This window comes from Strongylocentrotus purpuratus, unplaced genomic scaffold (assembly GCF_000002235.5).
Source record: "Strongylocentrotus purpuratus isolate Spur 01 unplaced genomic scaffold, Spur_5.0 spur5_scaffold_15, whole genome shotgun sequence".
In the NCBI taxonomy this organism is placed as follows: Eukaryota; Metazoa; Echinodermata; class Echinoidea; order Camarodonta; family Strongylocentrotidae; genus Strongylocentrotus; species Strongylocentrotus purpuratus.
In genome coordinates this window covers 2985146-3051421 of record NW_022145600.1, presented here as the reverse complement: position 1 = coordinate 3051421, position 66276 = coordinate 2985146, and the positions used below count along the sequence as shown (strand labels likewise).

The window sequence follows — 66276 nt, the reverse complement described above, 5'->3', positions numbered from 1 at the left end:
AATATTTAGTAGAATATTCATATAATATTGACTGGCCTTGAGGGAGATAATGTACCACATGTTGCCCAAACTAGACTCATATTGCCCCAAGTAAAAAACGAGGGCAATATGGGTCTTGTGAGGGCAATATATATGTGGTATCTACCAATAGTTAAGCCAATCAATATTTTTATTGTTATCCAAATCAGACATCTAGAGCAAATACATAAATCAACCATGACAATCTCAAAGAACTGAACAAACTTTGTCAACCAGCAGCGCTTGACAAAATTTTCGATACAATGCAAACAGTGTGCCTTTGGTGTGATTATTACGTCAAAACAGAGTGCACGCAAAGTGCGCAGGTTTAATAGATGCGCAATGAGATTGACAAAATACGGCGCTGTCAATATGAGACTATATTTTCACTCATCTCTACATGCAAAGTCTATACGGGCAGAGAGAAAAAGGAAAATACAAAAAATATACCCTTCCATTCCCTCTGCTAATAAAAACTAGGGCAATACGGTTTTGTAAATGACCAGCTCAGATGTCTGATATGGGTAATAATGGCAAAGAATGCCTAATCTATGAATTTGTTGAATTCATAGGAATGGTGACGTATGCCTGTGGAGATTTTATCCTATTTAGTGATCTCTCCCCTACCTGCTGCCAGCCGAACATGGCGTGGTCAAACAAATTCCATAATTTGTTTTTGCCGAGCGTATGAATTTGGGATGACCGCAGGTGGAAGATCGAAGTATAAGGGAATTGCTCTTGAAATAAAAGTCGACCAGATTCTGGACTGGTGGCGAAGAGAAACATGAAAGATTCTACCATTTCATCTACAAATATTGTATCAACTGTTGAGAACCATGTGAGCTAATGAACTTCTTGCCCTGAATAGACAGTATATGGCTTGATTATATAGAGAGCTCTCTATCCTCTCTCACTCTTTCATCTCTCTATCTCATCCTCCCTCCCCACTCCTTCTCCCTTGAATAGACAGTATAGGGCTTGATTACACAGAGCTCTTTTCATTGTTGTACCCATATTCTATCCTCTTTCTCTCTCTTCTTTAAATTCTCTTTTCTCTCCTCAAACCTCCCTCTCTCATTACACAATCATTCCTCTCTAACCATGTCTACCTCCATTTTTCTTCTATTTTACCCCCCAAAACATCTTCTACAACATCTTCGTATCTATTATAATTGAAGGTCATTAATTAATTAATCTTGAGCATCTGTCTATCACTTCTGAAACATGCAACCACCAAAGAGTAAAACAATGAAATAGAAACACAACAAATCAATTAGTTATTTTTCTTTGATCATTATTAGTTTATTGCAACATAATACTGTACAAAGATTGAAGCAGAAGACATGCAAAAGACATGGATAGCAAGCCAAAAATAGCAGTTTGTTATCCTCGATTTGTCAAAGGAACTTCCAAATACAGAGTGAAAATACCAAGTGATCAGCCTAGCATGTTATAAGACACTCAAAATCATAAATGAAAAGAAGAGTTATCATATTAAAAGCAGAATAATCTTTGAGATATTTTGTACATTCAAAAGAAACGCACATTTCCCAATTAATCCAATTTATCAATTATGACAGTGAGGAATAAGTTTATATCGGTTTAAAACTGCCCAGTTTAATCCAATTAAGAATCAACATGGTAGTTTTGCACATGATCATAACAGATAAAAGTATATTGAAAAATTACAGAATTTGTTCTTTGTTGCATAATCTGTTGCCAGCAACATGACCACAACCTTCATCAATAAATCAATTGAATATTTTAATAAACATTACGGCGACAAATGAAGTATATTCTCAAAAAAATATGGCCAAGACGTCAGGAAGACAAAGCAATACAAAATTTATACACTTAATTAATTTCCTTATTTATTAACATTAAAACAAATTATAAATTCTACAGAAACGAACCCACAAAAACCTTTTTCATTTACATGGCAGTAAAAGTACGAACCAAAGAAGTGTCAGAAAGCAAGAATTTAAAATGTAGAAAAACTTGCAATTTTGTCCATGTCCCTTTTCCTTTTGATTTTCAAACAAGAATTGCAAAATTGATTGAATACATTTAACTTGAGAAAAAAAAGGGTTCTCCAACTATCCTGAATATCATTCCTCTGGCAAACTTTTCCCTCTCTTCAAAATTTGATATTCTTCCTCACAAATCCTTACAGGCACACAAGAAAAAAAATAAACCGATAACTTCAGCCGAATGGGGTAGCAATCGGGTAAATATCTCAAACAAACAAACAATCAAACAAACAAACAAACAAGGAGATCAAACAAAACATCTGAATACATACAAGGTGTGGTGTAGATACAAAAAAACATTAATTCAGCTAGCTATTTGGACTACATTGTGATGAACTATTTCTTAGTCTAGCACTATGCAACTAGGTATAAACAAAAAAATGCATTTCAAATAACTCAACAATGTAACTCTTCAGCAAATTGTGGGCAAAAGAAGTTCACATGAATAAATTAAAACTAACAAGCTGGAAATTAATTATGGTATCAGAAAGCACATACATCTATAAGTAAAAAAAACAAGTAGCACTAAACCAAGGGAAATATGAGGAGAAAAAAAAGCATTTTCAGCTATGTAGTGTGTAGCACACATAATGACGGAAATAAGTGTTTCTGCTATATGCATTAAAAGCAAGGTATATTGTACACGTATGAAAGGGAGCACATAAAATACAATGCAAGACAATATATACATTCACATAAAGTAGTTAGAGCCAGAAAATGAGATTTAAACAAAAATTCAAAACAATAATATAATTATGCAATTGTGGCAATTCAAGAGCTCTCTGTTATTAAATTTGAATTGGTAGAATTGGTAGAGTTGGAAAACAACACCTTTTTTCAACCAGCCCTCACAGATAATACGGAAACTGATTATTTTCTTCCACATTTGTTGCCAAATAAATTGTTGCTCAAAGCAAAAGAAATATTCTCGTGTATCTAATTTCACTCTTGAATTTTTTCAACTTCATAATTATTGTTTTACAGACGGTGTTAAGCATGACTATTAAAAAAAACGTAAGATATGAAAATTATGAAAATCAATGTTATTTTACTATGCCCACTTTTATTTTCAAAGAAAGTTTCTACCTTTTCTTCTACAATGACAGTTTAGTTGAATAACTCTCTTACTACTTGCACGCTGGATCAATATCAAAATGATATTCATGAAAAAGCAGATTCCACAAGGCAGTAGCATAGGTATACAATGCACAAACTACAATGTTACATTAAATACTACCTTTAGGCCAAGAGAGAAACACACAAATGTTTGGATCTAATGTCTTTGGTCCCATAGTCATACAGTAGTGAAGGCTCTTTCTCTAAACAATCTTATTTGACCATTCAAGCTACAACCTACTAAAGCGAAACAAAATGTTGACGTGTTTCTGTCCCTTTAATGCTCTTTTTGACATATTTGGCTCAGAGCTTTGAAGCGGTCAATCGACCACATCAAAAACACTTATGGGAGTACAAATGGGGAAAATATCTTACAGATGAGACAGAAGTTGCAGAATGTAGGCTCAGAATGTTAATTACATGATAAAAATATGCACTTTTATATGACCACTGCTATATGAGTGAAAGGCTGCCACCACCTCCTCCCCCCCCCCCCCTCCCCCTTCTAGAAAATATGACAGGACATACTGCACATTACAATCACAAGAACCTAAGTTTCAATAAAAGTCAGCCTCAAATGCCTTTTTTTCTTTCTTAGTTTGGTATTTTCACCATACATAGATAAATTGTCAAATATATATATATATATATATATATATTTTGTACAAATAAGTAAAATACATTGCACTTCAATATATGGATGATGTACACATGGTTTATGAGTTTGTCTAATTGGTAGCATTGGATCAATTAGCAGCAGAGAGACATATATCAAGTTTGGCATGATATTGCAAGCGTCTTTCAGGGATTCCTCTCTCAATCAAATCTCTGCTAGGAATGATTCAAACCACTGGGGACCATCATGGAGCGTAGAAACTTTCTTTCCAGTTATCAAAATCAAAATCAATTTTCAATAACTTCAAATCAAGATACACCAAGAGAGTCCTGCAGTGGTCAGAATGTGCCTGTCACATCAGCATACAAGACTGGAGGAGTAACTGAAGAAGACGGTTCCAGTCAATCGCGAAGACGACGTGTGCTGATATCCTTAGTGTCTTCTGAGAGGACCACTGGCTTCAGCATGTTGGTGAGACCGTTACTTTCTTCCAGTTTTTGAAGTCACAAGCTTAGCGCATCTTGCACTTGTTCTACACCAGATAGTTGTAATGAGCATTCTGCAACGTTGTGCTGTCAAGAGCATGTCTATAGGAATGGTTTCCAAATATTGTCTGGCAGCAGTTGGTCGTGAGTGACAAAGAGGTCGATTACAACTCTGACTAGCTATTATTGACTATGGTCAGTGAAGACATGGAATCATACATAGCAACAGTTGCAGTTTCTTGACTAACTTCAATCAACTTGTCGAAATAGAGTCGCATTCAGCATCAGCTACGATGACTAACCTCAGCTGACTATGGTCAGTGTTGACATAGAGTCACAAGTAGCAATGCTTACAAACTCTGATTTCAGTCAGCAATGGTCAGTGTTGGAATGTAGCCATATCATGCATCGGACATCCTCTAACTTTAGTGGACTATGGTCAGTGTTGATATGGAATCGCGGTAGCATGAGCTGAACTCTGACTAGCTTGAGCCAACTACAGGCAGTGTTGAAATGGATGCCCATGTAGCACGTCATTCGCTGACTATGGTCAGTGTTGAAATGGAGTCACATGGTACATGTAGCATCTATTACACACTCTGACTGGCTTTGTCTGTCCGTAGCGGGGTAGGGGTACAGAGTTGGCCGAACATCTAGCACAGAATATCTGAAGCAGACAGAAACAAAAGAACAAAATAAAATAATTAAACATCTCCCATAGAGTGAGAGCATTGTGATGTCTTGCTCTAAAAAAGAAGGAAAAAAACAAGGCTCTCTAGAGAGAAAATATTCAGGAAATATTTATCCATCATCGATTATTTAAGGATGAAATTTTTTTTTTAAATTAAAAACATGATATAATTTTCATTGTAAAAGTAACTACAAAGCATATTTGACCTACAGAGCTGGAAATTTCTCATGTGCTTTACACTATATAATATAAAAAATGTATAATACTTCAAAGAAATGCGGTGACAGAGCTTGTGATGATAGTGATTGGAGGTGGTGTTAGTAATAGTAGAGGGCTAGAGGAAGTGATGAAGGTGGTGGTTTCACTGGCTGTGATTATGATGTCGGTGAAGGCCACTGTTGTGATAGTAGTATAGGAGGTAGTGGTGGAGGCTATGATGATCTTGGCGGTGGTGGCGGTGGTGGTGGTGGTGGTGGTGGTGGTGGTAGTGGTAATGGTGGTAATGGTAGTAGTAATAGTATAAATGCTACTGTTGTGATAGTAGTATAGGAGGTAGTGGTGGAGGCTATGATGCTCTTGGTGGTGGTGGTGGTAGTAGTGGTACAAGTGATAGTTGCATTGGTGATGGTGATAATGTTATTAGCAGTTGTGGAGACTGAGGCGATTAATAAGGTGGTAGGGGTTTGAGATCAAGCATGCAAACACAATCCTTACCTGGCCACAATTCCTGCAGTGATGTTTCCTACGAAGCACGGTGAAGGAGGATCTGCAGGCCAGGCATTCATCACTGGTCTCATCAGGCATCCATAGAGGTGGGTCTGACCAGGAAAGTAAAGAACCCTTAGTAAGATACATCTAGACCAGACCCAGGACTGGTCAACTGACATCTTTAGAAGTGTAGGCATCGAATAATCCTAAGGCCTCATTGCATTTTGTTGTGACCGTAGCTGTGATACCCATCTCAAAATGACAAAGCTGATCCCCAATTACATTTAATATGACAAAATGATCTGGCACATGCATAATTACAAATGATATGAATTACTTGGCGATATTCATAGTATATATACTTATGATCATTATAAAATTGAAATGTTTACATGAATGAATGATTTTGCAGATGGTTAACGAAATGTAAAATTGATAAAAAACATGCAATTTAAGTCCTCAGGGAAACATTATCTCTCAACTCACCATCATAATTAGACCTCCTACTCCTGTGTGAAGAGTTACTCCTATGCCTGTGCCTCTCGCGTCCCTCTGATCCTGCGCCCTGTCTGCTGCCCTCTGCTGCCCTGCCTGATCGATGGCTTCCGCTGCTACTCCCACCTCTGTCCGGCCTCACAGATGCCACCGAGTTGCTTGCCGTGGAAGGGGGAGCAGCGCACTGTTCAGGGTCAGGGTTTGACGTCGAGGTTGACGGGGTCGGAGAGGTGAAGACAGAGTCGTCCGCAGCCATGGGGTTGCAGGAGGTCACCTCAAAGACGGTCTTGAGGATGCTGCGAAGATCACTGGCAAAGTTGGTCTGCAGCTGATCAGCAACACCTGCGGGTCAAAGAGGACACTTGACTTTAGGAATCTAATCTTCTGTAGGGTGAACCAGGAAACCTGTGCTTCATTTATAAATCCTACCCCAAAACATGCCTAAATTAGTTAAATTCAAGAAAAAATCTGATAAATTGCTGCCTGGCTCTTAGATATATTTTACAAGATTTGTACAGTACACTATAAAGTGAATAGCGATATTCTGAAACATTCTATTTCTCACTCAGATGTACTGCAGTGAATAACATTCAAGCATGATGCACAAGAAATAGAAAATGGCCGATACAATAAGGCCTGTTGTGCTTACTCTGTGCATTCTATATTCATTTCGAAAACATAACTTATTAACTTTGGAGCTACTGCTTGTAGGTTAAATCCTAACTCTTTGGTTTCACGCTTTGAACATTTCTTACCTGCAATGCAGACAAAGAGTCTATGGACAAGGTCACTTGAACTCCTGAACTGTGACCTGACCTTTTGCCTGGCAGCCAGCTCTGCGGCCTGAATGGCCATTTTGATCTCCTGCTCGTCATTGTTCTCAGATATCAGCGAGTTTGTGTCACTACTGTTAATGAAAGGAACAAATAAGGGACAAGTTATACAGACAGCTAGATATGAATTCATGTTACAAGTACAACAGTTCATTTCAGCTCCACCCTTTATACTTGACCCTTTCGCGACAATCATTCACATCATTCCGCAAGCAAAACCTTGAGGATACTACATGTGTACTTCATTCATTATTTTTGGTGGGTGGTGTAAGACACAAATCAATGAAAACAGTTATTGATAGCAGATAACTTGGGGAAAAAATGAATTAAATATTTGTCTACAGCATCAACGAGGGAAAAAATTCTGTTTAGGAGCACTACCCAAATTTCTTGGGGACCTAACTCCTTACAGTAAGGAATAGAGTGAATCCTTTCAGATAGCTGGATATGATCTCTTAGGGCAACAGGCAGTAAATGCAAATCGTGATAACCATGGAAATAAAAGATGTTGGAATTTACAATGTGTGCTAATAGTACTGGAGGTGTTTCACAAAGATCCAAAGCTGAACTTATCTCTAAGTTGATAACAATTATTGAAAGCCATTAGAATCTATGAAAATATGTTGTAAAAGTTATTTTAAAAGGCATAGAACGTTGATTCAAATCATTCATATTTTCTATTATCAAGGAGATTTTATGTTCTTGATGTGGAATTTATAAAAAGTCTAAAATACTTGAATTTTCATTTTTGAATATATTTTATTTAAAGGCTACAAATGGCTCTTCATAATTTTTAAGTTCAACTTAGGATCTTTGTGAAACACCCCCCTGTCCTGGTGAAGGATGATCCTGTTTTCTCACCTGTCATCTGATTCCCATTTGTAATCCGTATCCCTGTCTCCGTCATCAAACCCATGTCCAGAGGAACAACACGATGAACAGCATGAGGAGGAGGAGGAAGGTGAAGAGGACAGATCACTGGACTCCTCTCCATCAGATCCAGACATCACCTGAGGGCGGACTATCCCCCTGCTGCCCGTCACGCGGTTCAGTGCGCTTGGTAGGGTATCTCCTGAATGAGAGTGGGGCGTCTGGGGATGCGACCCTCCGAAGAGTGGCAGTCTGAAGGACGGCTCACTACGAGAAGGTCTGACCGTGACGTGCGTCTGGATGCTAGGGTCAGCGGTGGTCTGTGCTGAGGGGTCCACAGATATGCTCGAGTCGCTGTGACGACTCATGACTGCAGGCATCTGGGGTGTCGGTACCATTGGCTCACCAGGTATTCTTTGGGTGGAGTTGCCAACGGTGCCTGTGGTGTTGAGTTCAGTGCTGGGTTTACCCTTTCCAAACATGGGGAAGCTGGTGTTGAAGTCCATGGCTATCCTGGAAGAATTGCTTTGATGGGCACTTTTAAGGGGGTTGTTCTCTTTGGAGGTGAGAACGATGAGTTCGCTGTGCTGCATCTCGACGATGACCATGTTATTCTCATTGCTCTCACTGAGTTCTTCTTTGGAATTGGCAATTGATCCATGACTGGGACTAGCTGAAGGTGAAGCAATGTCACTCAAAGGGTATGATGTCTGAAGCTCTTGAAGGTACAACTCCATTAAATCTCCGTTGGGTGCTGAGCCCAGTCCACTGTCATTTCGCTTCAACACTCTCGGGTTGTTCTCAGAAAATCCTTCTCTCCTACTAGGAGAGAAAGAGGAATTGTCTGATGCAGCTCTTTCGCGGGGGGAAATTCCACAATTTCTTGAAGTTCTTTTCGTCAGTCTTGGAGACGAGTCGACGCTACGAGATGAAAGGCAGCCATCATGAAACTGCCCACTGTCCTCTAACCCAGCATCACTTGGCTGACTTGAATTCCTTCTCCGCTTGATGCACTTGCAAGTCTCGCCACCAGCAAAACCATCCAAAGAATCGGGGCTCATCTTGGGTGACATCACTCCCAGTGAATTTCGCGAACACTTTCTGATGCGGACAGCCCGGAACTCTCCCGAGCTCTCCGTATTCACTGCACCTGGAATGTCTATGGCGTCATCCACCGAACAACGATGGCTGGAATCGCTGGCTTTCCTTCGCACGCTCATCATCCTACTGTCCTCTGGTGTAAGAGAAAGCATGCTACTACACATAGTATCACAGTCCGTCACACAGCTACTACAAGGTGATAGTCTACAAGCCGCCTCGTCATGGTAATGACCATCTCTACTCTGCGAGTGTCGGTCACGGAATGAAAGCTGGTCCAGTTCTCGCTCGATGTCTTCCCATGATTCCTTGGAGCTACACAGCGCCCTCTCCAGGAGGTGGAGCTCCTCCTCTGAGAGCGTCTGCAGCAGCTCACTGTATGCCACAATCAAAAAGAAAAGTAGCTCTTTAATCTTTCTTTGGTCATTAAAATCAGACAAACAATATGATACTAGGTTAAACATCACATCAAAGGTTATTTCTCCCCTTCTATCCAAGCATTCTATTCTATCATTCATATGTCTATTGGGTATAATCTTAATGTTCAAATAACTTGCATTTTCCACTAATCATTTTGAGCTTAGTGTCCAAATCTCTCAGAGCAACCCAGAAAAGGGCTTCACCTAGGATGTTTTATTAGCAGTGAGACTGGGGACATATTTTTTGTTCCTTTAGTTATTTTACGCCACGCTCTTGGAAGCATAACATGTTCCTTCAACAGAAAGCCTCCTGGTTCAGCCCTGTGTTCATACTCACATGACAGCGTCCTTCTTACAGGCTACGCCACTAACAGTGCTCTCACTGTGCAAGTGTGAATAAAGTCAAACAATGATGAACGTGAACATACCTGATTTTGATGAGGAGATTCTGGAAGGGTCTAAAAAGTTCAGAGATCTGTGAGGCAGGCTTGGCCATGTTGAGGGGACCATCGGAAAATGTCACCAACCCACTGTGTTACAAAAAACAAAAAAACATTACATTACAATCTTTAATCAAATAAGTTTCCCAAATTTCACAACACTTTCGAAAGAGTACTTTAAAAAAAATAAACGACTCACTGAACTAGGGAATTCATCCAATTCTTAGAGGTAATATTTTTAATTTTAATTAACGGATTAATTCAATGTGTATTGTATTCAACCCATCGGAAGAATGGATGAGATCTGCCTCCTACTCTATTAAAATCAATTTTGGAAATCCGTTTTTGTTAGGCTACAATGTTTTCAAATTGGGCTCTATCATCTTTTTAATTTACCATATTGATACCATTCTATAAATTAAAAAAACAACAATATCATTAAACAAAAAGGGAGTGTATTTCCACTTATATCTCATATAACTTATTTAAATATTTTTAATTTAATAAAACTGTAAACATTTTGTGAATACAAAACACTGGATCTTTGGTGATATTCCATCAGATTAGTTTATTAGGGGCATCCTTGTTTGTGAATGAAAGTGTTTTTAAGGTAAGATGTTTACCTGACGATGGCGAGCCTTGGTATCGTGAACATCAATCCAGGATCGTAATCATCAATCTGATCTTGGGTAAATAAATTCCTATTCATAGCTCTGGAGAGACAGACGGAAAGAGAGAGAGAGAGAGAGAGAGGAAAGGAACATACAGAGAGAAAGTCAGGGTCGAGGAAAGAGAGAGAGAGAGAGAGGGAGACAGACAGACAGACAGATAGAGATACAGAAAGTGAGTAAAAGACAAGAAGGTAAACAGAGAGAGAGAGAGAGAGAGAGAATTTGATTAAAATCACAAAGCAATAACAGTACACAAACATATTGTGAAAATGACATATCTTGAAATACCAGATGCTTTCAACAGGCTACTATAAAGCTTGTCTACCTTCAATTCAATTTTACATGTACATGTACCAGAAGGTTAGCTGAAAACAGAAAGGTTAATGAATTCTAACGACATTATCCATCCTTAGTGCTTTTATTACTGAACATGAATAAACTTATTGACTGTAATAACATACACGGCTGAGATTATAAGTAGTGCTTTTATTGCGCTACAGATTGATCTACAGACGGAACAGGGACCGCATCAGTGATTTAGGGCATTACGAGGGAACAGATGAATGCATGCATGGATGAAGGCACTGCTGGCTCGTACACTTGCTCGGTCTGTCACGCTCAAATTACCTCCATCGCACAAAGAATCAGTCGGCTAATGTCTGGCTATGGCACATGAAACTACATAATTTCCACAAACTTCATGTAATTACTTCATGCATTTTATGAAGCATATCTTTCTAGGATGTACAGTGCTTTGTGCATTGCAGCAGCAGGACACATTTGTGTACCATATTCAAATTCTTTTTTTAAACAGTTTTTAAGGCAAAATTCTCTCATAGTTTTTTACATTTGCAAATAAAAATCAGGAACAGTAATGTTTTGTATTAAAAATTAAGTTTGGGCGGGAGTCAAAGAAAAGACCCCCCCCCTCCCCCCCCCCCCCCACCAAAAAAAAAATGCTGAATTTCCGATGGATTGACTAGAAGATTGCAATTCAGACCAATTCATGAATACTGCCATCCCCTTCCCTTAATCCCTACAATAACACTTTCACCTTTGACATAACATATTTCTTTTCCAATGATGTAAATATCAAAGTAGCAATAATGACTTAATTCTAATGTGAAGTCAAATGGTATAATGTTCACATGGGGCATGACGGATCAGTCCGTGAAAAATCTACAAATACATTGACAAAGATTGCTTTGAAATGTTAAAATAATTCAAACAGAATTCTAAATTCTCTGTAACAAGCGAGGTATTACTGTATACACTAGTCTCATACACGTATATCTGCATTCAGGATGGCTTACATGCGCTGCTTAACAACGAATACCCAGTACAGTTTTAGTGAGAAACTGAGAACTAGCAATATTTTGTAGAGCACTAGTAAAAGCACATGTCTGTGACCATCAAACAGAAAAGTAACGAGCACACATATGGTGAATTTTGAAGAGTAGTTCATTGTACAATCTGCTCTAATCATAGTAAGCGCTTCCTTTCAATAACAAAGTCGGGACAAAGTTAGCTCCATCAAGTGATGTCATATTTATCAGAAAAATATATATTCGATTGTCTGACTGAAGGCTCTAGATCGAGTTACTGCACCCATTGGCCTGTTTTCATTAGCTCAAGTTTGTCCAAAAAAAGGCTTGCAGATTTGGATCAGGGGAACTAATATTCCAATAGCAACTATATGTACAGCTGTAGCTCAAGTTCCTTCGCCGTGAAGACTCAAATCGCACAATATTGAACAACTGCACTTGGGATATGTGATTGAACATGTAGCTCAAGCTAAAGTTGTTTAATAGCCCACACAAACTCATGCTACTTCATAAATCTATTTGACCAGGTAGTATAAGGCAGCCAAATCTCAAGTATATATGCATTTAGACTGCACTCATACATGTAGTAGGCCTGTCCTCATCAGCTCCAGTTTGCCAAGCAACCCGCTATTTTCAGACTCTGGATATTATCCCAAAGCTCGGACAGGCCAAATTAGCCTACTATTTCCCAAATAGCGGGAAATTTTGGAAACAAGACCAATATTTCTCTGGATATTTTCTCGACCAAATATCCTGCTAATTGCAACTGCGGGCTGATGAAGATGCAAATTAGCTGGATAATTTGCAATCTGGATAGATAAAATAGCGGGTTATTTGGCAAACTCGAGCTGATGAAGACAGGCCTACTGTAGCTCAAGCCGATTAATTCCTCATGCAAGAGAGCAATTCTCCACTTGGACTATAAATGGAAATTTAAACTCTTCATTTTGTCAAGAATCTACGTCACGCTTGTTCAGGCTAATGGAGATTCACACCTGATGTGTTATTTTTCACTGGATTCTCTCCTAAGTACTTTATCAGATCTAACGGCATTGATACATGCATATATGGTTGGTTTGTGGTTTTTAGGTCTTTGTGAATTTGTCGTAAACACTTTTGATCAGGTAAACTATTGCATGTTGCTTCGACCGCGGATTCAACTAGAGGCAGAGCACTTTTGGCCTCATTTTATTATCGTTCCACTGCAATGGTGTAAAAATATCTGTTACAGTACACGTACACCGTCACCAACCAAAGGAAAACTACACATTAATGACAGCAAGACACAAACGTACATGTACAATTAGTCCAAATTATCGTGCAAGTGTATATATATATATATATATTTCAGAAAATAAGAAACATAACTTTGGTAAGATTAATGTAACTTGCAGAAATATATGCTCTTCCAATTTCCTCCTTTTGTTTGGTTTATAATGTATGTCTGCTTTTATTTCCCATTTTCCTGTAAAACTTTTTTTTTTTATTATGAAAACATTGCAGCTCTCTTTCGGACAGATAAATGGTTTGACCCAGTAATCCAAAGCAATATACATCCAAAGAATACAACAGTGAGTAAATAAATATCAGCACTTGTGAATGATGAAACATAACCAAATACAGATTTGAAGGGAGAAAACATCCCACTCACATTTTAAAGCAAATCCTCCCAATAAAAAAACGAACAAACAAATAAACTTTGAACACTCCTTGTTTTGGTCTTGTGTGAACCCTTGATATTATTAGTGAACAGTTGATTATTACTTCTAGGTTTTGCACTCTTAAAATTTTAAACTATGAAGGTGCCGTGTAAACACAGCTAGTGACAAGCCTTGACGACCATATTGTCAGGTGACAGTGGAAGGATGTCCAACAACTTTCAAAGCTGAGATGAGGATGATAAGGTCATTCATTAGTAGATTATCAGCCAGCCAGCCAGACAGACAAGCATGCTTAACCAATGCACTTGACTTGCTCTGAGTATGAGTCATATGGCAGGGCCACTGGCTATATATGCATCATTTCAATTTCCACATCACATCAACATTATGAATTATGCGGATTGTCTGGGGAAAAACTAACGTATCATAATCAATGGATGCCTAATACAGCCTAAAGACACAAACACAATTATGTATGTGTGGGACCAGATATTAAAACCTACAGCTTTTTTTTCCTTCTTTTCCTAGTGTATTTAAGAGTCTAATTTGCTTTTCCCACTTTCAACAAAAGTCTTAAAGGTATGGGAACCAAGTGTACACAGGTATTCTTTTATATCACTATGTGTATGTGCTGATATCAAAATAGCCTGTATAGCTCTACTCTATCAAATAAAATTCATACTGTCTACCGTATACAGTATTACACAGGGAATAATTTTCCTCAAATTTTTTTATTAGCAATTTCAGCCGATGGATGAATATTTAAAATGAAATTCTGTACATTTCTATGGAAGAAAACTGCTACACAAAAGATATTTTGTATAGCAGTCATGCAAAAATGCATAGCAAATTGCGATGCGATACCAGGAAAATTATTCCCTGTTACAGTATCAAACTTGCTGAATAAGCTGTCTTTTAATGTTTATCATTATGACTTAGATTTACTACAGTACAGTACCCTAGATGTACGAGGCACAACTTGTTGACTTCTTGTTCTAGTGACCTCCAACCTAAAAGGTCAATACTTGAGAACCCTTCATGATATAAAGCAACAGGTGCAATCTTGATGTGTTGGAATTCAAACTGTCTGCCTAGAGGTATGTGCAAAAAATAACCATGGAGATTCACAATTTGCTCCAGTTTGCTTCACCTTTATTTCATCAAAACTACGGGGGGGGGGGGGGGGGGGGGGGGGGGGGGTTATTGATAAGGGTACAAATTGCAAGTGGCTTGCAGGTTTAGGTTTAGAGTTAGGGTCATGTTCAGGGTTATACGAACAGTGTTTGGTCTCGGTTGAAGTAAGGATCTGGCTAGTCTAGGAAATTACCATGGATCTGGAACCAATAACTCATGTTACTGGTTCCAGATCTCATTAGCAAGACAGTAATCTATATTTGCCACTCCGTACCCGGGAGAAAAGGGATTACGGATTGTGGAAAGCTAGTTGATATTTGCCTATACACATTGCACATTGCTTGTAAGTGAACGGTGCACACCTGGTACATGATGGTGCACAAAATGTGTGCCGATATGCACCGTCTGTGAATCAATACTTTTATAATTACTGTCCATAAGGTCTTGTAAGAATTGTTGGAAAGATAGGCTAATTTGAATTTCTCTCCATGTATAGTAACAAATGTTGGGAAACTGATCCTCTTTTCTTCTTCAATAATGTTCTGATAATTATGATAAGTAGGCCTATCAAGTTGGATTTGGTCCAAACATATCTATTTTCAGTAACATTGAACGTTTATCTAGTAATATTTTGGCAGAATGCCTAGCGACAGATCCATCGCCCAGCTATCATAACTTCCATCTCCAGGGTGTCTTATGTGAGCACCTTTCTAGCCATTTAGGGGTCATTGACCTGCCGTCTATTTTGGGCTGAGAGGAACCGAGAGCAAGGTTATCCATACTAGGTAGGCCCAGGAGCATCAAATCAGTCCTAAAGCTTAATGGTATTAAATCTCTGTGTTATGGTATTAAACAGAGCTGAACTTTACAATTATATTCTGGATATTAAACATGTACATGTACATGGATCCCCCAGTCATTGGATTCATAACCTGCCCATACACACAGTGTGCACATTCTCCACTCCCTGTGGAGCTTTACATGTGTGCTCAACATGGCTAATCAGGCCAACAAAATGTAAACAAAGATGCAACAACTTTTAATAAAGCATATACAGTGTATATGCACTGAAAACCACCAACACAAATATGATAATATGGGACTAAAATCATTCTTCTAACTGCACATCACTTTTTGCATCACTTACTTTTGTACTTTATTCTTCATTTATACATGACAGTCACAGTAGTTTGTGTATATTTCAAGTGTCAGATTGTGGGATTCTGTAAGGTTTTTAATATTTCATCACTAAAAAGACTCTTTTACCTCTAATGACTCTAATGAGGACACTAGGAAATGACTACTCTGGCTATCTTCCTAACCGTGGGTTAGCTGACCCTGCTGTGGCTCCAGGGTGGTTGAAAACACAAATTAATTGGGTTCCCTCATGGTCTGTGGCCCTCATTATCACATGGCTAGAGGTACATGTAGGTCATGTGATCTGTCACATGGCTGTCTCTTATCACAGTCAGATATTTCCCTTTTTTTTTAAATATACTTACAGAATAATCTACAATAGAATGGCAAAAAGTTGAAGAGACAGAACTGTGTAAAACATTTACAATAGTTGAAATTTCCTCTATTTCTTAATAATATTCATAAAATTCAGCTTTGCTTTGATTTTCTGAACAAGATGCTGTTTTCCGTCATACATGTACATGTGGTTCTATCATGTGTATGGTAACCACAAATTGTATTTTCTTTTCATGGAACTATCATCTATGGGTGTGCCATACAATCTCCACTTTCAACTGAAACATTTATCTTACATTTAACCCACTGACTGCTTTAATAGCCCAAGATAACTCAAGTCAATGAAAAATGTGTGCCATACCAACATGGCATTAGTTGACCTCAGGTAGAAGTTTCTTTAAATACCTCCTCAACAACTTGAATTCGTAACATGTTTCATATTTTTCCAATCCTAAGTTCATCAAAGGAAGTTTGGCATTGCTCATTTCCTTCTTACAAAGTGTATGACAAATAAACCGCATCGAAAACCAACCATCGATTCCTAGAAAAACCAATATTGTTAGCTTGCTCAACGATTGACCGAGAGTTAAATGAACTACAGGCCTCTGGTTATTTTTCATTCTGTGTGCAACCGATTCTATGAAAGCCTTGATTTTTGTTGTTTACAGATGAAAATGAAGAGGTGAAAACACTTCCAACAGTTCACTTTTAAAACGTGATGCTTTCCACATGGTGTACAGCTATAAAATCTTTTAATGAAAGATAGAACTCATCATCCAGATCGATTTGTTGCGTCATTTTATTGACAAGTTCTTGAACTTTGGAAAGGGATTAGGAAACATCTTGTGGTATTCCAGAATCCTGATCACCTCATCCCACTACAACAGTCATTAGTGACTAGATCCGATTTAAATCACTTTGCTACGTGTCATTTGACACAGCTTTCTATGTGCCAGATGTCACAATCATATACAATACAGTATTCGATGGGTTGTGTCATTACATTATTGAGCTTAGTCAGTATTACAGATAAAGCTTCAAACTTTTCAAATAGTCCTCAGCAAATATTCCTCTTTTTCAGAGCTTATGAATGATACATTAAGGTGGAAAAGCAAAGTGGTTATCCTTCAGGATTGATCAAATATTCATTGTCAACATGTAAATGTAAATGTCAAGGAGATAGCTACAATGTTGAAGTACACTCTTTTTTGCAAAATGTTGAAATGACAGTCAAGGGTATAATTTTCTGGTAAATGTTAAAGATGGGTTATATTTACCACATTTAAGCAAACCTGAGAAAAGGTATTCCTCTCATATATTACAAAAAGTTTCGGATGTAACATACCTTCCCATATTTCATCCTCTATCATTAACATTAATTATTTAATCAGATTGTTACACATATAGATTTTTTTTTAAATCTCCCCATTCCTTCTATCATCCACAGGACCAATCACAAAATTCATTATAATTTATATGCACCCACTTTAAAAAAACCTTTTTCCATTTTTCAATATAACTCAATTTGCATTTATTCATCAAAGCCATCATGTCAACTGTTTGTTTCAATTAAATACAATGCCAAGCAATCTGAGACAGTGTTTTTACACATTTGGCTGTGTTTCAGCAACTACCACAATATCTTGTCACTATCAATCTTACTGATAATTGATTAAATATAAAGGATGGGCGGAAACAGTCTCTGTAACTGATGCATCTATCATATCTTTATCAATATCTGATTAAAAACACAGCAGGTGACATCCTTCCTCAAATATATTTCATGGTAGACATTTTTTGGCTGAAAAGTTTGACGATACAAACAGGTATCATATCATAATATGCTTTAAAACGTCAAATTTGTTTAAATTTTCTTTTTCATCTTGTTGTCCATAACATTTTAGACTAATAGAAATGTCATGGCCCCCAAAATGTCAAATAATACCCATACTACCAAAAAAAACCAGTAAAAAGAACAAATATTGAATATGTATCTCTGCCAATTCCTTATCAGTGAGAGAGAGAAAAAAAATCTTGGCAGAAAAAGAAAGAAACACAACTCATGACCAGATTCTCACATTCTGTCTGGCTCTCACGGCGGCAAGCACGCAGACGAAGCATGAAGGCTGTTTACTCTCTCATTACGACATCACAGTTACTGATTAAGGTTCATATGTTTATGGGTTTGCAGGGAGAAGTATTGTGGGAAAGGAAAGGGTGTGTTGGTTTGGTATTAAGAAACGTGGCAGATTTTTGGATTTTGCAAGGTAGTTTCTAATTCAGTTAAATCCCTCTACTCCTCTATGGTAAATCAAGATATGGAAAATTGCAGACACGCAATGCAGCCTCACCATGCCTCTAACTTAAAATATGAATTATGAATCTCAATAACTATAAACTACATTACGAAAAGGAAGACAAACCTAACAATAAAGACAGTGAAAACAGGCAATATTGAAATTTGGCCATATTAAACAGGTTCAGCAACACACTTTTTCTCTTGGGGAGAATCATGAAAATGTCTAAGAAAGGCAGCCATTATAAATAGATTTTCACTATCCAAGGGGGGTGTTTCACAAAGATTCTAAGTTGAACTTCTCTCTAAGTTGGACTTAACAATTATGGAAAGCTGTTAGCATCATTGCAAATATTTTATAAACGTTATTTTAAAAGCCATAAAATATTAATTCAAATCATTCATATCGTCTATCATCAAGGAGATTTCACGTTCTTGATGTGGAATTTATGAAAAGTCTAAAAATACGTGAATTTTTGCTTTCTAATATATTTTATTTTAAGGCTACAAATGGCTCTCCATAATATTTAAGTCCAACTTAGAGTAAGTTCAACTTGGAATCTTTGTGAAACACCCCCCAGGTCTGATTGTAAACCTGTCTATATCAGCCACCTGTGTAAAGCAGTCAGAGGAGCTATCGATGGCAGGTGGTCTTACTACACAGGTTCAGCAACACAACATTTCCTCTAAGGGACAGTCATGAACAGTCTACAGATATGGCCACTATAAAGAGGTTACTGTACCATTACCCCTGGGCCCCTTTGCACAAAACTAACCATTGGTGGTAACTTTGCCATCAATGGTTACTACCATGGAAACCTTGATTTTGATTGGCTGTTGAGCCCTGTTACCATGGTAGTTGCCATTGATGGCAAAGTTACCATCAATGGTAAGTTTTATGCAGCAGGGCTCTGGTTTGACTGTACAGTGTATCCTTATCCCATCACCAAACTCTGCTTCTGTACAATGTTTGAAACAGTATTTTCATAATCTTTACATATAATAAATCTTGATGTTTACCTGTTGATGGTCTCGCAGAACAGAACGATGACGTCTTGCATGGTGTCGTATTCCTGCGAAGACTTCACAGGCACCATGGCACTCACGTAGCTCAGCTCAAACTCAGCAAAGACATGGTCAAACTTCTTCAAAGCCTCTTTCACCTGAACGACAAAGAGAAACCAATGAAATGACATGGTATCAGTACACCTATTAATGGTATTTCCACCAAGTCAGGTGTCAGCGAACTATGACCTACTGCACACAGAAAATGACTACCATCTTCCTTTAAAAGGATTTGGGCAGCATATTCCTGTCCGTTATTAAAGTTCATTTGCAACGTTTGCCCAGCTCTCATGGCTTATATTCCTCAAGGCAATCTGCCATGATGTAATTACACTAGACCTTTCTCTCATCAATGTGTTTGAAGATGGGATTGCTACAGACATCACATTGTGAGTAATAATCACTTCTATCATCATCATCTTCGATACTTATTATCGTTTTCATCAAAACCTCATCTACTTTGACTTCTTCATGTACATCAACATACCTTAAAGTTCCATAGAAATGCATTGTATTAAATATCCCTAAAGACAAACGCACCCATGAACTTATCATACTTTTGCAGGGCTAATTAACAAGTTAAAGTGTAGAGCAGCTTGCGTAATCTGAGTAATAATAGGAAGACTCATTAGTGATGTTTATGTGTAGATGTGTTACTATTCAAATCTTACTTTTTGTGGGTAAGAGTTGAGGTTCTTGTAGCTCTGGTCTCTGAGCACCGCCCGCAAGCAGTCCAGACTCCTGGTCAAGCAACGGGCCAGGGGCCGTAGGGCTGCACTCTCAATCTCCCTGTTCATGATGGTAGATCCTGCGGCCAAGCACTGTCAATACAAAGAAGTGTGTGCATTAAGATTGGGTTTAAAACCCCTTTCAGACTTCAATATTATGTGCGTTTTCAGCCGGACCACAATGACAAGTGTGATATAAAGTAAATGTGAAAACGTGAATTTTAATTCAATCTCATGGATGAGATGGTATTTAAATCTACCTTTTGTTTTAAATTATTTTTGGAACAGTCTTCTCTGCTTCTTGCAAGACTCTGGGACCCACAACATGGAACCCTATTAGTAATATTCACAACACTCAAAATGAGGTTTCCATCCAAATTAAAGATTCTTTAATATTCCAAATAGCACAAAGACTGTTCAAGCACAAGAAAACTGATTTTGATAGCTGCTGGTCTTTGTATACAGGTTCCTCTCAATTCCAATGGAAAACTGCTCTTCCAAAGAAACAGGTTTTTATACACAGGTAGTCACAAAAGCAAGAAAGCAGGACTGAATATATTTTTAACAAGGATTGTGGGATAACAGGGTGTTTTTTTTTTAGACTAAAGAGGATACATACTTCTGCACCAAACCAAAGCTGGCCTGCCAGACTGTCCTGAAGCACATCGTCAGGAAACTTAGCCCTGAAGTCACGGCTGGCTCTGCTCTCAGAGACGGCCTCAGTCATCAACTGTTCAATGATACCTGTTCATATGAATTAAAGATAAAAGAACACAGTTTATAAGAGAAATTCATTTGTGGTACAAATCCCTGAAGAGGTATTATGCCACTATTCAGTTTAAGACAAGGATGAGTCCTGGGATAGCTTAGAAACGAATTGTGAGCTTTTCCATTTTCTTTCTGTGTGTGGAAGAATGTCACGCAGAGGAAATGACCCATGCAAAGGACAGCTCTTAAAGTGCTCTCATATCACAAAAATGACAGGAAATTTGCTGTAAATGTTAAAAACTATGTTGTATTATATTATATATATTAGGACAAACTTTCATGCCACATGATTGGACAGTCGGATATGCACATTTCTGTGTAAAATGCATGTTACTATCAACAAGACTGTGCCAATTTCTTATCATTTCGATGATTCTTCAGCCTCCGGTATACATCTAATCTTATGTGCTACCCGTACCGGTATTCATGGTTAATCAATCTTTGCCTATCTCTTCCAGATGGTTCCTTTCAAAATGATATCACATGACTAGAACTCTATTTTATCTCTAACTAATCACAAAATACATTCATTATCAAAACCATTCCAAAGATACAAAGTTTTAATATCAACCAAATGTACTTGTTGAAGATATAAGAAGAAGTTTAGTCAATTTGAAAAAGCTTTTGCTTAAAGGAAAAGGAGGCCTAGCTAGGGTTGATGTAAAATTGTCATGCCTTTGTTTAAGGCAGATGCTAATAATTCTGTTTGTTCTCTAAAAGCATCACTGAAACTTATCAAACATACAGTCATTTCCTAATTTTCCTCACATTTTGTCTACATGTACAGTGAAGGGAATATTAGAATATTATCTTTGACATGCTCTTTATTTGGAGAGACAGATCTCTTTATTTTTACAACTGAAAGTGAAGGTCCATAAATAAACTACCGGTATCCATGTAAGTCTGTAAAACTATAGAAAGTGATTGTAATCTGAAAACTTTCATATTTTACTATGGCCACTCTGACAAGAAAAGATTGGAAGGAATTAATGGCACTTATATTTTCTTCCTGATAGTCTTAGAAAAGAAGTTTTTATTTTCTGATATTTCCTTCTTTTCTTTTTTGAGCAGTTTCAATCCTTTATCAGCACTAGCAGTCTGAACTAGATTCCGCCTCAACTTTGGAGGGGAAAAAAAATAGTCAAAAATTGAGCAATTTCCTATGGTTTTCAGAGAAAATTCCTTCATCAGATGAAACACTGATAAATACTATGCAATGTTATCTTCCTTATTTTCATATCATTTCTGCTGATATCATCAGCACAAACACTGACAAAATTTTCTTTCCTCTGACGCACGCTAGCGCGATAACGATCAAATTGTTATTAGCACATGCATGTGTGTATCACTAATCTTGGCTTTCTTCCATATTGCTCGGTCAGGTCTTAAACATTTACAAAATATGAGATAAACTTCAAATGTTCACATGGGTATGAAGAAAGAAGGAGAAAGAGAGGAGGGGTGTATTAAAAAAGCTTCTGGAAAGGATGTGTACTGGTTTTACATCTTTACATCTACGGTATTCCGTTTTATTTCTTTTTATAAATAACACACAGCACATCTTTCAAAATATATCTTGATCTTACGCAATTCAAATATTAGGTTGACATATTCCCAGGGATTTGTAATTAAAAGTCATTAAGTACCGGTAAGAACTTCCAAATCGAAACTTAATCTTAGAAAAAACAGGTCACTACCGCTCATCTTGGAGCCGAACCCTGGGCACAAGGCCCTCAAGTATCTACCGGTACCGGTAGTCTGAACCCTGAGAAGGCTATCAGAGATCCACGCGTCTGTTACCGGTGATAAGCAGCAGCGATGGACTCTTGATGATATCTCTGGATATCCAGAGGATATTAAGAGGAGGACCCCGTCCTTCCTGCGCACCATGCAGACAGGCAAACTCTTCCTCCAGAATTGACACCCGGACAACTCTTTATTTGTACAGGCATTTCCGATTCTCCTTCAAAGGCTGTTTGGTTATTGATCTTTGATTGATCTTGATTATCTAATCTTGACGTCATGATCTCTCCCCCCCCCCCCCCCCCCTTTTTCTGGATTCCTGAATTACTTGTCAGGGTTGATTACATTCTTTATGTAAGGTAAGAGGAGCTTTTCACAAAAGATGCTGTTTTTAGAAATAATCCCAAAGGACTCTCTTATACCCCTCAAAGAATAATCAGTCGACTATGAAACTTACTTGTAATCCCTACATCATATTGTCATTTCGCAAATGGAAATTCATTCGTTGATTTTCTATACCGGTACCGGTACACATACTTGTACAACACCTGATCGACTTTAGTGTTCTAGAATAGTATGTTGCGTGGATGAGTTAAATTTAAAAATACCGGGGGTAAATTCTCCCTAACAAGGGTATACGGTAAACAAGGATAATAATTAAGTCAAGACATAATTACGACCAACACGATAAGCCACTTCAGAGTTGGCACTTGTACAAATGATCCCAAAATATCTACAGATCTTTCACACATGGCGCCTATTTACACAGCCCATACACCATTTTGAAAGTTCATCAATTTTTATGACTGCCATTTAGACTACCATTAAGACTACTGGAAACTGGAAAAACCCATTAAAATCGTTGGTGTTTGGTCATTCTGATTTTTTGTTGAGTAGTGCGCATAAAGTGTAGTGATACGATTAAAGAGACAGTGTGCACTGGTCTCTACAGACTATCACGCCAAGTTGACTAACCATATCACAAATCCATGTGCATAACCCTAACTCTAACTTAATTATTTATAATTCATTATTATACCAAGCTTTGTACAGATGATTTTGATTTGTACAAATTCTTGTAGAATAAAATAATTAACTCTCAAACTTTTTCCTACATGCACCATTCTAGTCATTATTACTTATCGTTAATTTGGTAAATCCATCAATGCGCGAGTGAAGCTTCCTGCGTTTCTTGACCCCGTTTCCTGTAGTAGTCCAATTTTTTTCCACTTTCCATGCTCTGGCTTCGTGATCAAAGTTTACTCTCTCAGAAATCCCTGGGAATCTTTTTTTTACCCAACCCTTTCCATTAATCCAAAGAGAAAGAAAGCTTAGGCCCATTTACACCACTGGAAACACCTATTTTAAAGAAATGTTGGTGTTTGCTGATTGCATTTTTGTGTGTGCGAGCGCCGCTTGTCCCCGCTCCAGACATGATAGCACGAAAGTAATGAGAGTCGTGTGAGCAAAAACCGGAATATTTCAACAGTGTTTTGAAAGCAAGCTTTATACTGAGAAAAAAAAGACCGGCCAAGTTTCTGCCGACATTTAAATAAAAAAACGATAGAGAGATGGTTTTTTGGCATGTTTATGGATAGTTGCTGTGCAACTTTTAAACAAAACTCCAGAGTGTGATAAAAATGAGTGATGTTCGCTTGAAGTGTACATATTATTGCCCCCTAAAGTATCATCTACAGGAACATGGGTGTTTGGAGAGACAAAGGTGTTCGAGAGAGGAAGAAAGAAAGGAGAAAGGAACAAGATAGAAAGAGAGAGTGCATGGGCGAGAAAAACTAGAAAAAGAAGAAAGAGAATGGGAAAGAAGAAAGAGAATGGGAAAGAAGAAAGAGAATGGGAAAGAGAAAGAGGGAGAGAATGAGAAAATAAGTGAAAGAAAAAACAAATTTGAGGGAACAATAAAGGAAAAAAAGAGGGTGGGATAAATAGAAGTAAGTGAAAGTGGGAGGAGAGAAACTTTAAAACGAAAGTGAGAAAGAAAGAGAATAGGTAAGTATGTACAGAAACATTTTACATATTAATTTTAGTGCTGCAATTCATTCATTTCACAGCATGAAACTTTCACAAATCTGGATACAAACCAGTTTCTGGTTAAAACATCAGCATCCACAGAAGAGAAAAGATAGAAAGTGTCAAAGGAAGAGAGCAAAAGAAATGGAGAGAATGGGACAGAGAGCTCTAGGGTAGACGGAAAGTGAGTGGCTTCAAATGACTTCCTTTTCATATCGCTGGATTGTTTGGTCTAGCACCAGATGTGCATCCATAGGAAAATCATTTAGTCATATCAGGCATAAATTCTTAAGTCTGAAAAAACAAACATGAGAAGGTGTGGAAATAAGGTTCAAGTGAGTTCATCCTGATTTCAAATAACCCTCGTTTTCTGAGAAAATAAAGGTACTGGTACTCCAGATCCAGCATGGCTCTCACATGTTGGGCACAATTCAGCTTTTGGACAAGTGATGGCCTAAATAGATAAATCACCTCTGTAAACTTTCTCTGTGTTCCTTTGAACACAATGGGGATTAAGCCTAGTGGGGATAGATTTTACAGTATACACGTATGCTGCCCACACGTATACATGCAAGCATGGACTATGTAACTATTCCAAACTGTTTGATTTAGCTTTTCCTCCTCCAAGAAAGTTTGAAAACCATTAAACTTTGAATTTCATTCATCATATGACTATTCAGATCATCGATTTGTAAGATCCTAGAAGTTTGAATGTTTTTATCATATATTGCAACTTGCAAGTTCTTCCAATATCAGATCGGATTCAGATCATGAAGAGTGAGGTGGGCTTACATACATGTACAGTATGTACAACATATTCAAATGTACATTTCTGTAAACAATATGTTCATTTCTTCTTGCGAAAATATGCAAGACAGATGCAATTTACATTGTACATGTAGGCTACAACATATAATGTACAAGAGCATACTCCACCCACACACAAGTATGATGGAGGCCAACATACCGGTAATCAATTTCACTGTAACAGACTGTACAGACAACCATACAGGATCCATTTGTACCGAAATAAAATCATCCTTCCCCCACCTTGCGAAAATACGTAATGAGCAGTGGTTATTAGGGTTTATAAATCTCTTTTTCTGGGAATCGGTAGAGCACTCCTGTACAGAAGGCGTGGGCGGGTGTGAGGACAGACAGCTACTCTGATCATCCGCAGTCTCGTTTGTCTGCCCACTCTCATCTATTACTACACTGTACCTTCTCAAAGAGCGGTTCTTTTTATACACCGCAGTTTATGAGCTGAATGTACAGTAGTGAGTCTGCTTTTAGCTTGAAGCAAGCGCAGGCAGCCAGTACACACACAAACTCTAAGTTGTAAGGTTTCACCGCCCAATCTTGATAGTAATTCTGTCTAGCGTCTGTGACTACAATAGTTACTGTGGCTCGTGTTTGAATGTTTTGAATACAGAATACCTGCAGTGTACACGTAATCAGGGTTTAAACCTGGCCTAAAGGTAATCAATCACCTTTCAAGAATTTGGGTCATTATCTTAAATAACATTTTTAAATGAAATGAAATGAAATTGAATCAAAATAAATTAAATAAAGTCTAATTTAAAAAAATTAATTAAACAAAAATATTTTTAAACAAAATAAATAAAAATCAAATTTAAATACAGGACACCATTACCTTTATTTCATAGCTGTGTATTAATCGTTTTTACTTATTATTTATTTATTTTTTGTTGGGGTGCATTATGGCAACTGTATAACAAGATAAATGACATATGGTATGGTACATGTACTACCTACTTATAATATTTCTTCTACAGCCTACAGGGACACTCCATACTGTAGGATCCCTAATAAGTCAAGATGTAATTCCAAGGAAATAAACTTAGGTGCTTAATTAGATACTGACCGAGAACTTTATCCTGGCATATCCTGAGCTGATTGACGAGCACGGTGCATCGGTCCGGATCCTGCCGCCCATCAAAGCTGTCTAGCTCATGAGATACACCGTTCAGTTCTTCATCAGCGAAGTAAAACTGGGCTAGTAGCTGACAGTCATTTTTCTGTAAAACATGAAAGGAAAAATATTATATACTAAATGTAGGACAAAATAATGAGAAAATATGCATGTAGGATTGTATGTACATGTACATGTATGCTATTAAAAGGTGGAGGAATACGTACATTAAAAAAGGATTGTGCACAAAATGCTGTACTTTTCTCTTTAGGTGATCTCTTTTGGGATTTCACGTTGTCAAAGGGAGATTTTCTCACAGCCATTTTGATGTACATGTACATGTATTTTATTGTGTTTTTACAAGAGCTCTAAATACAAGAGCTCTTTTGTAGCTTTCAAGAGCCGAAGCGTCATGTATATTTCACACTTAAAAAGAAGTACATGTACATGAACAATATTATTATTGTTATTGTAACGTCCTTCACCATTACAACCACTTCAATCAAATGTTCGTTTTATTTATGGGAACATACAGTGTATAATCTACAAGCTGAGCTTTTTAATAGGTTCCTCACATTTCACCCTGTATAACCTTCTATTCAATACAATTAATTTCAACGTCTTTTCAAAGAATTAATCATATAATGTGACACATTTAGTATATTTCATATTTATATGGTCTAATTTTGTTTTCAAAAATTGTGAAATGTGAAACAAATAAACTTGAAACTTGAAACATTCATGTGAGGGCACTTAAAAGAAAAATTGAGGTCCTCTCTTTATAAAAACTGAAGAAACACAATTTAGCTTCAAACTTTCTATTTCATTTCAGCAATTAAGGTTTGAGGCTACATTCATGTACATTTCAAACACTTTCCCTTTCTCTTCAAAATATCATACAGTCCTGAGAAACATGTACTTTAGTATTTTGCCAAATACAGACCACATGAATGTAGGCCTGTATGTATTGAACATGTTAATCAGTCTGATGTTATTTTATCTATTCTGTCTCCCTCTCTCTCTCCCTCTCTCTTTCTCTCTCTTTATCTCTCTCTACATGTACATGTACATCTACACAATTTTTATCATCATCATCCAATTTCCATCCAACAACAAACAGATAAGTCATATATCATGATTTTTACAAAGTGACCACATAAATGTAGGCCTGTATGTATTGAACATGTTAATCAGTCTGATGTTATGTTATCTATTCTGTCTCCCTCTCTCTCTCTCCCTCTCTCTGTCTCCCTCTCTTTGTCTCTCTACATCTACACAATTTTTATCATCATCATCCAATTTCCATCCAACAACAAACAGATAAGTCGTATGTCATGATTTTTACAAAGTGACTTTCACTCGTAACAAAGTTCAAGTTCACCGTCAAACAGATGATGTCTAGTTGATTACAGTGTACATGTACAATAAGATGGAAATTTCCCTTTGTTGTAAGTGTGTGTACTATTAAGTTGATCAAAGTCCAGCATGACCTCAGCCTCAGTCAGGGCAGTTGTAAAATAGCCCCCCCCCCCTTGTCTTCGCTAGACCTTTCTCTATCAAATATTCAGATGCCATTCATAATTTACAAGTTCACTCTAGTCTGCAAAGTACAAACCTGTACTCTTATTATGAGGTACGTATGCTGTGCAGAATACTACTGTAACAGAAACAATTGAAACAGGGAACTGAGAAAGTCAAGCCCATCCTTTACATGGGTCACATAAAAGTTAAAATAACTGCATTTACTATCAACATTCTATATTTGTCTATTAAACATTCAGTGAACAATGTAGCCTACACAGAAATATCACGTGCATATGGTAGAATGTGATAAAAGGAATCACACACACACAGTATATTTTTGCAGCAGAATTTTCTTTTCATCAATTTATGTATTTATTGTTTTAAAATTATATGCATTATAGTGATTATGAATCCTCTTTTTGCCCTTGTGCTTAGAAAGAGACTTTGTATCCGAGGCAATATTTACAAAAGTCAATACCGGTAATGAACAAAGTTCTGACAATAAATTACAGACCTTCATGCACATGTACGATTCATGGCAGAAGCGAAATATATTTAATGACCTTCAAAGAGTACAAAGTTTTAATCATAAAGTATCATTGTACTGATAGCTGACAAGTGGTCACCATGCTGTCATATGCATGATATGTTGTACATGTACATACTATGTACTGCCAGAATCCAGATCAATTTATAATCAAATTAGTTCACAGATATTATCTTGTTATTTCTCTGTCAAGTAGAGTCCACACAGATTAGTAAATTAATTAGCAAGGTGACAGACTTCAAACATTTACTCATGCCATCGTAAACACGTATCATATCCACTTTCAATTGAGTCACAAAATAGTTAGTCAACACACTGTTGCTACAATTAGTACGGTAATCTACTAAAACATACAGAAGTTGGGTTTTTTAAAAAGGCGTGGAGAAGCAAATTTAATTAATCTAACAGATTTGGATGGAATATTGCAATTCCAAGACAAAAAAGGCTCTAAATCATACATCTGCAAGAACTCGGACTCTTCATTGTATTTTAATTTTTCTGGTTGTAAATAATGAAAATAAAATCTAACTGAATCAAGCAAAAGATTGAAAAGAATATATAAGAATGACTGTTCAACAGGTAAGTGAAATCTACCCAATATTTATGGTTGTAGTAGAAAAGGTATTACATGTACTGTATATGGCTACATGCTAAATAATACCCAAAGAAAGACTATGAAATCTACATGTACATATCTTCAAGTATGTAAAACTGGTGTGTTAGATTTAATGTGAGTAAATACTTTCCATCAAATTCCACCAGTTTATAATTAATTTAGCTGACCCAAACGACATCATAAACAATTTAGAATTCAATTTTATCTCTAAATGAAATTTCATTACCGGAGTTCAACATAAGCTCTAACACCATGAAGCCAGTCTAACCGAGCCTCCGGGGGCAACGGACCATGTAATTACAAAGCCAGGTAGCGGTGGGCTTTATGCATTCATAATGGAGGATAAGCATTCATGTAGGTGAGGAAAATAACCAAGCATTGCAGATATTAAATGAATACATGTACACGGTAGCTAGTAGATGCTCTACCCAATACGCTGTGCCCATACTTGTCCCTTCCATGCAAGTGTATGCATGCGTACACTGACTGTACATAGCACCTTTTTGTTTAGCCCACACAATATCAGGGCTCTTAGGCTCTAGCTCGACATTAAAAGAACTGTGGACAAGTTGTCTTAAATTCCCCATATTTAGTATTTCCCTTCAAATTATAACATGACTCCTTCATCCCCTTGATTTTGGAAATGAATTGACCACCTCTGCCCTGCCCCCCCCCCCCCACCCAACAAAACAAATCAGATCCCCAATGTATGGTATGCTGTAGGAGCTGATGTACACGTATGTCTGCAATCTGCAAGTCTACAAGTGCATGACTTGAACATTCTGAAAATCTTTCAATATTGATAGTTTATATTCAATTTACAAACAAATCAACACATGTAAGCATTAGTTGATGGTCTTAAGAATAAGATTCAAAACATGGCAACAAAGTAGCAATATGACCGCAAGATCGCACATTGTATCTTCACAGCCTTGATGCGATGATTCAAACTAAATTCTAAACGTCTTGGCAAAGTTTCGCTAGTGCCAACTGATAATGGGGGACCGACCGGGACTCTACGGAAACATTGTTCCTGTGACTCATGGAATACTGCTGATACAGTAAAAAACTATCTCCCTTTCCTTGAACCCCAGCCTTGCCATTCAAGGAACCAAGAACTCTGATTTTTTTTCCTACGATCATTGAGAGTTTTATCCATTAGGTCATCTCCTGGGATTGAAGCCAAGGCTACCAATATATTACAAGTTCATGGTTCAAAAGCGCTGTCAGCTACATGATAGTTCATGTGCTCAATGCATGCCTTTTACTCAAGTTTTCAGCAAATTAGTTTACCTCTTATACATGTTGGTACTAGATGTTCAATTGTATGTATTTATAATTTGTGTACAAAGAAATTCACAATGACCAAAACTGTGAAAATAACATACCACTAGAAACTTCAGTACTTTTTAAATAAAAACTAAAAGCACATCTTTTCATTTAACTTTATGTTGTAGATTTAAACTCATCAGGAGCTTATGCATTAAAGTAGAATATATTGACACAGTGTCTGCGCTCTATCGTATTTAATATCAACACACAGTCTGGACCCTGGGGGTGTATTGATGCAAATTAATGATATTATAGTAGGTCCATGGCTATATCAAGGAGTTACATGTACCAGCGCAGTAACTTCTGCACGTACCGGTACATGTTACATACATGAAACAACTTTGAAATAGAGAAGCATGTACACATGTACAATTTGTACATGTACGGTATTGTATACTGTACATGTTGGTCTGTGAGTGAATATATGCAATGGTTGTTGTTGTTATTATTTTAGTGTTTTTTAACAGTACATGTAGGTTATTTGCCTTATTGACAGACTTTTTATGACAAAATGACCATATCAATTAAAAGGAAGAATTGATGGAGCAGAGATAATTTAATTGGCAAAGACTTGTCCTCAATGTCATAACAAGGAAGAATCATGCAACATTTGGCATGGAGAGTTGTTTTGATCAGTAAACTATAATTGAATAAACAAAATTACAAGATATTGTAAACAAGAATTAATATCAATAAATGTCAGGCCAGTCAAGAGTCCTAGTCAAGACTACAATCTGTGAATAAATACAGGAATGTATTGCAATTTGTTAATGAAATATTTAATAACAATCTGGAAGGAAATAGAAGTAATTTAATCCGGCTTTTACTCCACAGCCTAGCCCATGAAACAGGAAAAGGAAGCTACAATATAAGACCCCGTTCTCACTCACTTCGTTGGAGCGCTCTAACTAAGACCCGTTCCTCAGGAGCGGTTCTTAAGTGAGTGAGAACGGTCAAAGTGGTCCAGGAAGTGGACTTCTGGACCGCTCCAGAAGACCACCTTCCGAGGTGGTCTTGAGGAGCGGGTCTTATTAAGAGCGGTTTGGAGCGCTCTAACGTGCAATGTGAACGGAAAGCGTACTTTGAACAGAAGTGAGCTAGTGACCTTCGGTGCGAAACATGTAGTACGGTACATACGGTTTGTATTCCGCGCGCGAAAAAATTGATCTGCTGACCTGAGCTGCTATAGCAACAAGACCACTTTGACTCGTGGAGCGTTTTGAGCCATTAAAAACTGCTCGGAGTGTGTACGCTCGCAAACCGTTCCTCAAGACCCGTTCCTCTGGAGCGGTCTAACTAAGACCACTTTCAAAGTGAGTGAGAATGGGGTCTAAGTCTGCATGGATCTATGCCAACACTTTTGTACTAGCCACATGACCTCCCAAAAGAAAACTGCTATAGATAAGCTTTTGTCAACAAACGGGTAGGTACCTACAAGGAGTGGAATTTTACCAATACTGACATCATGCACAGAGCACATCCTACAGAATTGCATTTTTGCCATATTTGACAATTTAAGCCTTTAGGCTGCTGATATGTTTGTGTACATAATGTGCCTGTATTTGGTAATTGTCAATTGTGTAGGCCTAAATGATTGAGATTCTCACAATATAACAATTATCATATACACTTAAAACTAGACTCATACACTAGACTTTCTACAACTGTTATTAATACAAAGTATAAACATGTACATGTAGATGTACATGTATGACTATAAACATAAATTTAATTAATAGATTCAAATGATGACATATCAATCATCAACCGAGTCTGATACAGAATGCTTAACTTGTTACATGTAGATCTAATGAGTAACAATAGACTTTACTTTATCTAGATTTTTTAATATTTTGTTAAATTTTTTCATCCGAACCATCTGATCTTAGTTCTTACAATCTTTATCATTTAGCTCATGTTACAAGTGTACAGTACCTACAATGTATGTGTAGTGAGTGGTGTATTCAAGGTATTATTACTCTACTTTGTGACACTGATGAGAATCTACAAGTGTGCAAAGACCTGGCTTAGAAGTACATGTAAGAAGCAGCCTGGCCAGATTTTAAGCATGACTTAGTGAAGTTACGCATAAGCTAAACCTTTAAGAAACAGAATTTAAGATTGATCTCAAATCTATGCATTACTTTGGGACTTACGAATGACTTAACAAAGGACTTATTAAACTCTGGGCAGCTACTATTTTCATCCAACTTGCCATTCACTTACTTACTACTTTAATTTAATACACGATGTTATAGGTCTAAGCCTGTTCATCGATCCAGGATTCTTCCAGGGAACTGCGATTTGCACACTAAGCCACCCCCCCCCCTCCCCCAACAAAACAAACACCACAAAGATCCTAAGTTATGTAAGCTTATCCCTAAGTTAGGCTTAGATCTACATCTAGTACATGTATCTTAAGTTGGACTTAACAATTATGGAAAGCCGTTAGCATCTTCAGAAATATTTTGTAAAACTTATTTTAAAAGGCATAGACTCTAAAATGTTTTATAGACTATTCAAATCATTCATAATCATATTCATACAAGATCTATTTTCTATTATTTATATTAGAATCTAGAGTCTAGACCCCCTAGTCAATCAAGAAGATTTCATGTACTTGATGTGGAAATTACGAAAAGTCTAAAATTCTTGAATTTTTGCTTTTGAATATATTTTATTTGAAGGCTACAAATGGCTCTCAATAATGTTTAAAAACAAAAAAATTTGACTTTCAAGTTTCACTCAGTTTCAGTTTCAACGATGACGCTTTCCTCTTTCGACTTCAAGTTTATTTGGTGAAGCAAAAAAAATATCCCTAAAATAATTAGACTGGTTTTACTCTCTATGTACATGTATGACTGTGAGCTGTCTGGAATATATGGATAATCTTGTCCGTACATTACAATAAAGGGTCATGTTATTGTTTCCCCAGCTAGCTCAGCTCAGCTCATCTCAGCTCACTGCATCATGCACATGCATTGTCGTTCACTCACTTGAAATTAAATTTGATCTTGATTCAGTTTCACATCACAGACATTCATAATTAATTACCGGTACGTTAGTTCAAATCTTACCTTGGGTTTATAAAACCATTTTCGTAATGCTAGCATCCTGATTCATTCAACAGATATGAAAATAGATAAGTCGAGTAAAGCACTTTACTGCAAATTTGTGTCCCAATTTTGTCGTACAATTACAACCTCACTCGCTAGTGTTTGTATTCGTGAATGAAATGATATGGAAATTTACGGGTAAATCCAGTGTATACGTAGTACGTGTGCGTAATATACACGCACGTCACATATGTACACAAATTGAGTGTGTACTGGCGCGCCCTACATGTCACCGTCGGAAGGAATCTAGACAACTCCTCCCCCCAAAAAATCAACAGATAAAGGTTCAATAAAATTTCGCCACTCAGAGCTTCGTATTTATGATTTTTAAATTTCGAGGATTATGTTTTGAAAAGGATCATTTTAATTGACCATGATTTTTCTTCAGATGATACGAAGTCAAATTTCGAATATCATTACTAGTAGTATGCTTCATTAGCCGTTCGAAATGTTATCTAGAAAAGAACATCAGTCTATCGAAATGGGGCGAAATATTGTTGAAGGAGTTTTATAGTGTAGAGATGTATGAGCTCTGACTGCAGCTGCAGTGTACATGTGAAAGGTGTTTATTGTTTGTAAACAAATGTAATTGTTTTGGATCTTTCTGCGGACTGTAAAAAAGAAGGAAAACAAAGATACACACTATTCAACAGAAGATTCAACTTTGTTTAGATATATTGCAAATATGTTGAATATGCCAAAATGGTTATATACATTTATGGATTCATGCAGGCGGGGGGGGGGGTGGGGGGGGGGGGGGGGGGGGGGGGGGGGGCACAAGGTCCACCCCCCCCCCCCCCCAAAAAAAAAAAAAAGAGAGGATAAGCTGAACAGGAGATAGAAGAAAAAAGAGGAGCCACTATTTTTGTATTTTTTTGTGTGTTTGTGTATTTTGTTAAGATATGCAAGTTTATAATGTGCCTACGCCCCCACCCACCCCCCTCCCCCACCCCCTACCCGTCCCAACCCGGATCCGCTACTGGTAATATAGGCCCTACATTTTTTTTTTACAAGAATCACCAGTGACTTCACAAGCTTGTGATGTTTTATGATGACTTGCAAGAAACCCAATACGGTCATATATCTAAATGCGATGTGTAAATATTTACCTAGTAGTATAACCCGGCCGGCCCGCCTTGCTGATTATGATTGCTATATAAGACTGATATTATTGACATTAGACCACGATCGAGTTTGACCCTTAATTTTCTTCAGTATGCATGATGAAATCGATGTTGCAACTTGTGTGAGAAGTTACAATTAAGTATGGTGACTTGCTTTTTACAATAAGCACATGCGAACACGGAACGATAGTAAAGTAGCACAGACTGCCGTTAAAAAAAACACAAGAAAAAGAAACAAAAGATTTACTTAGGCCTACAGTAGGCCTCAAACCCCTCAAAAGCTAAATGTTAAACTAAAGTATCCTTATATTTTTGTAGGATGACATTGGATAAGCATACAAAAACGCAGTATGACCATGGCCCAACAATTATTTAGGAAAAAAAGAAAATAATTACTAGATAGAGGATCGGGAGAAGGAGGACGGAATCCAATGTAGACCATATAGGGGCCGGTGTTTAGTCTACTAAAACGTTGATTCGATCTTAAAAATCAATACCTTAAAATATTATTGATGCTATAGTGAGCTGTTTCATCAAATCAACTGCTTTTAGCTTCACGTAGTTTTTTTCTTCTTCTGAAGAGTGGGGGTGGGGGAGGAATTCTTTGCACATTTTCATAAGCCTTTTCAGTCTAAGATATTGCCAGCGGAGAGAGTAATGCACTACTGACACTTTGCCCATCGGTGTGCCCGGGCCGCGAAATTTTTATTCCCAAACAGGTTTGCAATTTCTTATATTTCCGTTCTTCTCAACGGCTGATATATATGTTCTACGTCACTAGCAGCTTGGAAAGAGGTCACAAACAATCAGACTTTGATTTTGTATTGCTTTGCCTCACTATTTATAAAGGCAAAAAACCTGATTAAACTGAGACTTGAACCCACAACTCTAAAATTGAATTACGCTGATCTTACTGATTGAGCCAACGATGGGTTAATGAAAGGTGATTCTGCATGATTTCTATAACCCTATCACTCACCCTAACGGTTACGTCATGACGTGCTAATGACGTAGCATATCAGCCAATCAGATGACCGGAAATATTAGCATTGGCAAACCTGTTTGGGGGGGGGGGGGGGTACTCAGATTTCGTTTGGACGTGGGTGCATGTGCCGCTCAAGCCTCGAAACCCCTATCCGTTATTAGGGGGCATTTTTCTCGAAAAAATACCCATTTTACAAAAAATTGAAAAAACGGACCCATTTTAAATGGTATTTTTGTTAAAAGTGGGACCCATGTTTAGGGATTTTTGTGTGAAAAAGTCACCCATTAGAGCGGCACACCCCCGTATGGCCTAATATGTAAATACCCGACCCCCCCCCCTGGGTCGGTGTGCCTGGTTTGCCTATTTACCCGGCATGGCAGATAAGGAGAGAGGAAATGAGGAAGAGTGAGAGAGGGAGAGAGAGGGTGGAGAGAGAGGGGGATCGAAGGGAGATAGAGAAAAGGAGGGAAGGAGAGAGAGAGAGAGAGAGAGAGGGTTGAAGGGGAGAAGAAGAAGAAGATAGGAAGAGGAAGAAGAAGAGGAAGAAGATGAAGAAGAAGAAGAAAAAAAAGACAAAAAGAAGAGAGAACGGAGAACGGAGAACGGAGAGGGGAAAGGGGAGAATTCGAGTTCAAGACGAAGTGGGGGCGAAAGAGAAGCATTGGTACCGGGACCGGTACAAACAGGAATCACACCTTATGTTTACCCATTCATGTATAGGGCCTATATTAAACGAATGGCTTCTAATCGATCATGACTTGAGAAACAAGTTTTATGTGATGAATTATGATTCAATAATACATCGATTTTTTTTCTTGGTAAACATACCTACTCTGCACTCAACATCACCTTATTTTCTATTAATTGCCTCAACCCCCCCCCTCTCTCTCTCTCTTCTCTCTCATAATACTAAAATTCATATGAAGAAGATCTAATACAATTTTTGAAAATGAAGGTTCGTCATTTTAAAACCAATTGAAATCACGAAGAGATATGTCCAAACATGATCCTAATTGAGAAGAGTAACAAAAGTCAAATATATATCAGGATTGTGGTCGGATGTACGTATTCTTGCCAACCAAAATATTGACAATGACGGATCCCAAGTTTGACCAAATTAACCAACTTAATTTGTCATTTAGATCAAAGATCCTGATTAGACACACTTCTATTAATAAGGACAGAATTAATATAATTAATTCTTAACATTGTACAATAACTCAGTTTTGGTTGTTAACGAATTCAGGAGCTAAACCAAAAATTACAATTTTCTTCTCTTTGCTCTAAACATTCTTTAGTCAATTACTAAAATCGGCTCAAATTTAAAGCTTTGATATTCAAGCTGATAATTCACCCCCCCCCCCCCAAATCCATCAAATTTAACTTTTGCAATTCACACCCTCTTGTCCACAGAATGAAGAAGGTAACAAAAATAACAGAGACTGCCACCCTTTATACTACATGTATTATACAATTGTTAGGGTGTTTTAAAAAGGGCATTTTCAATACCCAATGTATTTCCCATCAAAATCAAGTTTGGATAATATGTGAGATATCATTGTGATGGTTTTACTTTTCAAAAGGCGGTGATGCATTAGACCCTTCCAATTGCCAAAAGGTCGATTTTTAAGTCTTTGTGTTTTCTTTTGAATTACAGATTTAGAATAGTTGCACTATTTGCAATTTCATGCTTTATTAATACTCTATCATTTTTGTGATTAACTACTGCATTAAGGTTTCTTTTGGGAGAATTTAGGGTCTACCTATAAGGATAGAAGTGAAATCAATTTCCCTTTTCTTCCTTTTTAAGTGGCCTACGGTATATATATTGCATTAACATTTGTTAAAACCTTTCTCATTGCGCCATGTCATATCATATTTTGTACAGGATCTATTCTTCACAAGCTTTGCATTTCATCAAGTTTCGTCAGATTCCACTAAGGGCGTGTTTATGCTTAACTATACGTATACGTATACGTATGGTATTGGAGAATATGTAAAAATCAATTGCACATACAGATTAGAAATACATGTATACACAAACAAATCAACATCAGACACCATGTATAAAATATGTACACAAATCTTTATTTACAATGAGTTTGTTAGCTGGCAGAACTACAGCTAATAAGGCTGACATAAATAATTACAGCACTTTGAAAGCACATACATTTACATAATCACATGGATCATTATCACTTTCACTTTATCACTGGCATTCAATCATATATTTTTTTGGCCCAAGTTTCAGTTTTATCTAACTTTAATAGATTGTAACATAACATGTATATCGTTGTGCCGCTGGCAGATGGTCCGAGCGCATTGCGTCTTTCTGCAAAATGTGCAGGTGACTATTGCATTAAATAGAAGGCTGTTAGCATTAAGTGCCTGTAACTCCATAATTATGTGCTCGATAGTACCACAAAAAAAAACTTCTCAAATTAGTTAGTTACAATACATTCTGGTTTTTTCTTAGTCAATAACAAAGAAATTCCTGTCAAGTTAAACAAAATGGTACAATATATATAGAGCCATCAATATTTTAGAAGCAAATCAGAAATTTGCTTTATAACAAGAGTCAACAGACATGTGTGCTAACGACGTTCTGCTAGTTGCATGCAGATATTACATTGCAAAAATCTATTCTAATTTACTTCCAATGCACTCATTTAAAATTCAACTGATAATAAGTTATTGAGTTTTCTTTGTGACCAAATGGATCATTAGAGAAATGTAGGCCAATTTGAAGCATTTTACTATAGACAAGTTGCATTGTACATCATGCCACAAGATAAATGTCTTATCTACGATAGGTAATAAATTTAAGTATTGTAGTAATCATGCATGCAACTCTGATGACGAGAAAATACAAGTGACACTGAACAACTCTCCAAATTGCGTATAACTTTTAGGCGTGTAATGAGTTATAATAAGATGAACATTAGGAAAGATTCATGCATTTTTAAAAGCAGACAGTAAGAAATCTGGGGCAATGTTGTTTTCTAGAGCTACATCATGACATACATGTTTATGTATCAAAATATTGTATATTACCATCAAGTGCAAATTTTCAATCTTGCTATTGAACCAGTTTCATATTTCAAAATTAGGAGCAATACTGTATTTTCAACACTCAATATCATAACCATTGTACATGAATATGTTAGAATTACTACAAGATACAAGTATATGTAGGTAACATTTGATCACATTTCACAGGAAAGTTATAAAATATGACTTTCCATGAGTACATCACCGCATGTCAGCGAAGAATCCTCCATGTTCAACAGTGGAATGGCAGACATATCAACTCAATTTCTACCAAACAACTACACCAAATAAGTTAGATCTAAAAAGATACCTTATGACATGATGGATTTAATCACCTTTTTTTTAATTTGCTTGTGACATCAGTTAGATTTAGGGGCAGTGAAGATGGATTTAATGCCAGAGAAAATGTTTTCAACTGATCTTCTGAATATGCTCTTGCTATGATGTTGACAATGAAACCGTTGAAGCAAAACATTTTAGAAGAATTATTTAAGTTATAGAATTCATAAATATAGAATTTGATCAAAGAATAGGGGGGATGATAAAATTAATCATTAATTGATAGAAAATTGTGCCTTTATTCCATTGTAAAGGAATATATCAACCTAATATAGATTGTGCTTATATGTGATTTAAACATTGACAATATATAAAACAACAAAAAAGTTAGACAAAACTTCAATGCATGATATTCGATTGTACATATTAAAGACTGGGCATGAACATACTAACATACTTTGGGTCATCCTCATTGGTATACATTTGAACAATTTTCACAGAGAATATTTCTCCAAAAATGTCAATGAGCCAGCATTAAAACATAAATATTTTCTTTCAATTTATATTCAGACAACCTGCAATGTATCTAAAATAAAAAAATCATTGTAATAAATGTATCACATAACGTAGCAAAACCTCCCAAGTCATACAAGAAGATGAGTATTTTGCATTTGGTTATCAAGTTTAGGAATTGAATGGTTAGTTGGTTTCTAGAACTATACAGTGTAACCTCAGCTCGTCTCTAATGCATGGTGTGTAATTTGTTGTAATAAAAAATTACATCACCGTAAAGAGGTCTTCTTTTTGTATTAAGAAGTTCAAGCAACACAAACACATCAAAGTATTGATCGTCTATTCACTTGAGAAACACTCATTAGAACACCCCGCAAACTACCATATCATACAGGTATGTCGAGAAATAAAAAGGCTTGCTCATGACAACTCACAAAGTGCCCTTCCAAACTAACATTTCTGACAGGGGTCTGGATTGCAATATTTTGGTCTGTATGCATGAGCCCCCCTTAACATTTTCAGAATTTGGGGGTCTATCGAAATTCGGGACCATTTCGAATTCTGCGCGCTTCTAATATAAAAAAGATGCCCTTCTCGCTCTCAGGATACGGTACATCATGTATCAAGGTGGGCAAGACTGATGAAACAGTGATAGATGGAAATGACAACGTGGATGGAGGGATAGAAGAAAGAGAGAACAGGTAGAGAAGAAGAGTAGAGAATGGATCAACCCGATAGATCACTAGAATCAAATCTTTCTTGGTCATAGATCTCTCCTCGTACCATCCTGCCTCCGAACCATCTGCTGTTGAGCGAATCAGCTGCTTGCTCGGCTTCTGTGAGGCAGAAAAAGGAAATAAAACAAAAACCGATGAGATACAGTAAATTTGATGAAATCTTGGAGTTAAGAGGGTAACTAAAAGCCCCACCGTACTACTTATATCTACATGTGCCTTCTATATAGCAACAACGCCGTATTTTTTTAATTTTATTTTAATTGAGAGCTTATTTGATTACATAACAACCTGTCAGTGACCCATGCAGGGAGGTCTAAGTCCTCCTGGCCAAATTAGTGCGGTGGGGCTTTCAATAAGTTATTTAAAGCCCCACCGCACTAATTTGGAAAAAAGCCTCTCATGAAACAGTATACAAACAATGAATGGTTATGAGTTCAATGGTGCGAATATTTTCATGAGTTGAAAGATTAACATTCTATTCAACGAGGCGTCAGCCGAGTTGAATAGAATTAATGTTAATCTTTCAACGAATGAAAATATTCGCACCATTGAACGAATGAAAAACATTCATTATTTGTTTTATACAACATCGAAGAAGATCTAATAGAACGTTAATCAACAAATTATGCTTTACTCCTTATATTAAAGATAAATTCAAGTTGGATTCAAGCCTTCTCGATTACATTCAGATTGCCTTCGCGTCAGATACACGCAGGGATACGCGCGCGCACGGCAGAGAGGTACGCAGTCTGCATATAACCAAAAATGCACGGCGCATATAACCAAAAATGCACGACCGTGCAATATACCATCTATTGAATATCATGTGACCAACAATCCTCCAATCAAATGACAGGGATCCACGTAGGTGTTGTATAATAAACGATATCTAATGAGAACAAAATAAGATCAAGTTATTTGGATAGATTTCATGTCTGCAGGAGAAACCAAAATTGAAAACAAAAAGATTCCAATCATTACTTGGAAGTGTTCAAAATCAAATTAATATTATAAATATCTTGTGTTCCTACTAACCTTATTAGTTGATTTGGTGCTAATTTTATCCCCTTTTTCCCCTCCATGTTTTAAAATGGAACTAAGATTACGTATTTATAGTAAAGTAAGATAATATACCTCTTCTTTTCATTATTAGGACTACGTTTAGATTTGTGGCACATATATGAGCAGAGAATATAAGAAGGCAATCAAACTTATGGAGGAACAATAGGCTTTATTGATTTTTTATTTCTGTATAATTATGCCACTGGATATGAATTTCGAAGCAATATCAACATTGTATGTTGGAAACAACATGTGGTGACCAAACTGTTTAGATTTAAGCAGTTTTACTATACACAACAAACACCACACATCAAGTCGGTCAGATAATGCGTGGTCAATCTTTGTTTTGGTACAAGGGTCACTATTTTCTACATCGCTCGCTTTATCTTGTTCAAACACGACTAGGAAGTTTAGTCATGGTCACCGGGTAACACTAAAGGACACTGCGGAACTGATAGCACACAGGGGGATCTGACGCAATGTTTACAAACAAACTGAAACCTACATACATCATCAATGGAAGTGTATGTGTAGTATTATGATAACTTAGTAAGTGCATTCCACAGGGGCATGCATTCTCAAAGTGACCTTGTTCTTAAAGGAAAACAAACCAGGGCAGGTGAAGACATCTGATAAAGTAATGCCGTTTAAGTAGGACAGTTCAACAGAGCCAAGTCAAATATATCAACTCCAAAATTACTACAAACGATTTGTTCAAAAGTGAACCTTAGTTATGTTATGCAAATGTCCTTCAATCTTTGTAAAACCATTGATAACATGTTCATAATAATCTAACACATTTCCGAAGCAGGAAACAATGCAGTGATGAGGGGTGGGGTCGAGAAACAGAGAATGCAATAGGGGAGGGGGTGGAGGAGGCATGGGGCTGGAATATTTTTGAACTTGGAGATAGGGCACACCTGTTCCATCAGTGGGGCATGTTCGGGGCATGTCCACAGGATTATCCCCTCTTTTAGGTTTGTTGATACTCATACCACATGGTGTAAAACAGTCTATTCTTAGATGCTATCTAATCTTCCGCAGCCATTGGCAAACACTAGTAACTCACTGGTAAATATCACTGCTAACATGCAAATGTTTGCATAGGGAGTGTTATTGATTCAGTCCAAAGAACAAAGATAATAACTAACTGATTAAGTGAAGTCCATTCATAAACTTTAAACCTCCCTGTATATAATATTTTGGTTCAGTCAATGTTTCTATTTTGGGGTGAGAACCTCCAGAAGGGAGTTGAAGTCATTGACCTTTGTACCAGACAATCTATTACAATTGCTTACTAATTTAGGTTTGCAAGTTAATCGTATAATAAAGGCAATAAGCACCAAAGCTGCAGTTAATATCTTCTTTGTTTGTTTCTTTTTAATGTCAAACCCTTGTTTAGTTTTTGGAAGCCCTGCAATAGTTTTTCTTTGCATATTCCTTTCATTTCGATAGATTGCAAGACAATGATGATTTTAAGCTGCAGGGGAGATTTTCCCCCTTCACTTAAATATCATATTAATGAAAGTTGAAAACATGTTCAAACATCTGGGCCTTGTCTTACAAAGACTTACTATATCAATCGGAAGTCCTCTAATCAATCGCAAGTCTGCAGTCTCCTATCTCTTATGTACATAGTTGCGACTGATATTAACTCTTTGACAAAAAATCCAGAGTTTTCCTTCATGTTTAATACCAACTGTCGCGTCTTTGCAAAGCGGATTTCAAGTGAATATCTTCTTGTAATTTTCTGTGTCCTAAACAAATTGAGGTTATACCTGATTTTTCATGTTTTTTTAATGCTTACCATTACTTAAAATATGCTATGAAACATCCTTCAAATATTAGTATAAGCACAAAGCTCAGACAAAAAGCCATTTTGATATCAAAGATACACTCATCAGGTGTCCTAAGTAAAGCTAAGTCATCATAGCTGTGCAAAACCAGTATGTTGTGAAGGTGTCATGGTTCATTCAATTGGCTCTCAATCCAAGGGATGAGGTTTCAAATCCCAGCCCGGCACTAATGTCCTTTTGCAAGATATTAATCCAAATTTGCCACTTTCCACCCGGATGTTAAATAGTACCCAGTAGGATGTGAAAGTCATTGAAATTTGCTCAGTATTGTGAGCAGCTGTAAAATGGCACCTTACTGGAATGCTAACAAGGGAGTGGAGAATGTGTATAGATTGTGAACAGGCAAGCCTGGATCCGATGACCTTGGTAAAAATCTATCTGTAAAGCGTTTACAGACACGTAAATACCATTTTCCTTGTCTCCCTTTAGGGGTCTTTATCAGGAGTGATAGTAAGGACTAAAAAAAAAAAAGTTTTTGTTTTTTTTCACGACCCCCCCCCCCCCCCCCCCCCCCCCCGAGTAAAAAAAAATAAATAAACGATTTTGGGAAAAGAATGGCATCATACAGCATTCCCCCCCCCCCCCCTTTCGAGGGAGGAAATTGGGAAAAAATCAGGACAAATCAGGAAAATAGGGGTAAAATCAGGAAGAAAATAAATAAATAGGGTAATTATCAGGCCGTCTTCATAACAGGTTTCACTTTAAAACTAAAAAAAGAAACTAAGGTCACTATTCTTACCCGCTGGATCTGAGAATTCCACAAAGATTTTAACGATGACCTCTGCATCTTCCTCCTCTCCTTGCCTCTCCTGGTAGATGACCACCCTGTTGACCGTTCCAAATTTTCCACATTCTTCCGTCACCTCTCCTTCTAGTTCATCGTCCAGGTCCTCCACACCGACCATGTTGCGTAAAACCATCACATGTGACTGCAATTACAATACGTACAATGTTACTTAACTATAACTAAAGTGACTCAGTGACATAGCCTCAGATTCTGAAACAGAATCCTGGATTCAGCTTATGCTGCAATCATAATTATAAACCTTTAGGTCAGTCAGGAATTCTATGACTTTTTACAAGTTGTCTGATTACCAAGATATTTATGATTGGAAATCAAAATTTCATTTTTCGTTTTCCTAACGATTTTTATAACACTACAGTCTATTGGGGAAAATGAGTATGTCAAAACCGGTCACTGAAAGATTTTTACTTTTTTGAGGCACTTCATGATCATTTTGAAGTGCAAATTTTAGGGCTTCAATATCACACCATATCACAGACACTGGTAACACGTAGGGCCATGCATCTCAGATTTAACATTGTTAAACGATGCCTTTAACCGTTTTAGCTTAAAGTAATAATTAATACTAATTTTCTACAGGTCTTTCATAAATCCAGCCAAAGGGTGTAAGCAGATTGCTCAGACATAAAGCCATTTTCATATCAAAGATACACTCATAGGTGTCCTAAGTAAAGCTAAGTCATCATAGCACTGTACTCCATTACCAGGGGGGGGGGGGGGGGGGGGGGGAGGGGGGTTTCACAAAGATCATAAGTCGAACTTAAAGATAAAGCCCAGTTCTGGTAATGCGATTGCATTGTGAAAGAAAAGGTGTGGAATGGATCAGAAACAGTTGATCATGTAGCATGTAAGTATTGGTGTGCACTGCAAGGTTCTGGAGTCGTCAAAATCATAATAAATTTGGCCTAGTCTTGGTAAAGTAACAAGCACTGTACACAGAGAGCTATATATGGGACAACACACATGGTGTCGGGGCTAGTACTACCTTGATTTCCTTTGTCATTCTATGCTCATTACTCAGCCAGTATACATTTTCTTCCAAAATTGTTTGGCACATTTCATTTATTTGTAATCTTGAACATTCAGTGTAAGTTTCGTTTGATTCTGTGAGAATTAATTTTCTTTTTTTTACCACAACTGGAGTTTATCTTTAACTCTAATTTGTAGCCTTAAAATGAAATACATTCAAAAGCAAAAATTCAATTATTTTAAACTTTACATGAATTCCACATCAAGAACATAAAATCTCCTCGATAATAGAAAATATGAATGATTTAAATCAACATTTTATGCCTTTTAAAATAACTTTTACAAAATATTTTCAGAGATGCTAACAGCTTTCCATCATTGCCAAGTCCAAATTAGAGATAAGTTCAATTTAGGACCTTTTATATTCCCCTGAACTGCCTCTGTACAATCATCTGGGTGTATGAGAAATAATTCAGAGGAGTTAATAAATTTGAGACCTAAATTGCTACTTACATCTGATTTTCTGAGTAATTTCTGCATGACCATGTGCCTTGCGTTGCTGCCTGATATCGTCATGTTCTCCTGCTCGCTGATGGTCTGTGGAAGCTCCACGTCTTTGATCTCTGCCGGTTCCTCCTTGACTTGTTCAGCGATACCTGCTGCTGCGGCTGCTACAGCGGCCATCGCCGGAGCCATCAGGCCAGCCGTCAAGCCTGCCGTCATGCCAGGGGCGGTCGTGAGGACACCTGGAGCTGCTGTGGAGATAGGGAGCGTAGCAATTTGTGGTCTGACAGGTGTCACTCCTGAGAGGGAAATGCATATCACATGGATACAATATATTGATAGACTACGGAGACATGTTTTGGTAGCTGTCGTTTGAGTGCGCTAACCCTTTTGTGAAGAATAGCTTTATTTCTCCTTTTGTTTGCAACAGTGGCATAAGAAGATATAAAAGGGCAATAGACGTGTAGATGATTATCAAATCTAGAGCATTTCTAATGCTTGTTTTCTCTATTACTCTGCAAAAGAGGGTCCTCAAAGGGAATCAGTTATTCAAAAGTTAACCATAGTATTTACCTTCAATAAGTGAGCAAATACTTTAAGAATGTTCCCTCACTCACCTCCACAATCCACTAGCCTCCAAACTCTCTTTCTCCCTCAACTTATCCTTTTATACACCCCCATCTTTTGTCTTTTTCCTGCCTCCCTCTCCCTCCTGCTTGTTCCCTTGATCACTCACTCTTCCCCCTCCCTCTTTCTCTCTCTCTCATCTTTTAATCTCTTTCCTTTCCTATCCCTTGCTCAGCATATCAAGAGTTACCCAGGAGACCCTATGGTTCTTTTCACTGGATGATATTTAGAGGATTATTGTCATGCCACAGCGGAATCACAGAGATTATAAGACCCAACACACTGCTTTAACGGTGCCTAGCCATCAGCTGTTTAAGTCCCCCCTAGGATGCAGATTGCTCAGACTCAAAGCCATTTTCATATCAAAGATACACTCATCGGTGTCCTAAGTAAAGCTAAGTCATCATAGCACACCGTAAAGCATGAACAACCATACTATTAATGCAATTACTGCTCGAAGTAGGCTCTCATAACATAATTTTCACTCACTGGTGTTAAGCATAAGCTAGGGTTCAACAATGATTGACATTTATAGGGTCTGATTATTATCATATCATATTTCATTCATCTATTTATTAATCCTTTTTTTTGGGGGGGGGGGGGGGGTGGGTCTGGAACTAAAATTGGGCAGGACATATGCTCCAAGCCCTTAATAAAACAATTATTCCACTTCTTAATCAACCAGACACCTACATTTGCAATCAAACAATCTTAAAGGCAAGTTAGAGCTTGATTAATAATCGAAAGGTCGAACTCACCAGTGATAACTCCAGCCGCTGAGCTAGCCATGACAGCATGGGGCATGCCGAGGATACCGACTTGAGGTGTGGCCAGTAGCCCTGGAGCTGCTGTCAAGGTGGTAGGGTTGATGAGGCTGGTAGGGGCTACACTCACCATGTTCATGTTCATGGCTGCTGGTGCAGTCACAGCGTCTAGGGCCTAATGCAGTCATCAAGAGAGGGAAATTACAAGTTATACGGGTAAAAAATAACCAGAATTAAATTAAAGCCCCTCTGAAGTGTTGGGAGCCCCGAATTTGATGGCAAAATTTCACTCAAATTGTATCATAATGGGCAAAAGGATGTCATTTAAGACACATTTCTGCAAAGATTTCCGCCAAAAAATATGTTTGAAGACAAATATTGATAAAAGAATTCATATGTGTGGGGCTCCCAACACTTTAGAGAGGCTTTCAATGTAGACAGCTGTACGGCATGGTCTTGAAATAAGCCACACAGTTTTTTTTTTCTCAACAAAAAAGGCTCATGACTACCTCTTAATACATAGGATTCAGTTTACTACAACACATATTTACAATGTGCTTGAACCCAAGTAATCACATCATTTTTACACTGTCTTTGATGGATCAAATTTTAACAGAATAGAATAGAATTCAATTGAGTTAAAAATACATTTTCAAATCATTGAATTGTCAATCTCTGAAACTTTCTTTACTAGAATCAACTTTCTTCAAAAATTGGGCTACATTTTTTCCTTTCCAGTAGCACAGTATTAAATTCATCACTGAATTAAATTGCTTAGATATTTCCTGATCTAAAAGTACAAGCTTTTGTTTCATATCTATGCTATGATAATGCAAATGATGGTGTATGCACATTGCTCAGAAACAAAGCTTTTTTTCATATCAAAGATACACTCATAAGGTGTCCTAAGTAATAGCTAAGTCATCATAGCAGTGCATTATGACTCCCAACCGTAATCCTTATTGTCCAAAAGATACAAATGTGGTTTTAAGGACAGGTGGCCTTCATGCACAGGTTGTTGCTAAAGCTACTATCAATGTATCATCCACATTACCTGTATCTTAGCTGTAGCAGCAGCTGCAGCAACGGCAGCAGCTGGAGGAAGACCAGAGCCCCCAAGTATCGTAGGAAAACCTGTCATCGTTGAAGGGGTAATAGCCTGTCAAAGAGAAGGATGAGCTCTTTTAGAGGTGAAAAATAATAAGCTTTCTCGTTCTTTTCACTCCCATGAGGATGAATACCAAAGAAGCACTTACCTATGAATAGAGACTTGCTCTTAAAGAACTTTCATATTTCAAGTGATAAGAAATTTGTTGACGACTTGAGATCAAATTCGGAGGCACATGTTCACGTAATCCCACATTAATTAACAGTTTTAGCTCAAAGTAATAATTAATACTAATTTTTTACAGGTCTTTGATAAATCTAGCCAAAGGGTGTACGCAGATTGCTCAGACAAAAAGCCATTTTCATATCAAAGATACACTCATAGGTGTCCTAAGTAAAGCTAAGTCATCATAGCACTGTACTGCATTACCAGAACTGCCTCTGTACTCATGCCTATTATGTTTACCTTCCCCCCCCCCAAAAAAAAAAAAAATTGATTTGTCTTTTCTTCATATGATTTTGTTTTATCTTTTGTTTGTATTATAATTTGTATGTTTTATTCAGTTCACAGACTTTCTGAATAACAGCCCTGTAGGCTGAAGCGAGTTACCATGATTAAATAAATAAATGAAAGGAAAAAACGAATTGGAACCCTAACCTCAATCCTCTGGCTTTGATAAAATAATGCCCAGAGCAATTGTAGCTGGAGCAAATGGAAGAGCACCCACCCACCCAAAATAGGCTACATCATCAATTCTCAATTCCAATGGGCACTTACCCTTCCGACTCTGAGGAACTGGCCACCAAGATCAAAGAGGTTCATCGACGAGATGGCATCCGACGCTGACTGCATACTATCATATTCAATTATTCCATGACCCCTACAGGAAGAGAGGAAGATGAAGGTGAAAATAATACTTAACACATTGCCTGGTGACCCATGTATTAAGCCTATGGAAATTAATCCTTCAGTAGTTAAAGAATTGAAGGGATTGGGTATCTTTGCCTCAGATTCTAGACAAAACCTGGATTTAGCTCATGCTGCAATCATAATTATAAACTTTTAGGTCAGTCAGGAATCCCATGACTTTTACAAGCCGATTTTCTGACTGATTATGAAGATATTTATGATTGGAAATCGAAATTTCAATAACACTACAGTCTATTAGGGAAAATGAGTATGGTAAAACCGGTCACTCAAAGGTTTTTTTTTACTTTTTTGAGGCACTTCATGCTCACTTTGAAGCACAATTTTCTTAAGGCTTCAATATTACACCATTTCAGAGGCACTGATAACACGTAGGGCCATGCATCTCAGATTTGTAACACTGGAAACATTGTTTAACGATGCCTTCAACCCTACTTTAACCGGGCTATTTCAGACCAGGTTTCACAGCCGATCGGCGCCAAAATTTGCATGCATGTCAAGTGAAGTGTATAGAATACTGTGGTAATTTCATTTTTTTTGAAAAATTCACTCATTTGTGCAAATAAGGTCATAAAGTTCACAATTTTACCCATAAATCATATATTATTCATATTCAAGCATTCTTTTTCACAATATGTATTCGTTAGTCCATTTGGAATAATGCTACGACAAACAAAATTGGAAGAGTTCGGTTATCCCTTAGGTTATCTCTTCTCATGATGTTTTATCTCTTTTTAGGGAAAATGATATTTCCATATGTTTTGTACACAAGTCACAAAAATGAGCGATTTCGGGCTGACATGTAAAGACAAAATGTCACGTGACTTTGTAAGTATACAACCGATTTAAAAAAAAAAATATTTTAAAAGATGAGTAAGACTCGAAAAAAAAAGTCATGAAGGGAAAACTTGATATCTGCCGTGGTTCCGGAGAAGTCGCTAAATTACTACAGGGGGGGGGGGGGAATTGACCCCCCCCCCCCGCCCCGGTTAACATAAGATTAAATGGCTTCCCCTGAATGCATCATACACTATTCAGAAAAGGCAAGAGGATATTTCAATAACTCTGGTTGACACAAACTTATAAGTTACATTAGTGAATCCATACATTTCTGAAATTGTTATACACCAAGAAGAGGGAAGGTGTGAAATGATGGCATTAAATTAATGGTTTAGTTTGTCTGTAGGTCTAAAAGGAATGCAACATAAAACATCTATCAGCTAATTTATTGATAATCTGAAGAACATGAATACTTGAATAATTTAGTCAAAATCTGCTAATGATGCACGCTAAACAAAAATGTATCAAGTAAATACATATAAACCTGTTTATTATAATACAATGAAAAGAAGAGAGAAAGAAAGAAAGGGACTTACTTATGTTTTCCTCCGACAGAGTCCGACGGTAGACTACAGGATATAATTTTACCAAAGGCTTCAAATACACTGTACGAGAAAAAGGAGAGAAAATTGTTTCATTATGAGTTGATCAAAATTAAAAATGTTCAGAACTGGGTGAAGGCTAATTTCCTCTAGTCCGTATTTTACTAGGACCATAAAACATAGTCATGATAGTCAAAGCTTTTAGAACAGATTTGGACCTAGGCATCTTCAAGCTTCATTTCAACCCAAAATTGTACCTTCTTAATAATTCAATTCAATTCAATTCTCCACAAATGCAAAACATAGGGAGATACAAAAAATAAAATACATGCACACAATACAATAATAATACATGTACATCATATATAAAATGACTCCTTTCGGAGCAATGTATGTTTTAAAAAGAAAAAAAGGGGTAGTCAAAAATCAAAAAATGATTTATTGAGGACTATCTCTAATAATACCAAAAAAAAATAAAATTAAAACTTAAAAGTAAATATTAAATAAAATTATGAGGTGGTACCAATGACAAGAAAGAAGAGGGAGAAAAAAATAAAGACATGGAAAAAATAACACAAAAAAAAAAAAAATTAAAACTTAAAAGTAAATATTAAATAAAATTATGAGGTGGTACCAATAACAAGAAAGAAGAGGGAGAAAAAAATAAAAGACAGGGAAAAAATAATCAATGCAACAATTAACAAATTCCCTGAGTGCAAACATTAGCTCAAGAAAACTGAAGCACTGGGAAACAGTACTTTAATTAAGTAGTGCCTTTTCAGGCAGCCTTGCACATCGGAAATTGTATATTCTTTGCTTGCATATTCTTCTATGTCTGTTGTCATCACTTCCATTCTTTATAGTGCTGTGAATTTTGTAATGGAGGTTTGAGAATAAAGGAAAATATTGACAAGGGAGAACAACAAACCTTTTGATGTCCTCAGACGAGAGATCTGAATGAATCGATGTAATAAATATCCTAGGTTGGTGTTTAGCCTCTTCCATGATTGCATCCACAACCGGCTGTGCTTGAGGCATGTTGCTGGGTCGACCCACCTACAAAGACAAACAACCAAGATAACTGTAAGAGTCAATGGAGCAGTAGTAGGTTTCGGTACTTAGGATTATATTCGTCATGGAGAATTTCTTGGACATTGGTTCACTTCATATGACTACTCTGCAAAAGAGGGTCCTCAAAGGGAATCAGTGATTCAAAAGTAATCTAAAGTATTTACCTTCAATAAGTGAGCAAATACTTTAAGAACGTTCTCTCACAATCCTCTAGCCCCTGCCTCCTTCTCCCTCGTACTTGTTCGCTTGCTCACTCACACTCTTCCCCTCTCCCTCTTTCTCTATCTCTCTCATCATTTAAAGCTTATCTGCCGTAGTTTACAGGAGGGATTAGACAGCCCTGCAAGGTCACTGGACAGGTGGTTATCTCATCAACTCAGCTCTCAGTTAACATAAGAAAAAGAGGATCATGGGGGACCAATGGTCACCCATTGATCATTGTTTGTTATATAGAGTGCGCAAGTAGCTACAAGTAGTGCAGTGGGCCTTTAAGCTCTTTTCTTTCCTATCACATTGAAAGCTTCACAGGATGATATTTAGAGGATTCTTGTCATGCCACAGCGGAATCACAGAGAGTATTAGACCCAGCACACTGCTTAACGGTGCCTAGCAACCAGCTACATACATGCCAACATTTGAAAATCAGAAATCTGTACACTATGTGCGCGAAGCGCACATCATGAGCGCGAAGTCCTTGTAGCCGGGGTCCAGGGCCCGCTTTAGGGCCCTGGAAGCTCTGGGTTTCCAGATGCTCTCTGTTGCAATCTGAGCCTATTTTAGGGACCATTTCCCCTAAAATTCAACCCAAGTTTATGGGTAATTTTTGTGTCATACTACTACTAGGTCTAGGCAAATTCATGCAAAAAAATATATTCAAGAAATTGACTTGAAAACACATCAGACAATTAGTCTGAACCGAGTCAGGAGCAAATTTGAAGAAATTATATTTTTAAATGTTGTCAAACCAAAGATATAAGAAGAAAACTGACCAAGTATCTGTACTAAAAATCGTACATGTAAAATTGGTCGTAGACATTCTGAACATTTCTGACAGCTGAAAATGACGTGCACGGTTGTGGTACGTGCGTTCTCGAATCCAAAATCGTATCTCACACACACACTCTCGCCATACCGCGAATGGTCCGTCGTGGGGAGCTAGCCGCCTGAGAGTTTGCCAGCGATACCAACGCACCCTCGGAGCTCCGCAGCGCACAATTTTAGCGGAACTCGAAAGGTTCGAGGTGGGAAGGTGGCGGGCTAGCTTTTTGCCATCGTTCCTTGTATTCCTGTTTGTACTTCTGAATTCGTCTTGCTGCTGTTCCGCTCATTTTGACAGATTTTCTTCCGAGACAAATCACAAATCACAAAGTAGACCTATACAGTACCTCGAAACACGTACTTTGCATGGGGACCCTATGCATATACGGTGCGCTATAGCCGCGATAGCCAATGCATGCATGCTGCGCTGATATGCGTGCAGTATAGAAATTATACTTACGAGATTTGCCAGCGCAAGTATTTACGTACGGAAATGTTACGTACGGAAACACATATCAGAGTGCACGTGGCGCGCAGCAACACGCTGCCACTGTACGTACATATCAGTGCACGTTGCACGCACCTTGCGCAATGCAATCCGTTCAGCACTCGATCGGATCAATGCTATGTATGGAAAGCCAAATTCCCCCAAATCGGAACGTTCCGTTTTTTAGGGCTATAAAAACTTCAAAAACGGAACAGTTCCGTTAAAATCGGAACGGTTGGCATGTCTGCAGCTATGTAAGTCCCCTCTGGGATGCAGATTGCTCAGACTCAAAGCCATTTTCATATCAAAGATACACTCATAGGTGTCCTAAGTAAAGCTAAGTCATCATAGCACACTGTAAAGCAATAACAACCATACTATAAATGCAATTTGCAATTTGGTGACAATTTTGTAGTTCTACTACCAAATGCAGATAAATCTAGTAAATCTACTTGGTCTTGGCCAGTTTAGTACCATTGCCTCAGGGCCTGTGCCCCTTGGGAAAGTGTGCTAATACAGTCATCTCAACCCTATAGATTTAAACAGAGTCTCTCGTGGCAGTGTTGTTTTAATGCTTCTACATATTCTAAAGCAATTATCATTTTTGGTGTTTGGCCAATAAAATTACATACAAAAGGTAGTTTTAAGAGGGAAAGGGGGGCATTTTACCAGGGGGGGGGGGGGATTGCGTTACTTCAATTGGTCGTCAAACCGTTACCTTGATGTTCCTGCCACCGATCATGACGCCGTTCATCTGCTCCAGGGCCAGCTGTGCAGCCTCAGGCAGGTCGTATTCCACGAACGCAAAGCCCTTGTGCTTCATGGTGATGGGATCCCAGGACATGTTGATACTCTTGATAGGACCGAAGGGGTGGAAGGCTTGGCGTATGGTGTCCTCCTTGAGCTCAAAGCTGATGGAACCCACGTACACCCGGCACATCAGGGCAATGGCCCGCTGCCTCTGGGCCTGCATCTGAAGGTTTGACATTTGCTGCAGGATAAGGAGAAAAGAAACAACAGTTTGGGTTATATTAAAGATAAAGACCAGTTATGGTCATGGAATTGCATTGTGAAAGAAACGTTATGAAATCAATCAGAAAAAGTTTATCATCTAGCATAGACCTGGAATCATCAAAATGATAAGAAATTTGGCCCAGTCTTCATAAAGTTACAAGCACTGTACACAGAAAGATGTATATGGGACTACACACACGTGCGCGACACATGCGTTTTTATCTCTCACACACTAATAGATAAACTAATTTATCAAATATATCAACTAGTAGGCGGTTTCCCGGCAAATTTTTATCATCATGTAACAATTCAAAACATGTTCTTTCACATGATTGGTAATAAGAGCTTCCATTTCATTTTTTGAAATTGGGGCGTTTCCAGTACTGGTCTTTACCTTTAAGAACAAGCACCATAAGCAAGTAGCCATCATCATAATAACTATATTTCTTTACCATTAATCCACACTGATTTAACTTTGCCTTGCAGGGTTATAATTTGAATGACTAAGCAAGGGCAAAGTGCAATTTTCCCCATGCTGTTTCTTCTCTGAAGTTCCTTTCACTTAGCACATGTAACTCTAGCATAATTTAATGTTATAAAATAGTTACAACGTGGTTAGGTTTGAAGTTGGTTTAAGGGATAGGTATAATGATAGGTCCAGGGCTGTAGTAAAGTTAAATAATCATTGCTAGAATTGACCACCAAGCAATCCTGATTCTTACCTGTTGCTGGTGCGCTAATGTCTGTTTGACCAGCACGCTCTTGATGCTCTGCTCCATGGCATACTTCTTAGACTTCATGACAGCCTCCTGCTGCTCCGCGCTCAGCTTAGGTAGCCCCATCATGGACGGCATCCCGGGCAACGCCAGCAGAGTCTCCTTCTTTGCACCGGGGCCAGCGAGTACCGGCCCTGTCTGCTCTGCAAACTGGAACTCAAAGCTCTGCAGCGATGGTGGTGGAGGCGGCGTGGAGGACTCCTCTTCGACTGCGAGGTCCATGAGGGAAGCTTCACCATGGAGGGAAAGGGATAACAGGAGAGTGTTAGAGACCTTCTTGTGAAGGAGAACTTGATAGTATGCACTGTGTGGACATGCTTGCCACACCACTGCACACCATCAAGGGGTCATGCCCTTAAAAAAAAAAAAAATCCCCCCCCCCCCCCCTGCCCGGTTTTTCTTCTTCTTTCAAATTCAGCAAATTAGAATAGAATGAAGCTTTTATCAAGTGTGAGAAAACTTAGGTAAAGGCTGAATGATATTTATCTGTTTTTCAGATGCAAACATAACTAGGTTTGAATAGTCTATTCCCTTTCGTTTCTGCTTGGCAAACATACATGAAAATGCTAATGAACAATCACTTCATTATTTAAATAGTTTTTCATCTCACAATTCATTTACGACCAAATTAGCTTCTCTATACATTGTTAGAGAGATAGAGTACCAAGTCTAAGCTTGCTTATCTAAAATTTCTCAATAAACCTTTGAACAACCATGATTATACCAAAAACAAAGAAATCCCATCTATTCAACAGAAAGAGGTCACAGCAGACAAAATACAGTTAAGGAAGTCATGTCAAATGCTTCTTTCATACCGACGCTTGCCACAAAGAAATGAAAGAGAGAACAATGGCATAGAGAACCGTGGCAAACGTCTATATGTAATCCACCATTCTATACAAACAGCACCGTTTGTTTACCACTAGAGTAGCGTTAAGGGGTGGTTGGAATCGATAGCTGAATGATGGGTTGCGGTGCAGCATCGGGTCGATATTTTTTTTTACATGGGATCGGTCGGACGGTCCGAAGAGCGCAAAGGTCAGCGACCTCACTGGCCATGGTGGATTGCTTGTGGGTCGGCCAAGGTCAGAGGTCATATGTTTACATACAACCTCATCACCTCCTTTTCACACATGCTGCTCTAGCTGAAGCTACATGGCATAAAATAAAGAATAAAAATGCAAAGAAAAAAATACAAAAGACAGGGAAGAAAAACCTTGAGTCAAATCCAACATCAGCAAAAGACAAAATATTTGCAGGAAAAGGGGATAATGCTTCCTATGTTTGGCTTGTATGGCTGGGCTTACAAAATGTCAAGGGGTTCAATTTTCAGTGATGGCACTTACATGTTAATGAACCAAGCACTTACAAATTCAAGAAACACCAATGCTACTCTTCATGGTACCTAATGTTTATTTATTTGCTAATTGGAAATTTTTACTTATCCAGTAATGGTAACATTCAAAATATGTTCTTGATGATCTATGTGACATCTACATTCTGGTACAAATTCCAAATTAAGGTTCTCTGGTTTCTCAGAAAGTAAAATTGTATACAAATTTGTGTCAATCTACATACAGAAGGAATATGACAGCAATGTCAGGTAACAAATGTATCATTTCTAAGAGTGGCTATTGGGGACTCGCAGATTGAACTGCTTCTTTCATTAAGTCGATCGGAAATCTCTTAAAAATTTGACCAGGGAACAGTGAGGCATATTAAACTGCAAGGGGATTCAAGATAATAAGCATCTTTGTTGCAAGTTCTGCTATCAAAGCAATTTCTATTGACGGGGGATGTGGGAGAGGAGGAATAAAGAGAAAAAAAATGTGATGATGAGACGTCTCGGTCGCTCAGTTCTGTTAGCTGCTCAGAAAGACAATGCGTCACTCCTTGCTGGTTTTGCTTTTATATGCAAATAAAAAAATGACCAAAAAACAAGAGAAGAAACACATAGGTTACGATACATAGGGCCTTTAAGCAGGCCAATAACCTTTCTTTAATTCACCTTCCACATCAACACACATTAGCTTCAAGATTAAGTAGAGATTTCTTACAAATGATGTTCCCGACATTAAAATGTTGGGAATAATTCCGACTTTACTGCCAATTTATATCCTGATTTTACGTCAACAAAGAGGTGTTTCTCCATCATATTGAACAACAATTGATGCACTTATAACATATCACATCATAGTATTCTCCAAACACTAATAATAGTGAAATCCTTAAAACTTAATTCAATTATCTTTTCCCCTCACTACAACTTTCAGATAATCCTTTGCAACTATGATTGTATAAATATATGACCTATAATATCTGAACATGCAGCAATAAAAACAAAGAAAAGTTGTGATAGCTTTTCTCCCTACTCTATCAAAATAGTTGTTTTACTTTTCATTTTCTTTAATGCACACATTTCAGAGTGCCTCATCGCACAGCCGCCTGCGTCAAGTGCACGGGAATAGCTGCAAACCTGGAAGAATAACGAACAAGGAAAGAAAAAAGAGAGAGAGAAAGAGCAGAGCATTTACAGTGGTCTAACATCCATTCATGCCATTTTCTTTCAAATCATTGGCATACTAACGTGTAGGTTTTACCTTTCATTAATCTGCATATACATGTAAGGGTGTGTGGGACAGTACAAGTTTATTATTTCAGGAGACACTTATCGAAATTGTTAAAAGTGAAGGAAGGGATGAATGAATTATGAAGGGTCTGCAGAAGAGGATAAAGCAAATAGAAAGACTGTGATAAATGGAGTATTCTACATGACAGGAGAATGGATGGGCAATCTGTCCATGAAAAATACATATTGCCGCCCCACTATAACATTTTTTTTAAATAAAAAATAATAAATAATAAAAAAAATCAATTAAATAATTTTCAAGGAAACAATTTGAGAACTGGGATGCAAACACAAATAATGTTGGACTAACATGAGCAACAGGAGGGGTTATATCTATCAATTCAAATCTACATTGTTTCCTAACCTTATTCATGCACCATTCCCAAGTTTTTAAGAGGATGTGAGTGATTTTTTTTATCATAAAGTAAGTAAATCTGCCACCTTACAGCATTCCTAACAACAGTTATTTATACTACATGAGATTCTTGTATTCCACGATGTCGTTTCTGAGAATAAAACCCATTCAGTTCTGCTGCCATGACGATGCTTTACCAAAGCCTACGAAGAAGAAAACTCAAAAACAAAGAGAAACAAAACAAAAGACAAATATCAGAAGCGATTGAAATGATCGTATGAACATCAGATGTGTTTATGGTTAGCTAAGGAGTACTGGTCAAATGCAAGATGGAAAAATGTAAGAAATCTTAGGAAGATGAAGTTTGCAAAAGCTTTCAAGGTGGTTCATGTCACATTTTGACCTCTACTACTGTACATGTAGTTGTTCCAACATAAAAGTTTCATCCTATCACATTAATGAGTTCTGTCTCCTGAATTTTTGCGCCACATGGCCGCACCAAAAAACGATTAAAACTTTTAGTTCTAATTTTCAACATTTCGTTGATACAGTCTTTTTTTTAAGGGGTTGTCTACACACCAGTATTGAGCTACACACACACATACACAGTCATACAACAGCAGAAAACGTTCAGAAAACGTTTGAAAGCAAAACTGAACCAAATGGTAAACAAAGAATTTCTCACCATCAGAACATGTTCTTTCATGACAGCACAACCAATGCACCGTGGAGTCATTGCTTTGATTTTCCATGTTCTTGTTAAAGCTATTAATCTCTCATTTTAACAGAAATAATATAACTTGGCATTCTGGTGGGTTAGCTACATTACTCAGAAATTTCTTGATGATAATCCCAGCTTTCAGATGGTGAAAAATTGCATGTTTACCACCCCATGTTTGCAAATTGACATGAAAAGTCACAATTTCATATGATCAGTTGCAACATTCAGAATAAACAATTACATGTGTAATGAAAAAAACTCGGCTTAAACTTTTGCAGAATGCAATGGATCGATCATTTTAGTGTAACATGGCAACAAAACTTGATATAACATTTCTTCCATAGAATTCATTATATCAATATTAGAGTGTCGACTAATCCAGGAAATATATGTATAGAATGAAAGAGCAGTACAAATTAAATTCACTCAGTACTAGGCACGTGCACAACACACTCCATATCACTCCTGTAAACCCCTACACGTTTTTGGATTATTTTTCTCTGAGGACAAGTTTTCAGTGGAGTATACCTAGCCTCGTTTCAGATTTTGCAAACTTCATGTTCCTGCATATCAGGCAGAATATACCCACCAGGTTGTGTCTCCAATTCCAGCTTGATCTTCTTGGGGGATGGTTCTTGCATTTGGATCTCTTCCACATGGTTCTCTTCCATCAGGGCAACTGGCTCCTGTCAAAATAGAAATAATAAAATTGATAAAAAGTTATAAGAAATAAATAGCCTTGAATTTAAATCAACCTCAAGAATCTATTTTATCAACAACAAAAATTGATAAAAGATGAAAGAACATTTATCCATTAAAGCCCGTCTGCACTAGTTTGGCCAGGGGGATTAGACCTCTCTGCAAGGTCGCTGACAGGTGGTTATCTCATCAAATCAGCTCTCAATTAACATAAGAAAAGGGGATCATGGGGACCAACAGGCACCGATTAGGCATTGTTTGCTATATAGAGGGCGCAAGTAGCTGTAAGTAGTGCACTGGGACTTTAAAAAGGCAATGCTTACTTTTCATTTAGCCTTAGGATAGGCGCGTACTGGCGATGCGAAAAACGGATTCTGCGTAATAAAATATCCCTAATTCACCGTCTACTTTATGGGTTGTCCGTCTTCCCGAGGATTTATCGCTCCTAAACCAGTATGGTACCTGGTGAGGGAATGAGGATGAGGATGAATGAGGACAAATTGTGTCCACAAAAATAAGGATCGTCTGCATTTTTGTGGACTTTTTTTTTCATCAGCGCTCTGCAGGTTTTGGGTTTCCGACCGCGCGCTGGCAATGCAAAAAAAGGATTCTGTGTAAGAAAATAACCCCAGTTCACCGTCTATTTTTATGGGTTGTCCGTCTTCACGAGGTTTTATCGCCTAAATATGAAAAGTCTCTGTACAAAGTCAATCACGGAATCCGTTTCTCGCATCCCAACGCACGGATCGGAAATCAGAATCGTCCGCGTTTACGAAGACGATCCTTATTCTCGGGCCAGCCTATTCCCTCAACATGCAAATTCCAATCATGATTCCCCTTGTTTGTTGAATTTTCAAAGCACTTTCTTGATTCAAACCTGCTTGCATTTGCTGCAGCCGTCTGCAACCTGCCTTGGCCTGGATTGGGCCAGCATGCTGCACGCCAGTAGACCTACCCACATGATGGCATGCACATACACAGTCAGCACACTACACACACACGCACAGCGTTAGCCGTTTATACATTCACTCACAATGCCAAATCAATGATAGTCCACGTATTTGAGAGAAATCGAAGACTCGACTCTCTCTACTCTAGGTCAATTCTTCTCATTTTCTTTACTTTCCAAGGACTAATTTCCCTATTAAACCATCCTATGTTTATCTACATATTACGAAATATATATTTCAGGTCGATACTTACAGCATCTCCATTAGTTTCTGCCATTATGGTAGTCGTTCCCTCTTCGTTTTTGCATGAAATATGAACAGTACATTAAATTTATCGGCTACCCATTCGCTCGGCTAGCTGCATGCGTTATGCGTTCGTTCAGCTAGCTAGCTTGGAATTAGTTTGGAAGCAGCGAATTTTCGTCTTTTAATTAATTGAATAGCGCCATCTCTTTGATCTCTGCATTTAGCTTAGGATTCTGTGTTGACGAATTTTGGCATTGCAAGTGACAAAGTCCGGGATTACTTATGGCAAATTCACAGGCAAGTATAATTTATTAATTATCTAAAATTGGCATATGTTCCTGTCTTTCCTGTGAAGGTACAAAGATCAACTTTATTAGAATATAAACAGGCTTGGGTGTCATTTCTTTAGGGTAAATAGTTGTTGGACTAGTACCATTCGCCGGTTTATTTCGTTTGGTGCGTAGAAATCTATACCCGCAGTCAATGTACACGTTCAATGCCTGCATCTGTGACTGTGATAAGTGAGTGAAGTGCGATTGTGAATAAATGAATCGTGATAGATTGTGTAGATCCTAGTTATACGGAGAGGAAGAATTGGACAGTTGAATTTTGTATTGCTTTGATTGTGGCCTGGCTGGATAACTGTTACGCATTTGCACTTGTTTTGAAATGTTGCAAAAAGAAGGAGAAGGACTCCGAACTCCGAAGAGAAAAAAAACCCAGCAAAATTCCTTTTAAATCAGGGTCGCTGGTCCGAGAATGATGATCGTCTGTATAAACGAGGACATCATCGTAAACGCGGACAAATTGCGTCCTAAAAAATAAAGACCGTCCACATTTTTCGTGAAGGTTTTTTTTCTTCATCGACGCTCGTTGACGATCAGCCATGCACAAGAAGACGAAAGACTTGATGCATGGCTGATCATCAATGAAACGGAGTTGAGCCTTTTGTCCACTCTGTTTGTTGCTACGGCAGGCAGCCAGTGAAAAACGATTTTTGTTTAATCAAATTATGGAAATGCAAGCATTACTTTAAACAAACAGAATTTTGTTATTCCTGGCTCATTTCTCCTGATTGAGGTGTCATATGAAAGGGCAGAAAATGAACTTTCTAGAAATGTGATTTTCTCTTTGAAATTCAGATACCACCCACCAAGTCACTTTTTGATACCCTCTCCAAATTGTTTTTAATCATTCATGCGTTGTGAAATATGCATCATATGAGTTGCATCAAATGAAAGAGGAAGATCTAAGCTTTACAAATATGTGTCATTCATTAATTATAATTGTGATTAAGTTATGATAAAACATCAATAATTCTCGGTTTAGTTTTTCTGGGAGGCCCTGTACAGGGCACATTCATACAGACTCTCAAAAGTTCAATCCGGACCGCCATCTATTCTACCATTATTCACCCTTCTCTCAAACTGTTCTTTTTATTTTCCCCCTTTTGTTTAGGGTATAGCAATGGAGAACATCACCAGGCAACTCCAAGGCAAGGTCTTCATCCAGAGAGACTACTCAGAAGGCACAGGGGTCAAGTTCCAGACAAAGCTTCCCCAAGAACTCACAGATCGAGTAAGTACATTGAATGGAAATCAGTGACAAATGACAGTTTGTGTTATAAGCTACTGAAATCCTTGCTTCTGATTGGTTACAGGGAAAAAATTAATATTTATTTTTCGGTTACTTTTCGACCTTGCCTGCATGAAAATAACATTCTAAAAGTTGGGGCTCTTCCGGGTATATCGGGGGCTATTTTGCCCGGAGCCGCTGTGTATTTTTTTCACTGATTGGTTATCAGCAGATTTGTCACTGATTTTTTTTTTTTTTTCATTGAAAAAAGGCTTTGTGAAACAGGTCCCTGTTGTATGACATGTAGGCTCTGGCAACGATTACTCTGTGGTCAATATCCCACACTGCAAACTGAAGTCCCAACAGTGGACTGAATGCTATATCTCCTGTATCCTTCACCTTGACCCTAACCAAAAACTCAATTGCAAGTTGAGAATGTGTACTTCAGATATACAGTGTATGTTAGTACTTTAAAGAGTCAAAGTAGTGGGCTCTCATGGGAATTCGACATCATTAGTGTGTTTGAGTGTTGTCAATTACCAAGATTAGTATTCAGTTTTGAAACAAACAGGTACCGTATTAAGTAATGTTCTACATTTTGCAATACCAATCGCCCCATATAGGAAAAGTCAATATCTTACATTTCCCTTTCACCCAAAGACTAATTGAGAGTCTAGGTGTTATTTCTTGATGGGACCACGGGTTCGCTATGTGGGAGAATTGTACACCCATTAATAGTATTACCACCAAATCTGGTGTCGGCGAATTATGACCTACTGAACATGTAAGCTGACTACCACCTCCCTTTAAGTATAGACCTTGCTGATAAATGATAGGTCAAGCAGCAATTAGCAATAATGGGATTGAAAGGAACACCTTAAAAAGATGATGGGAATTGTTATTTACATATTTGTTTGTCTACCAGGTAGTTATTTCTACAAAAAGCATTAAACTTAAGTTCATGTAAACTTCAAAGAAAAACTCAACATATAAAAAAATGGTGAAAATATTAATTCAATGACACAATCACACAAATACATGGCATATACTGGTAGATAATAGAGTTATTTGCCCATGATATTAGACTTACCGGTAGTAACAAATTAAATATCACCACTAAACTTATACTTTATTTTCTCCTGCCAACTCTCTAGATTGATCAAGCAAGATTTGAGTTCACAGTCAACAAACTGAATGAGTTTTACGCTGAGGCCGAGAGGTTAGGGGCCAGGACGTACTGTGAAAGCTGCCTAGCATGTTTGACTGCGTACACAGTACTGGTCTGTATGACTACACATTATGACAAGGTACAGTCTGAAATAAATCTTATCAATCTAATAATTTTGAAGCAGAAATTGCAGCATTTAGACAGGAATTGAGCAAGTTTGGGGAATGCTAATTTGTTTTTAAAACAATTTTCTATATCTCTTGTTATACAGCATCAAGTGTTCTTTCTTTTTCCTTCTGAATACTTAGTTTTAATATTTTGTATGTGTATATAGTAGAATCCCCCCAAAAGAAAAGTTGATTAAAAAAAAAAAAAAAAAAAAAATGGATTTTGTACATGTAGGAGCGCTTATTGACATTTTCGCCTATTTGTAGCTTCAGGCCAACATGGTTATACAATAGAATGCATTCAGGGAAGAAACAAAATAGTAAACACCCAGGCTTCCCATGCACTGAATGAAATGTAAAATGTTAGTTTATTTTTTATAACCTAAAAAGTGTTTATTTTGATATAGTTCACATGTTTAAAAGCTTAGCATTGCCTACTGCATGTAATTGCTACAATTTATTAACATTCCATTCAATATTTTATTTTTTCCTCTTGCAGTGTGTTAAAAAAGCAGGTCTGTTCATTCAGCAGCAGAACGATGAAATATATGCTCCACGAGGGTTGGTCATCACAGACCCGTTTACGAGGGGTCTCAGAGTTGTATCCTTTTAAGATTATTAAGTATATGTAACATCATCTGCTAAGAGCCAGAAGGATGTTATCTCATATACTTTTGCAAAGAGTTGTGCCCTTCTGGCTCTCAGCAGACAATATATATGTATAGGCCTCACCAACATATCAAATAACATGTTTAACAATATTTCATCGTGACTGTACCATGGACCAGTGATGGCCTGCAAGGCCTGGTGGTAAAGTTGTTGCTAAGCAGTAGATGGCAGGTTCCAATCCCGCTGGTTAAAACAAATTATCCTGACTGGTTTTTAAATTACAGGAACAAGCACACAATCATTATTTACCGGGTAAAGACCAACTATTTCTTTAAAATTGAAATTACTCCCAGGAAGCCTAGCATTCAAATGTTTTTCTGTACTGGTTGTTAACAAATTGTAGTACATGTAGTTTCTTGAAAGAGGAAGTCTACTCGAGTATCATGTTAGCTTTGACAAAACCATAAAATAAGAAAGTTTGAGGAATATGTGATTAAGGATAAGATAGTTATGAAGTTATTATTGATTTAAAAAAAACAAGGAAGAGATTCTCTCTCTCTTAAAGATAGTTGTCAAATCGACTTTTAGAGCTATAGAGCCAGTAAGTAATAGTCTGATTTTCAGACCATTGTACCGAATGGTCATATGTTTTACATGTATGCTGCGCAAAGTTTCAATCAGTTTAATTTTGGCTATTACAAGAAGTGGGTTATTGATGTAGACAAATGCTCATGTACTCTTTACAGCTCATTTTATGTATGTTATTACCAAAGAAGAAAAAAGCCAGTCAGTCACTCAATAGTGTCTGACAGTGAAGTCTAGCAAGTAAAAGAGTTTCCTTGCATAATTTGATGACATATTGACATATTCATAATTCCTGCAAAGTTCTACAGAATTTGATGTTGGCTGCAAAAGGGACATAGCACCTTTAAGAGTTTTTTTCCTTAACTCATCTAATCCCCTTCAGGTTGAGATCACAGTGTATGCGACCGACACATGATCACGGCATGGCCATGATGGTTCATGGTTTAATATCTCTTCCTGTGGGATGATCGTCGAACAGGGCACAGACTACCAACATCTCTCGTGTAAATAGCTTGACCAAGAAATTTTCATACACCTTTTTTTATGTAAATATAAATATGAATATAAATATAAATATCAGTAATGTTTGATCCCATTTGTGTGATCTAATGCTTTCAATATTTATTAATGCTTCAAATTGTTAAAACTATAGTCACTATAGTTTAATGGCCAAATCTGAATTTCAGTCAATGTAGGTCATATCACCTTCATGAATTTTGAAAATAGAAAATCGCTTGGTTTCTAGCATAATAATTTGTATTAGTGACATTCATAGTTTTACACCTGTAGAAAATTTGAAGTTAATCATCCTTTTTGTAAAAAGGGGTGGGGGTGGTGTCATATCTTTTCATGATTACCGGTACTCTCAATATTCTAATATTCGAAAATTTTCAATGTACCTTTTAAACATGCCAGCTTAAATATGATAGAACTTCAAAGAAATTGATTTTTCTGAATTTCAGAAGGGTGCTCAATATAAGCTTTATTTCATGTACTCCCACTTTACAAACAAGTAAAGAAAGATACCAATATCTGATAAAAACATATGTTCGCTGATATACCATTAACTTTAAGTGATGACATTTTTCAGATTCAAACTTTCTAGGTATATATCCTGTTACAGTCATGACTCACTCATGTTCATAATGTTTAGGTATTTTTGCACTCTACAATGTATCGAGTATGTCATTGATATCAATGTTGTCCACCATTGTCCTTTGTGTTTGTGTCTTTATATTGTTTGTTTTTATTGAAATGTCTGTCTTTGTTTTCAGACATTTTACTTCTGTATATCTCAGCTGCTGCTTGTTTGTATGTGTACAAATTCTATTCTAATATATTTCCTTGTAAATTTAAATTAAAACTATGAATATACTGTTTAAGCCTCGGTCACAAATGCCATTACGAACTGCTACGAACGCTGTACCGACGATTTTCAGACAATGGAAATTCGGGAAGACAATGTAAAACGGAGATTCATACGAAATTATCATTCGTACGAACCTTTGTGACCATAGCATTACATAATTGTCTCATCATTGGCCATGTACATGTAGAAGTTTGATTAAAAAAAATATTAACATCCATGCATTTGCATACTTACTCTTTTCAATACCTCTACCAAGGCATAATCATAAGGTCAAAACTAAAGCATGTCATGTTCATGTAAATTCCTGGGTAGCCAGCCATTGTCATTAGCCATTATCATTCGTAC

General features: G+C 37.4%; 3 protein-coding genes across 11 annotated transcripts; 1 reads left to right on the top strand and 2 right to left on the bottom strand.

The window, feature by feature from the left end:
- Positions 1-1291: 1291 nt before the first annotated feature.
- Positions 1292-33952, bottom strand: LOC580360 (lateral signaling target protein 2 homolog). 2 transcript variants are annotated; one of them, XM_780423.5, is made up of 12 exons: positions 33741-33950; positions 26597-26750; positions 20792-20916; positions 20116-20265; positions 19400-19542; positions 10443-10532; positions 9808-9909; positions 7854-9335; positions 6915-7066; positions 6151-6501; positions 5671-5774; positions 1292-4932 (listed from the first exon to the last, which is right to left on the bottom strand). In XM_780423.5, the coding sequence occupies exons 1-12, from the start codon at positions 33774-33776 to the stop codon at positions 4816-4818; spliced, it is 3006 nt and encodes a 1001-aa protein (XP_785516.4). In that variant the 5' UTR covers positions 33777-33950; the 3' UTR covers positions 1292-4815. The 2 variants fall into 2 exon arrangements, with proteins under 2 accessions (XP_785516.4, XP_003726280.2); XM_003726232.3 differs by lacking the exon at positions 5671-5774 and having other exon boundaries at positions 4807-4932; positions 33741-33952.
- A 4003-nt stretch (positions 33953-37955) lies between these two features.
- Positions 37956-60597, bottom strand: LOC115918030 (poly(U)-binding-splicing factor PUF60-like). 8 transcript variants are annotated; one of them, XM_030985353.1, is made up of 12 exons: positions 60466-60597; positions 59153-59249; positions 54805-55088; positions 53787-54059; positions 51401-51528; positions 50467-50535; positions 48941-49043; positions 48110-48214; positions 47050-47230; positions 45674-45963; positions 44126-44315; positions 37956-40567 (listed from the first exon to the last, which is right to left on the bottom strand). In XM_030985353.1, the coding sequence occupies exons 1-12, from the start codon at positions 60487-60489 to the stop codon at positions 40458-40460; spliced, it is 1854 nt and encodes a 617-aa protein (XP_030841213.1). In that variant the 5' UTR covers positions 60490-60597; the 3' UTR covers positions 37956-40457. The 8 variants fall into 8 exon arrangements, with proteins under 8 accessions (XP_030841213.1, XP_030841214.1, XP_030841215.1 ...); XM_030985354.1 differs by having other exon boundaries at positions 45674-45915; XM_030985355.1 differs by having other exon boundaries at positions 45674-45912.
- Positions 60598-60644: 47 nt separating this feature from the next.
- Positions 60645-65754, top strand: LOC115923976 (golgin subfamily A member 7-like). The gene is made up of 5 exons (XM_030985361.1): positions 60645-60755; positions 61917-62036; positions 63188-63340; positions 63868-63969; positions 64945-65754. The coding sequence occupies exons 1-5, from the start codon at positions 60741-60743 to the stop codon at positions 64975-64977; spliced, it is 423 nt and encodes a 140-aa protein (XP_030841221.1). The 5' UTR covers positions 60645-60740; the 3' UTR covers positions 64978-65754.
- The last annotated feature ends 522 nt before the right edge of the window (positions 65755-66276 follow it).

Coding starts and splice junctions, on each gene's coding strand:
- LOC580360 (XM_780423.5), bottom strand. CDS start 33,776: ATGCTAGCATTACGAAAATGGTTTTATAAACCCAAG. Junction 9,336..9,807: donor AATCTCCTCATCAAAATCAG/GTATGTTCACGT, acceptor TGTGGCATACAG/TGAGCTGCTGCAGACGCTCT. Junction 4,933..5,670: donor ACTGCAGGAATTGTGGCCAG/GTAAGGATTGTG, acceptor TGTCTGCTTCAG/ATATTCTGTGCTAGATGTTC.
- LOC115918030 (XM_030985353.1), bottom strand. CDS start 60,489: ATGGCAGAAACTAATGGAGATGCT. Junction 51,529..53,786: donor TCGGTGGCAGGAACATCAAG/GTAACGGTTTGA, acceptor TTGTCTTTGTAG/GTGGGTCGACCCAGCAACAT. Junction 45,964..47,049: donor AGCGGCTGGAGTTATCACTG/GTGAGTTCGACC, acceptor TTTCCCTCTCAG/GAGTGACACCTGTCAGACCA.
- LOC115923976 (XM_030985361.1), top strand. Junction 62,037..63,187: donor CCCAAGAACTCACAGATCGA/GTAAGTACATTG, acceptor CCAACTCTCTAG/ATTGATCAAGCAAGATTTGA. Junction 63,970..64,944: donor TTACGAGGGGTCTCAGAGTT/GTATCCTTTTAA, acceptor AATCCCCTTCAG/GTTGAGATCACAGTGTATGC.